This window comes from Oncorhynchus kisutch, linkage group LG12 (genome assembly GCF_002021735.2).
Source record: "Oncorhynchus kisutch isolate 150728-3 linkage group LG12, Okis_V2, whole genome shotgun sequence".
NCBI lineage: Eukaryota > Metazoa > Chordata > Actinopteri > Salmoniformes > Salmonidae > Oncorhynchus > Oncorhynchus kisutch.
In genome coordinates, this window is record NC_034185.2 from 42,532,410 (window position 1) to 42,590,342 (window position 57,933).

General features: G+C 41.8%; 2 protein-coding genes across 6 annotated transcripts; one reads left to right on the forward strand and one right to left on the reverse strand.

Moving 5' to 3' along the window:
* Positions 1-9,219: 9,219 nt before the first annotated feature.
* Positions 9,220-33,389, forward strand: LOC109901009 (sorting nexin-3-like). Of its 5 annotated transcripts, none has more exons than XM_020496976.2 (5): positions 9,235-9,721; positions 29,985-30,080; positions 30,208-30,332; positions 31,633-31,715; positions 32,556-33,389. In XM_020496976.2, the coding sequence occupies exons 1-4, from the start codon at positions 9,560-9,562 to the stop codon at positions 31,685-31,687; spliced, it is 438 nt and encodes a 145-aa protein (XP_020352565.1). In that variant the 5' UTR covers positions 9,235-9,559; the 3' UTR covers positions 31,688-31,715; positions 32,556-33,389. The 5 variants fall into 5 exon arrangements, 4 of the variants coding, with proteins under 4 accessions (XP_020352564.1, XP_020352565.1, XP_020352566.1 ...); XM_020496977.2 differs by lacking the exon at positions 31,633-31,715 and having other exon boundaries at positions 9,251-9,721; positions 32,556-32,590; positions 32,688-32,782; XR_004211957.1 differs by having other exon boundaries at positions 9,254-9,721; positions 30,537-31,715.
* A 2,731-nt stretch (positions 33,390-36,120) lies between these two features.
* LOC109900324 (nuclear receptor subfamily 2 group E member 1-like) lies at positions 36,121-47,273 on the reverse strand. The gene is made up of 9 exons (XM_020496016.2): positions 46,692-47,273; positions 44,080-44,225; positions 43,227-43,314; positions 42,776-43,011; positions 42,271-42,417; positions 41,945-42,041; positions 41,542-41,691; positions 40,314-40,419; positions 36,121-36,529 (listed from the first exon to the last, which is right to left on the reverse strand). Exons 1-9 carry the CDS (start codon positions 46,747-46,749, stop codon positions 36,367-36,369), a joined length of 1,191 nt encoding a protein of 396 aa, XP_020351605.1. The 5' UTR covers positions 46,750-47,273; the 3' UTR covers positions 36,121-36,366.
* Between the last annotated feature and the right edge of the window lie 10,660 nt (positions 47,274-57,933).

The following is a 57,933-nucleotide window of genomic DNA, read 5'->3' on the forward strand; positions in this document are numbered from 1 at the left end:
GCTTCTTGATATGCCACACCTGTCAGGTGGATGGATAATCTTAGCAAATGAGAAATTCTTACTAAGAGGGATGTTACACACATTTGTGCACAACATTTCAGAGAAAAAAGCGATAAAGTGATAAAGTCAGAGAAGCTGGTGTTTGGAGGATATATTTGTATGTTGTTAGGATATATTGGTGTGTTGTGGATAAACGAAGTGGAGGTGTTGTTTCCTAACTTCACCAACTGGGAACAGCCCGTCAGGAAGTCCAGGACCCGGTTGCACAGGGTGGGGTTCAGACGGAGGGCCTCAAGCTTAATGATGAGCTTGGAGGGTATTATAGTGTTGAAGGCTGAGCTATAGTCAATGAACAGCATTCTTACATAGGTTTTCCTCTTGGCCAGATGGGATTGGACAGTATACAGTACAGTGCGAAGGCGATTGCATTGTCTGTGGATCTATTGGGGCGGTATGCAAATTGAAGTGGGTCTAGGGTATCAGGTAAGGTAGAGGTGATATGATCCTCAACTAGCCTCTGAAAGCACTTCATGATGACAGAAGTGAGTGCTAAGGGGAAATAATAATTTTGTTCAGTTTCCTTTGCTTCCTGGGTACAGGAACAATGGTGGACATCTTGAAGCAAGTGGGGACAGCAGACTGGGATAGGGAGAGATTGAATATGTCCGTAAACACTCCAGCCAGCTGGTCAGCGCATGCTCTGAGGACTCGGCCCGGGATGCCGTCTGGCCCGGCAACCTTGCGATGTTTAAGACGTTTAAATGTCTTACTCACGTTTGCCACGGAGAACGAGAGCCCACAGTCCTTGGGTGCGGGATGCGCTGGAGACACTGTGTTATCCTCAATGTGGGCAAAGAAGCTGTTTAGCTTGTCCGGGAGCAAGACGTCGGTGTCTGGCTGGTTTTCCCTTTGTAACCCATGATTGTCGGTAGACCCTGCCACATACATCACGTGTCTGAGCCATTGAATTGCGACTCCACTTTGTCTCTGTACTGACGTTTTTCCTGTTTGACTGCCTTACTGTGGGAATAACTGCACTGTTTGTATTCAGCCATATTCCCAGTCACCTTGCCATGGTTAAATGCGGTGGTTTGTTTCTACACATTCATTACTATAGGACAGCTGGAGATCGATTTTGAATCCAAATGTCAGGGACAAACTGCAAGGTTTACTCAAATCTCCGCTGTTGTAAAATAAATGTTAGTCTAAAAGAAATGTGAGATAATATTTTGATTATTTTTATAGTGGAGATGAAGTTTATAAATTACTTGGCTGGGTTGTTGAGACAGTGGATTGCACAGTCAGATGGAACAGAGTAAATAAGCATTTTAATGTCATAGATTTAGCCGGTGGTAACTTATGGAATAGACATTGGCTGGAATGCGGTTCTAACCAATACATAAAATTTGATTTGTCATATGCGCCGAAATATAATACCTTACGGTGAATTGCTTACTTTACAAGCTCTAGCCAACAAAGCAGTTTTAAAAAATACCTAAAAAAAATAAGAATAAGAAATAAAAGTAACAAATAAGCATTCCGGATTAGACCAACCCTGTCATGTCTTCTACTACTCCCCCTCGACGTCGCTGGTTTACTAATCACTGGCCCTGACAACCATCATAACGCGCACCTCCGCCTCATTATGAGATTTACCTGGACTCCGTCAATTCACTGATTACATTATGTGTTTCATGTCAAGATGCTACTACTGTTTTGTATCGTTCATTGTTTTGTTAAACTGACCACCTACTTCTTGACTCCCAGCATCTTCTGACAATTTTTTCTTGGGTCACTTTAACTATATCTATTTTGCCAATTGGATTGATCCCCTGTACCACACGAAACCCCACTAATCTACCGACGGAAACCCACGAGGTGGCTAAAAACAGACCTCCAACCTATGCTAGCTTGCAACCGATGGCCCGGCTAGCTGTCTGAATCGCCGTTACGCCAACCACCTCACTACTCACTGGACCCTTATGATCACTCGACTAAGCATGCCTCTTCTTAATGTCAATATGCCTTGTGCATTGCTGTTCTGGTTAGTGTTTATTGGATTATTTCACTGTAGAGCCTCTAGCCCTGCTCATTATACCTTATCCAACCTTTCAGTTCCACCACCCACACATGCGATGACATCACCTGGTTTCAATGATGTTTCTAGAGACAATATCTCTCATCATCACTCAATACCTAGGTTTACCACCACTATATTTACATCCTACCATACCTTTGTCTGTACATTATACCTTGAAGCTATTTTATCGCCCCCAGAAACCTCCTTTCACTCTCTGTTCCGGACGTTCTAGGCGACCAATTCTCATAGCTTTTAGCCGTACCCTTATCCTACTCCTCCTCTGTTCCTCTGGTGATGTAGAGGTGAATCCAGGCCCTGCAGTGCCTAGCTCCACTCCTATTCCCCAGTCGCTCTCTTTTGATGACTACTGTAACCGTAATAGCCTTGGTTTCATGCATGTTAACATTAGAAGCCTCCTCCCTAAGTTTGTTTTATTCACTGCTTTAGCACACTCTGCCAACCCGGATGTTCTAGCCGTGTCTGAATCCTGGCTTAGGAAGACCACCAAAAATTCTGAAATCCATCACTTACTGCAACATTTTCAGACAAGATAGAACGGCCAAAGTGCACATTGTTGCAATCTACTGCAAAGATAGCCTGCAGAGTTCTGTCCTACTATCCAGGTCTGTACCCAAACAATTTTAACTTCTACTTTTAAAAATCCACCTCTCTAAAAACAAGTCTCTCACCGTTGCCGCCTGCTATAGACCACCCTCTGCCCCCAGCTGTGCTCTGGACACCATTTGTGAACTGATTGCCCCCCATCTATATTCAGAGCTCGTGCTGCTAGGCGACCTAAACTGGAACATGCTTAACACCCCAGCCATCCTACAATCTAAGTTTGATGCCCTCAATCTCACACGAATTATTAATGAACCTACCAGTTATCACCCCAAAGCCGTAAACACCGGCACCCTCATAGATATCATCCTAACCAACTTGCACTCTAAATACACCTCTGCTGTTTTCAACCAAGATCTCAGCGATCACTGCCTCATTGCCTGCATCCGTAATGGGTCAGCGGTCAAACAACCTCCCCTCATCACTGTTAAACGCTCCCTGAAACACTTCAGCGATCAGGCATTTCTAATCGACCTGGCCGGGGTATCCTGGAAGGATATTGATCTCATCCCGTCAGTAGAGGATGCCTGGTTATTTTTAAAAACATGCCTTCTTCACCATCTTAAATAAGCATGCCCCGTTCAAGAAATGTTGAACCAGGAACAGATATATCCCTTGGTTCTCTCCAGACCTGACTGCCCTTAACCAACACAAAAACATCCTATGGCATTCTGCATTAGCATCGAACAGCCCCCATGACATGCAACTTTTCAGGGAAGCTAAAAACCAATATACACAGGCAGTTAGAAAAGTCAAGGCTAGCTTTTTAAAGCAGAATTGTGCTTCCTGCAACACAAACTCAAAAAAGTTCTGGGACACAGTAAAGTCCATGTAGAATAAGAACATCTCCTCCCAGCTGCCCACTGCACTGAGGTTAGGAAACACTGTCACCACTGATAAATCCACTATAATTGAGAATTTCAATAAGCATTTTTCTTTGGCTGGCCATGCTTTCCACCTGGCTACCCCTACCCCGGTCACCAGCACTGCACCCCCCACAGAAACTTGCCCAAGCCTTCCCCATTTCTCCTTCTCCCAAATCCAGTCAGCTGATGTTCTGAAAGAGCTACAAAATCTGGACCCCTACAAATCAGCCGGGCTAGACAATCTGGACCCTTTCTTTCTAAGATTATCTGGTGAAATTATTACTAGTCTGTTCAACCTTTCGTGTCGTCTGAGATTCCCAAAGATTGGAAAGCAGCTGCGGTCATCCCACTCTTTAAAGGGGGGGGACACTCTTGACCCAAACTGCTACAGACCTATATCTATCCTACTGACCATTTCGAATCGCACCATACCTTCTCCACTGTGCAAACTGGTTTCAGAGCTGGTCATGGGTGCACCTCAGCCACGCTCAAGGTCCTAAACGATATCTTAACTGCCATCGATAAGAAACAATATTGTGCAGCCGTATTCATTGACCTGGCCAAGGCTTTCGACTCTGTCAATCACCACATCCTCATCAGCAGACTCTATAGCCTTGGTTTCTCAAATGATTGCTCGTCACCAAGCCCACTGGCTCCAGGTCATCTACAAGACCCTGCTAGGTAAAGTCCCCCCTTATCTCAGCTCGCTGGTCACCATAGCAACACCCACCTGTAGCGCGCGCTCCAGCAGGTATATCTCTCTGGTCACCCCCAATACCAATTCTTCCTTTGGCCGCCTCTCCTTACAGTTCTCTGCTGCCAATGACTGGAACGAACTACAAAAATCTCTGAAACTGGAAATACATCTCCCTCACTAGCTTTAAGCACCAGCTGTCAGAGCAGCTCACATATTACTGCATCTGTATATAGCTCATCTATAATTTAGCCCAAACAACTACCCTCTCCCTCTACTGTAATGATTGATTTATTTAGCTCCTTTGCACACCATTATTTCTATCTCTACTTTGCACATTCTTCCACCGCAAATCTCCAATTCCAGTGTTTTACTTGCTATATTGTATTTACTTCGCCACCATGGCCTTTTTTTGTTGCCTTTACCTCCCTTATCTCGTTTGCTCACATTGTATATAGACTTGTTTTTCTACTGTATTATTGACTGTACCTGTATGTTTGCTTTACTCCATGTGTAACTCTGTGTTGTTGTATGTGTCGAACTGCTTTGCTTTATGTTGGCCAGGTCGCAATTGTAAATGAGAACTTGTTCTCAACTAGCCTACCTGGTGAAATACAAATTAAATTAAATTACACACCAGTTGTATAAACACACAAATATATATATTTACTGTATGCACTACCCTCTGTAATGCCTTGCGGTCGGAGACCGAGCAGTTGCCATACCAGACAGTGATGTAACCAGTGCTCTCGATGGTGCAGCTGAATAACTTTTTGAGGATCTGAGGACCCATGCCATGTCTCTTCAGTCTCCTGAGGGGGAAAATGTTTTTTCGTGCCCTCTTCACGACTGTCTTGGTGTGTTTGGATCATGGTAGTTTGTTGGTGATGTGGACACCAAGGAACTTGAAGCTCTCAACCTGCTCCACTACAGCCCTGTCGATGAGAATGGGGGCGTGGTCGATCCTCCTTTTCCTGTAGTCCACAATCATCTCCTTTGTCTTGATCACTTTGAGGGAGAGGTTGTTATCCTGGCACCACACGGCCAGGACTCTGACCTCCTCCCATTGTTGTCGGTGACACTGTTGTGTCATCGGCAAACTTAATGACGGTGTTGCAGTCGCACTTGGCCATGCAGTCATGGGTGAACAGGGAGTACAGGAGAGGACTGAGCATGCACCCCTGAGACGTGAGTGCTACGGGTCGGTAGTCATTTAGGCAGGTTACCTTAGTGTTCTTGGTCAACGCGACTATGGTGGTCTGCTTGAGACATGTTGCTATTACGGACAGGTTGAAAATGTCAGTGAAGACACTTGTCAGCTGGTCAGCACATGCTCAGAGTACACGTCCTGGTAATCCGTCTGGCCCTGTGGCCTTGTGAACATTGACCTGTTTAAAAGGTCTTACATTGGCTACGGAGTGCTTGGCTACTTTTCAAGGGTGGCTACTGTGAAGAATCTCAAATATATTTTGATTTGTTTAACACTCTTTTGGTTATTACATTGTGTGTTATTTCATAGTTTTGATGTCTTCACTATTGTTCTACAATGTAGAAAATAGTACAAATAAAGAAACTCTGCAATGAGTAGGTGTGTCCAAACTTTTGACTAGTACTGTATTTACGTAGTCAATTTCAACCCTTACACAAGCACACTTGGATGATTTAATGTATATCAGTGCTTGTCCAGCCCAATCAGTGGACTGGCACTTATCCACATGGTGCCTATATTTAGCAGACACATGTTGTGCGTACAAGATTATTATTATTATTATTTGTATTTTATTTTAGCCCCTTTTGTTCTCCCCAATTCCGTGGTATCCAATTGTTAGTAGTTACTATCTTGTCTCATCGCTACAACTCCCGTACGGGCTCGGGAGAGACGATGGTCGAAAGCCATGTGTTCTCCGAAACACAACCCAACCAAGCCGCACTGCTTCTTAACACAGCGCGCATCCAACCCGGAAGCTAGCCGCACCAATGTGTCGGAGGAAACAACGTGCACCTGTCGACCTTGGTTAGTGTGCACTGCACACAGGAGTCGCTGGTGTGCGATGAGACAAGGATATCCTTACCGGCCAAACCCTCCCTAACCCGGACGACGCTAGGCCAATTGTGCGTCGCCCCACGGACCTCCCGGTCGCGAATCCAGAGTCTCTGGTTGCACAGCTAGCGCTGCAGTGCAGTGCTCTAGACCACAGCGCCACCCGGGAGGCCCGAACAAGATTATTTTGTTCACAACTGAAGATAATGTCCCTTCAAATATGAAAGATCATGTTTGAGAAGCAGTGATGGCAGTGTCTGACTGTTTAACTTACAAAGACCAACTAAATGTTCCAATGTAAAATTTGAATAAATATGGGTTACATTTGAAGCATAGAATAGCATAAATGCTGATGGTAAATAGCACCAGGAGTATATGCTAGTGGTGGTGAAGTACAACTGCATGCATACTCTAATAACCAATTTGCTGGAATTATTGTTGAGAGAGTACTCCATGTCCATGCAAAAATACTACACCAATGTAGCACCTAACCACGGACATGTAGGGCAGAAGTGTTAGCCTACTTCCACTTTTACCTGATCCATGATCTGTTGATAAATTATGAACCTGTAATCTGGATAACAAATTTGGTTGCCATCGGTGTGAGGATGCATCAAGTCAGGAACAACATTCTTCATGCAAACAACGAGCAGATCTCTGCGCGATTCTCCTACCCCTATGAATGGTACTACTATTAACCCACTGCACCACCTCCACAACCCCCCTTTTGCTCCTCCAACTTTGAGAGGACCTCTTCTGTGACCCCACGTTCGCGCAGGAAATCCGACATATTGATGATTGACATCTTCAAGAAGCTGGACAGTTAGCTACAAACTGGACTTCTAGATGTCCTGTGTAAATAGTCGTGATGAACCCAGTCACCAATTATTTGACTCCTTTTAAAATGTAATTTTCCAAGCACTAATGAACAAACTAGATTTACAACTCTCCTGTGTACCAGCTGGCTGGGCTGCCAGTGGTGGTGTAACGACAGTATGACCAGCAGTCGCATGTGATTATGGCTGTGAAAAATGGTCGCCTAATGTACAGAAAATCTCAAACGTTTTTATCTTTATTCAAGAAATGTTATTTTGACTTTATTCTCTAAATATTGCCACTTGCAAAAAAAAATGTTTTACAAGTACCACAACCCATGGCTGATGTTTTTTTCTATGTTAATTTGGCCCTAATAGTTTTTGGAACCTGAACAGCAATGACACAAGTCAACCGGGACAAGTTCTTGAAGTGCAGCTCACGCACAGATAGAAGTGAGGGATTGTTTATCTAGGAGTTACCTTGCACCTTAGGACTGTGAGATGGGGAAATCAGAAGTTTTTGAAGCTGAAAGCGCGTTGAGTACTGTTAGCGAGAAAGATGTGTCACGTTCGCCGTCTGAATCGGACCAACGTGCAGCGTGGTAATACGTACATTATTATTATTATTATTATTATAAGAATGAACACTATAAGAATATAATATATAATATAATATAATATATAAGAATAACCCCAAAAAACAACACGTGACGCTATACAAATAAGTGTTGCCAGGCAACTACACATAGACAAGATCCCACAAAACACAAAAGGGAAATGGCTACCTAAATATGATCCCCAATCAGAGACAACGATAAACAGCTGTCTCTGATTGAGAACCATATCAGGCCAACATAGAAATACAAAAACCCCTAGACCTACAACAACCCTAGACAGTACAAAAACTAGCGTACCCACCCTAGTCACACCTTGACCTCACCAAAATATCAAGAAAACAGGGCATGACAAGATGAGTGGACAAATTCTTGTGGTAAATGAGTCTGATGAATCATTCCTTGTTGGAGTACAGTTTTTGGATAAAGATGTTTATTTGGGAAACCCTTTTGAAGTCACGAGGATGGTGAAGAAGGCATTGGGAAAAGTGGATGCAATCAAAGTAACTAGGAATGGTATGATGTTGATATCGTGTGTATCTAAATAGCAAAAGGAGCGTGCATTGTGGCTTGCGAAAATATGGACACATGAAGTGAACAGCTTTGATTTTCGGAGCAGGGCACCAGTAAAAGGTATTATTTCTGGCGTCCGGTTGGACATTGATAATCGATATCTTAGGCAAAAAAATTCCAGGAGTAGTTAATGCATGACCCGCATGGAGAATGGGAGCAACGTGTATCTGTATTATGTTAAGTTGGGATATATAACATATATAAGAGCGTTCGTGCAAAACCCAATGCAATGCAAGAAGTGTAAAAAGTTTGGCCATGTGTTGTGTTTGCAGACAGAAGGAATATGTTATTGAAGAGTCTTTGAATGTAAAATGTTGCAACTGTGGTGGGGATCATATTTCTGAATTCCCCGAGTGCCCTGTTAGGATGAAAGATGTTGAGGTGTCAAGGATCAGGGTTGTACAGCAAATCTCCTATGTGGAGGCGGTGAAGAGTGTTGAAGGGGTAAGAGGCCACAGTTCTATAGAAGATACGGTGGTTGCAAAGGTTATTCTTCAAGTGATCTGGATACACTTATTGTGAAAAAGGTGGGTGTTGTAGTATTTATAGCCACAGTTATTAACAAGTACCCAAAAAGTCCAAGAAGATGGACATCATTATATCTGCAGCTGAGAAGTTTTTGGGCCTCCAATACTTAATGGAAGAAGCACTGCAAGGACTACTGTCGCCTGGAAATGTCCCGCCATCACAGGATCCTTCTGAGCCTGGGTAGGGACCTGATTAAAACAGAAAAGCAGGCTGATTTAGTTCAATTAACATTTCGTCATTTGTATGACATTTTTGTACATGTATTTTTTACTGCACATTGTTTTCCTTTTAGGATCCTTATTATCCACCTGTACAGTAGGTGGCGGGAATGCACATATAAATGTTGCGAACGCCATTATACCAAAGAAGAAGAAATAACAAACGTAATTTCCTTTGTAATTAACTACGTTATGGGCGAGTTATAAAGCCAATAAAAAGGTTTTACATGTAATATGTGTTCCGTAAAGTGTATTTTGGTATACGTATGTGGCGATTTTGTTTAGTTTGTTGGGAATCAAATGCAATACTTTACACAGCGCATTTAACTCTGATTGGTCAATATTTCAGATAGTGCACTTATCAGCCAAGAAAATGCAAATGCGCTGAGACAGAGGTAGTAAACAAAACACAAGGAAGGTGCCAAGCGTCAGCTGCACCTCAGCTGATCGGAAGTGGAGCGCGCAACCCCAAACAATTGAGGCTAACTTAGCTAGCGAGTGAGGGAGAAATGGCTGATACCATAGCTGATACAAGGAGGCTATTCTCCAAGCCTCAGAACTTGAATGACGCGTATGGACCACCTAGTAACTTTCTAGAGATAGACGTGAGCAACCCGGAGACGGTCGGTGTCGGCAGGACCAGGTTTACCACGTATGAAATCAGACTAAAGGTGAGCATACCATTATCTTGCTCTTTAGGGCAATGAACCTGGTCATCTTTATAAAGGGGATTGAGTTTAGCTCACACTAAGGGATCTGTACCAGTCAGACACTGTCAAATCAGTTACCGTAGCTAACGTTAGTTAGCCAACCAACTTTTAAACACGGGGTAACTAGCTAACGTTAGCATAATAGTTAGCCAACTACCAGGTGGTTTAATTAAACTAACGCGTAGTTATAGTGACATTTTAACAATGCAGCTGTATATTAAAACAATTCAACCCATTCTGGTGAGGTTGTCAAAGTATGGATACATTGTATCATTGCATGGGCCTCCAGTTATTGTCGATAGCCTAGCCAACTTTCTTGCTAATTGTTAGCTAGCTAGCTAGATGTTATCTTAAGGAATGTGACGCCAATGGCAAGTTAGAAATATGTTGTTGAAGGTGGGGGACTTGTTTGTGTCTTGTTTGCAAGAGCTCCATGTCAAACCGTCAGGGAGCCATGTAGTTAGCTACAGAAGCGAATTTGTATGATCTAGGCTATATTTAAATTTATATATATCTAGGCTAAGCTAGGCTATATTTACTAAAGTAACGAACCGTTAACAAATCTTTGTTGTGCGCCAGCCACACCCCTGTCATCGGGTGTTAAGGGTAGATAATGGTATTTGTCACACACAGAAGTAAAGAGCTTGACAAGGGCGTATTTAAACAGTCAATGAGACGTTAATTGCAAGTCTCTACCTAGAAACAGAGCTAGAGCTCAGAGTCCAGCTCCTTCACTCAGTGAAGAAATGTCTCTTCTCTTATGCCCCTACTCAGTTATTGAGCAATACAGATTACCCCAGTGTTTTCCCTTCCCCTCTGTTAGTCAGAGTAATACTATTCCAGTGAAGCGTCTCTGTGTAAAGTTCAGTGTGTTGAAATTGTACTGGTCAGCTTCTCTGGAATGAAGACATGATGTTGAGCAGGCTCAGCATCAGCAAGCCCCACGGACCACTCATTCACCCCAAGCATTTCCTTCCTGCTCTGCTGAGTAAAGGATGGGGAGGTTAAACAGGACAAAATGTATGTCGTCACAAAGCCAGACCTCAGGTCCTCCAATTCTCTTCCTGCTTCCCACTGGTGGGGAGAGGACAGTTGGATTGGAATCAAAGAATGATTTTTGACATTCACCTTTGGTTTGATCCATGTTTTATAAACTGCACTATTAAAGTCACTCTTCAACAACTGTTGAACCCTCAAATAGGCTGAAGGTGCTCTTGAGTGCTTGTAAAGAAAACAAAGTTACTCAAAGTATCATCATGACAATTAAGATGAGGACAGACCATGCATGGGGTATAACACAATTTTAAGCAAATATATTTTTGAACATGTCTGTTGCTTGTTCTCATGTTTTTATGAAAACCTAAGCAAACCAACTGAATACGGTTACCAACGCAACAATACTTTTTTATAGAGTATACTCTGTTTTTCATCCTCTGCTTTTATCCTATATGTTTCACACCACTCTTTCCGCCACCTACACAATGTGCAGAATAGAAAACAAATGTCAAATGACCAGATTTATTGCATTTGAGGCAGTACATCAAGAGCTATGCATGTTATCACCGTATGACCTTCAAGCCTGTCTGATTGTCTGGGCTGTCTCTCTGTTGTTGTTTGCCTCTGTGTCAGTCTGAAGCCTTGACTGACGGCCCCCATAGTTATTAGAGGTGTAGTGGTTTAGCCTCTAGCAGTCCTGTAGTATTTATAGCTTTCCTACCTAAAGAAGCCAGAGCGAGAGAAGCCTGTCTGTAGGCATTAGGTCTGAATATAAGGCTACTGTACTTGATTAGGGTGTAATAATTAGCATATGCATGTAATCAGCATTAATTGTGTGCTTCGTAGCCCTCCTTGACCCTGCTTTGCATAAGAGGATGGAATAAGAGGAGCATCCCTCACTTCTCAACAAACGTGGTCTCAACTTTTCTTCGCTTCCCTCATTCCTTTCTTTTCCCTTTCTTTAGAAACTTACTCCCGATTCTAAAGGTGTTTCAGCTATACCGAAAGGCCTGTCTGGTACCTTGGTGAGCCTGGAATGCTTTGCAGAGTTAGTGTTTCAGGTTCCCTCACCACTTAGCTATAATATTATTTGGATGCCACCCCCCTGTCTCCACTCTCCCAGTACACCCCCCCCCCCCCACCCCCCTTAATCCCCTCATTGAGGGGGAGAAGAATGGATCAGGCCGGTGGGTAGGGGAAGGCCCCCCCTGGGAGGCCACAAAGGCACTCCCTCGCTCTTCATCTACCATGTCCCTCCATCTCCAACGTCCCTTGCCCATCCTTCCTAGTGGAGAGAATAGTCACCTTGGCTCACGATGACTCTTTAAAGTCCCGTATGACAGGTGAAATGTGTGCTGTACCTGCACCAGCAGAGTCAGGGGTCTGGCAGGCCACCTCTTCACTGCAATGCCTATAGGCTAGCTTCTATAGTTTGAGTTCATGTTTCTTTGGTTATACTACTCATTCTAGGTCTCTGTCCCAACTTCAGTATCTGTGGTAACTGTTGCACAATTCTTTTAGACAAGTAGTAGGCCTACTCTAGCCTAAGTAACAATCATTCAATGTCTTTGTTTGGTAGTATACATTTTTTGTCATTACAGTTTTCACTGATATGGTCATATGACATTACTTTTATAATCAGTGCAGTGGTCATTTTATGGTCATTCGTGTGGTGCATTTCATGATGATAGGTGACTTATTATGGTCACGTGACAAAGTCACAGTGAGAGCGTGTGTGGTCAGTTAGTGGTCGTTTAGGCCTATCGTTTAGGCCAGTTTCTCAAGTTAACCTACAATTCGCATGTCCAGACTCGTAAACCTGAGAAATATGGTCTTGCAAAAAACAATGGAATTTCATCTTTGGTCTTTACATTTGTCATTTGTTATATTTGAAGTGTGCCTTCTGCCTATCATATGTAGTTTAAATTATCCCCCTGATAATAGAAGGCTATTGCTTATAGGCCTACATTTTGTGGACAACATGTTGGATAGCCTAATTTTAGTTTGCTTTCCAGTTAGTTCATCCTCAGGATTTAGTTGTTTTATTATTTTTATCTCAACAAACAGGGGAGGGGGGGGTGGAAGCTTCGCCACCAACATTAGACCTTGCCTTTGGTAGCCTCCATCTCCCCCTTCAGAGAGCAGCACACACTAGAGAGAATGGACTTTGGGATCTCACTTTATTTATGGACAGACGGGAGCATATAAAAAGGCCTCTTACTACAGCTCTCTCATATCCTCTCCACTCCCATAGCCTCCCCCTCTTTCTTTTTATATTTCTATCTATCTTTCTATTTGAGGGGGGAAACTTTTTGGCCATTAATAAAATGGGGAGGGGTGTGGGTGTCTTGTCAGGCACAGTCAAGTGTAATCCAAAATCTACAGGATCATATCTGACAACTATTTGAATGGAAATGGGTAACATATTGTATCAAGGCTACCATGTCCGACTTGAAATGACAGTAACAAAAGTGGGAGTTGATACTATGGCAACAAAGCAGCTTTCTGCCGGGGAGTCGAGTCGGGGAGGAGAGAGGGAAGGCTGTCGAGCTGTAGGGGTGAGAGAGAGTAAGTGAGAGTGCACAGAGAAAACGATAGGGAGACCGACGTACCCAACACCATTGTTCCCCCTCTCTTTCCCCTTTTGGAATAAGATATGATGAGATGGTATTGTTCTGCCATTTTTCATACTTTGGATTTTGTAAAGGGACAGCTAGTCAAGAAGGGTGCAGGGGTGTGGTGTGTGTGTGTGTGTGGCGGGGGGGGGGGGGGGGGGGGGGGGGATGTGGCACTCTCGAAGTTTACTTAATCCATCCTACTAAAATCGAATGCGTAGGCGGCCTTCAACCATTCTCACATGAGAGGGGGGACCTCTCTCTCTGAAAGAAAAGCAAAAATTGTCCATTAAAATAACATACAATTGATTAGTGATACAGTGTAGACATTAATGTTGTAAATGACTATTGTAGCTGGAAACGGCAGATTTTTCATGGAATATCTACATAGGCATACAGAGGCACATTATCAGCAACCATCACTCCTGTGTTCCAATGGCATGTTGTGTTAGCTAATCCAAGTTTATAATTTTAAAAAGGCTAATTGATTAAAAAGGCAGCTTCATTAAATAGTACCCGCAAACACCAGTCTCAACGTCAACCGTGAAGAGTCAAAAAATGAGCTTTTCCTTAAAAATCAAGGACATTTTTAATTGGGCAAAAAAAAGTGTCTATATAATATATTTTTTTACAATAAGTGCATAATGTTGGTTTAATGCTGTAACACAAAATAAAACTATTAATAAAAGCCCATTACTGCTAATCACTTAGTAACCTTAATTTAACCACACTTAGGGCAATTCCACATTAATAGAGTGAAATATGTAACATTTTCTGTAGAAATTGTCAAAAGTAGTCCTTGTGCATAGAGTTGTATGGTTTGTTTAACTTTGCAATAATTGCTTTTTGTTTGACATCCATTTAAAGGGAAACATCTGAGTGTGTGTGGAATTCTTTTAATTTAATGACTTTCTTTTTTCATTCAAAGTAAAGTTTGTTTCCCATTAGTAAAATTCTTGTGAAGGTTGTCACTTCACCTTTTGGAAGGAACCATGTTTAAAGGGGAACTGCACCCGCTGATTTGGCCTTACGTTTTGGCTTGCTCCTCAAGAAATGCTGGCTGCCACGACAGAAGTCAAACATGAGATTGCTTGGGGTCACTTTAATAATGTTTACGTACTGTTTTACCCACTTTATATGTATATACAGATCCTCAAAAAGTTCTACAGCTGCACTGTCGAGAGCATGACCGGTTGCATCACCTCCTGGTATGGCAACTGCTCGGCATCTGACCGTAAAGCGCTACAGAGGGTAGTGTGTACGGCACAGTACATCATTGGGGTCAAGCTTCTTGCCATCCAGGTCCTATATAGTAGGCGGTAGAGGTCGACTGATTAATCGGAATTGCCGATTTTAATTAGGGCCGATTTCAAGTTTTCATAACAATCGAAAATCTGTATTTTTGGATGCTGATTTTGTAAATTTGATAACTTTTTTAACACCTTTATTTAACTAGGCAAGTCAGTTCAGAACACATTCTTATTTTCAATGACTGCCTAGGAACGGTGGGTTAACTGCCTTGTTCAGGGGCAGAACGAACACATTTTTACCTTGTCAGCTCAGGGATTCAATCATACAATCTTACGGTTAACTAGTCCAACGCTCTAACCACCTGCCTCACGAGGAGCCTGCCTGTTACGCGAATACAGTAAGAAGCCAAGGTAAGTTGCTAGCTAGCATTAAACTTCTCTAATAAAAAACAATCAATCTATCATAATCACTAGTTATAACTACACACGGTTGATGACATTACTAGTTTATATTGCGTGTCCTGCATTGCATATAATCGATGCGGTGCGCATTTGCGAAAAAGGACTTGTTGCTCCAACGTGTACCTAACTATAAACATCAATGCCTTTCTTAAAATCAGTACACAGAAGTATATATTTTTAAACCTGCATATTTAGCTAAAAGAAATCCAGATTAGCAGGCAATATTAACCAGGTGAAATTGTCACTTCTCTTGCATTCATTGCACGCAGAGTCAGGGTATATGCAATAGTTCGGGCCGCCTGGCTCGTTGCGAACTCATTTGCCAGAACTTTACGTAATTATGACATAACATTGAAGGTTGTGCGATGTAACAGGAATATTTAGACTTAGGTTATGCCACCCGTTTGATAAAATATGGAACGGTTCCGTATTTCACTGAGAGAATAAACATTTTGTTTTCGAGATGATAGTTTCCGGATTTTACCATATTAATGACCTATTGCTCGTATTTCTGTGTGCTATTATGTAATAATTAAGTCTATGATTTGATAGAGCAGTCTGACTGAGCGATGGTAGGCACCAGCAGGCTCGTAAGCATTCATTCAAACAGCACTTTCGTGCACTTTGCCAGCAGCTCTTCGCTGTGCTTCAAGCATTGCTCTGTTTATGACTTCAAGCCTATCAACTCCTGAGATTAGGCTGGTGTAACCGATGTGAAATGGCTAGCTAGTTAGCGGGGTGCGCGCTAATAGCGTTTCAAACGTCACTCGCTCTGAGACTTGGAGTAGTTGCTCCCCTTGCTCTGCATGGGTAACGCTGCTTCGAGGGTGGCTGTTGTCGATGTGTTCCTGGTTCGAGCCCAGGTAGGAGCGAGGAGAGGGACGGAAGCTATACTGTTACACTGGCAATACTAAAGTGCCTATAAGAACATCCAATAGTCAAAGGTATATGAAATACAAACCGTATAGAGAGAAATAGTCCTATAATTCCTATAATAACTACAACCTAAATCTTCTTACCTGGGAATATTGAAGACTCATGTTAAAAGGAACCACCAGCTTTCATATGTTCTCATGTTCTGAGCAAGGAACTTAAACATTAGCTTTCTTACATGGCACATATTGCTCTTTTACTTTTTCTCCAACACTTTGTTTTTGCATTATTTAAACCAAAGTGAACATGTTTCATTATTTATTTGAGGCTAAATTGATTTTATTGATGTATTATATTAAGTTAAAATAAGTGTTCATTCAGTATTGTTGTAATTGTCAAAAATTGGCTGATTAATCGGTATCGTCTTTTTTGGGTCCTCCAATAATCGGTATCGGCGTTGAAAAATCATAATCGGTCGACCTCTAGTAGACTGTGTCGGAGAAAAGCCCCCAAAATTGTCATGGACTGTTCTCTCTGCTACCACACAGCAAGCAGTACTGGAGCGCCAAGTCTAGGACCAAAAGGCTCCTTAACAGCTTTTACCCCCCCAAGCCATAAGACTGCTGAACAATTAATCAACTGGCCACCGGACTATTTACATTGCCCCTCCCCTCTATTTGTTTTGTACACTGCTGCTACTCGTTGTAGATTATCTATGCATAGGCACTTCACCCCTACCTACATGTACAAATTACCTCGACTAACCTGTATCCCCCCCCCCCCCCACATTGACTCTGTATCGGTACCACCTGTATGTAGCCTCATTATGGTTATTTTGATGTTACTTTTATTTGTATTTTTTTCAACTTTATTTGGTAAATATTTTCTTAACTCTTCTTGAACTGCACTGTTGGTTAAGGACTTGTAAGTAAGCATTTCACGGTAAGGTCTACACTTGTTGTATTCGGCACATGTGACAAATAAAGTTTGACTTGATTATACTGTATTCTAGTCATGGCTCATCCTATATAATTACTGTTGTGCACAACTTTTCTATTAATATTCTATCCATACACACCATCATGTGCAGCAATACAGTGCCTGAGGAAAGTATTCAGACCCTTTGACTTTCCACATTTTGTTATATTACAGCCTTATTCTAAAATAAATGTAAAAATCCTCAGCAATCTACTCACAATACCCCCATAATGACAAAACAAAAAACATTATTTACAAAAGTATTCAGACCCTTTGCAATTAGACTCGCAATTGAGCTCCGGTGCATCCTGTTTCCATTGATCATCCTTAAGATGTTTCTACAACTTGATTGGAATCCACCTGTGGTAAATTTAAATTGATTGGACATGATTTGGAAAGGCACACACCTGTCTATATAAGGTCCCACAGTTAACAGTGCATGTTAACAAAAAAACCAACCATGAGGTCGAAGGAATTGTCCATAGAGCTCCGAGACAGGATTGTGTCGACACAGATCCATCATTCTTAAATAGAAGTTTGGAACTACCAACACTCTTCCTAGAGCTGGCCGCCCGGCCAAACTGAGCAATCGGTGGGAGAAGGGCCTTGGTCAGGGAGGTGACTAAGAACACGGTCACTCTGACAGAGCTCCAGAGTTCCTTTATGGAGATGGGAGAATGGACCACATTTCTGCAGCGCCCCACAAATCAGGCCTTTATGGTAGAGTGTCCAGACTGAAGCCCCCTCAGTAAAAGGCACATGACAGCCCACTTGGAGGTTTCCAAAAGGTACCTAAAGACTCTCAGACCATGAGAAACAAGATGGTCTGTTGAAACCAAGATTGCACTCTTTGGCCCGAATGCAGGGACTGGGAGACTAGCCAGGATCGAGGCAAAGATGAACGGAGCAAAGTACATACATCCTTCATTAAAATCTGCTCCAGAATGCTCAGGACCTCGGACTGGGGTGAAGATTCACCTTCCAACAGGATAATGTCCCGAAGCCACTCTTGCGTTGTGTGCTCAGGGTCAAGTCTCTGAATGTCCTTGAGTGGCCTAGCCAGAGCCCGGACTTGAACCTGATTGAACATCTTCAGAGAGACCTGAAAATAGTTGTGCAGCAATGCTCCCCATCCAACCTGACAGAGCTTGAGAGAAGAATAGGAGAAACTCCCCAAATAAAGGTGTGCTGGTGTCATAACCAAGAAGACTCAAGGCTGTAATTGCTGTCAAAGATGCTTCATAAAAGTACTGAGTAAAGGGTCTGAATACTTATTCAATATTTCAGTTTTTATAATTTAGCAAAAATGTGTAAAACTGTTTTTGCTTTGTCATTATGGGGTAGTATTGTTTGTAGATTGAGGTAAAAAAAAACTACATTTCAATCCAAGTGTGTGAAAAAGTCCAGGGGTCTGAATACTTTTTGAAGGCACTGTATATTATATACATTATATATTTATATTCTGGCATTATTGCACTGTTGGAGCTAGAAACACAAGCATGTCACTGCACTTGCAATAACATCTGTGTACGTGACCAATACACTTTGATTTGGGTGTGGTTTGATGTAGGGTATCTTGGTTGTGTCCTTGCCACCACCAAGATACACCCATCTGTCAGAACCTTGCCTGCTGTTGTTTCCCCCCACTCAATCACAACGAACAAACCTCGTGCAGATTGAATTCAATAACAGGCAGATGTATGGTTTGATGCTGGAGGAAGCTTTGAATGGGTCAGTAGCCTACAGACTTGTATGAGAAATTGCTGACCTTTTATTTAGATATTCTAAACTAAATGTTTTGATAACTTTCAAATGTAGTTACTGATCCATGTAGAAGAAACAACTCTTTACATAATACAATAGAAGCAGTGTCCTGCTAATATAACAATGTGCACCGTCATTCCCAGCCGATACAGATACTGTGACTATCGGCATTTTGTCTGGTGGTAATAGGGCTACCTTGGCAAATATGTCAGTGGTCATATCTTCCTGTGTGGTATCCCATATACAACCAGAGTTCCCTAATCCTGGTGCAGAATACACCTCCCCATATTGACTGATACCATTCAATTCAATAATTAAAAAAGACAATATAAGTAAAAGTTGTCTAGTAAAAATGTTATGCTGAGTGCCAGGTCTTTCTCCATTTAGAGATATCAGTATCAACCCATCTGTCAGTCTGGAGTGGACATCACATCATCTTGCAAGTCTCCATGTGTTGGCTGATACACGTTTCTGTGAACACAAACACACACAGTCATTGTTCTATTCTCAACGGCAGTTACAATAGTCATATCTGACACACAAACGGGTATTCTATTTAAGTTTGAACAGGTCAGATACAACCTACCCAATTATGGTCTCCCCATCAAATGACAGAGGCTGGCATCTGGAAAAAGCTTCTACAGTCCTCTCCAACTGTAGAAATAGGCTGAGTTGAGGCAGAGTTCATCAGTGACTGATGGAATGAAAAGGGTGTTGCAAATACTGGATATTTCTTCTATACTATATTATTAGTAATCACATTCAGTCCCACATTGTGGATGTGCCAGGTCTCTCTCCATTCAGAGACAGTATCAAGCCTGTCTGTTGGTCAGAACTTCATCACATCAACTTGCAAGTCCCCAAGTGCTGGCTCCATAGATGCATCCACAGTCACTGTTCTATTACCAATGCCAGTTAGTATATGTGATATCTGACAAATAAACATGTATTATGATGAAGTTTGAACCGGTCATACTAAACCTACATAATTCTGGTCTCCCCATCAATGACTGTTGGTGAGCAGGCAAGAGGTGGGTGGAGGTAAGGTCTTTGATTAGCATGGTGGTACCGACCTGATCGCTGCATTCACCTTTCTGTTTAACTTCGGGCATGTAGTTTTGAGGGAGCATGCAATTGGCTAATGATCTTAGCACAGCTGAAAACTGTCGTGCTGATTTAAAGAAGCAATAAAACTGGCCTTTAGACTAGTTGAGTATCGGGAGCATCAGCACTTGTGGGTTCGATTTACAGGCTCAAATGCTGAATTGTCTAATCGTCAAGTGCGTGTGTGTATTGTTGTGCAACCTTTTTAAATGTGTTGTCCAACTCTAGCGCCTGAGTGTCAACATACAGAGTTATGCTCCTGTGTGTGTTGGGCCTGATGAGATTAGCTGTAACCATGATCTGTTGTCGTGGGGATTAACTTCCCAGCATTCCGTGAAGCGCTCCATGCTGTGAAGTACCAAAACACTGGGGGGCAGCCCACTGAGAGGGGTGAGAGCAGCTAAGAGCTGACGGGCACTAAAGTTAGGATAATCCCCTTCTCCTGTGACCTGAGAGGAAGGGGGTGGGGGGGGCTGACAACCTCACCTGGTGAGAAAGGGAAATGGGGAAGGAAATAAAGAGTAAGAGGAGAGAGAATGGCTGGATAGACGAACAAGAGCGGAAGCATACTACTTCAGAAAGGGTGAGAAAGGAGATAACAAGAAAGAGGGTACTGAGAGGAAGGATGAGAGGGGAAAGAAAGGAGCAAGACAGGGTGAAAAAAGTTTGTTCTAGGGCCCGTCAGACAAACTTTTGTCTCGACCTTGTTCTTTATAGGTTTTTTTCCTCTTATCAACTGTCAGAACCCCCACATTAGGCATAGTTTTCTGTCTTCTCTTTCATTTACATTTTAGTCATTTAGCAGACACTTTTATCCAGAGCAACTTACAGTAAATGTCCATTCAAAAAAAAATCTATACTGGTCCCCCGTGTAACCCTGGCATTGCAGGTGCCATGCTCTACCAACTGAGCCACATGGTTACTTGTAATTCATTTTCTGATATTAATAATTGTCTTAATTGTATTTTTTTGTGGTATTAAAAATGGAGTGGCTGCGGTTCTGGATTTTCTGGAACCCGACTTGCTGTGTTTAATGATAGATTTCTGTGTGTTTGCAGGATTTTTTAAAATGTAGCTGCTGCCCACTCTGCTGTCTACGTAGCTTCCGCGTCCCCTTCCTTTACTGCCGCGTCCCCTTCCTTGACTTGGAAGGTAAAATGAATGTAGTACACTAAAGACTTCATTTTTTACAGTCTATGCTAAAGACATGGTTGACATGTTCAAACTATGCATTCCATGTCTCAAGCGTGATTTCGTGTTCTTTTTTCAGAATAGGTGTTAGGCTACATGTAGCTATCATGTTGTACACAAGCGACATGATCAACATGTTTGTACAAACTTTGCAAACATAAGTGTGACACAAAGGCACTCTAGCGATTTCATGTTCTGCTTAGCTGCTGAGTTGCATGTAGTCTCGGAAACCCGACCCTAGGAAACCGTGACTAGTGTCTGGTTTCAATGATAGACTCTTTTGGCATAGAGGAACTACAGTGGGGCAAAAAAGTATTTAGTCAGCCACCAATTGTGCAAGTTCTCCCACTTAAAATGATGAGAGAGGCCTGTAATCTATCATAGGTACACTTCAACTATGACAGACAAAATGAGAAAAATCCAGAAAATCACATTGTAGGATTTTTTATGAATTTATTTGCAAATTAAGGTGGAAAGCCGTGCTCTGGTACTTGGGCAACAAAGTATTTTTTTAAACCTCCCACTTTGGGATGGATGTGTTTAATGTGTAGCTCACACATACATACATCATCTATAAGCACAATTTCTGTTTTACCTCAATTAGCCACGAAGTCCCTTGTTTGAAAGCGACTTTTCTTGAAGCTGTGCTATGCCATTTTCCTACATTCCCCCCCCCCCACATGGGCCAGCCCCCTAGCAATTCAAGTTCTAGCCCATGAGCTCCAGCCCCTCACATTTAAGTGACAGCTAGCAAGAGGTATGCCCAGGAATATCCTATGAGGATGCAGGGCAGGCCCAACGGCTCAATGGACACAGCATTAAAAGATAGAGAGAGGGCAATGATGTGGTGCACGTATGTGGCGTAGAATGTAATTTTCAGGGACCACTTTTGCTTGCATGTGCTACTTTCAGAACTACTGGCTAAAAAGTATACAAAAGTACTGCAGAATCTCTTTAACTAAAACCACTGCAAAGGTTTTGCCAGCAAACTTGGGTTTTAATTCACAACGTTCTGGCATGTCTGCCTTGTGATTTGTTGGGAGTGTCCCCAGAATTGTTTTTTCTTTTATCGACGTAGGCAGTGACGTAGTTCCTCTATGCCAAAATAGTCTATCATTGAAACCAGACCCTAGTCACTGTGTTGTGTTCCAAATGCAAAGTAGACAGCCTTCGGCCCTAAATCTAATTGAGGGATGATTATGAATGGAGTGGCAACGTCTTTGGTGGAAATATTGAAGTTGAGCTTCAGCTACTGTTACCTTTAGCTGGCTAGCAATTTTGTATAGTTTGGTCCTTTATTCCGAACTCCCCCAAAAAGTTTTTTTATTGGCTCCTCACTATGAGTCCGAGCCACTTTGCGTCATTCCGATTTGCCAATGCTAAAGTCAATGTTATTTAAAAAAAATGTATATCCCGCCGTGTTGAGTAAATTTCACACTTTGTGGCTACCGGACTTTGACACGTGACTACAGTTTGCATTGAATTGTGGGCTAGATCAACCCGGCAAGTGATCGAAGTTGTTCACTCGCTCCCTCAAGCTATAAAGAGGGTCGAGGAGGTAATTTTTGTGAATTGGACCTCCACTTAAGATGGCAATCAAACTGCGTCCTGTTTCGAAGGGGATTCCCCCGAGGGAAACTGGCTAGCACGGTGGTGCTCATTAAAAGCAAGTCTAAGAAGTGGTAGATCTGTTCTGTGCGCTATTTCTATGCTTTTCATTTTGCGTCTAATTTCCAGGTTTGTACATCAGCTTCAAACAACAAACTGTAATATTTTTGAATGGAAAATGTTTCACAGCAGTTTAGATGGTACAATGATTCTATACATTATACTTCCTTGTTTTGTCACACAAACTGAAATTAGGCAAATTATTATAATTTTTGCAACCAGGAAATGGCGAAGAGATTTCTGCATAGTGCATCTAAAAAAAAATAGCAATTGTTATTGTCAAATAACTTTGATTTGTTGTTATGAAAGCCTTCCAAAAGATTGCTCTCTTCTACCTCTCGTTACCGTAAAGGAGAAAAATCCATCATTTTAAAGAGAGAAGGGAGGACCGAGGGAGGAAAAATGGGGGGAGAGAGGACAGAAAAGGAGAGAATGGACTGTGTATTTCAGTGAAAAGACTCAAGAGGGGTCTCAAGGGCGAAACACTGACTTATTATAGGAGAGGGAAAATTTGAAGAGGCAGGAGCGAGAGGGAGACCATGAGGACCTTCATTCTCCTGCTCATCAATCAGTTTGCCTCTGCTCACACACACACACACACACACACACACACACACACACACACACACACGTCACCCCGCATCCATCCAACTAGATAGCAAGCTGTCATGGTCAAAACATTTAGACTCCATGATTGCTAAAATGGGAAGAGGTCTGTCCGTGATAAGGCATTGTTTTGCCTTCTTGACAGCTCAGTTGACCGGACAAGTCCTACATACAGGCCCTAGTTTTGTCGCACCTGCTGTGTGGTCATGTGCGACAAAGAGGAACATAGGTTAGTTGCAATTGGTCCAGAACAAAGCAGCACGTATCGCACTTAGATGTACACAGAGGGCAAGTGTCAGTAATGTGCATGTCAATCTCTCCTGGCTCAAAGTTTAGGCAAGATTGACTGCATCACTGATTTTAGCATGTAAATCTTGGTGGGGCAAACTCAAAAAAAAAAATGCATGCCAGCAAAGACACAACTACAACACTAACAATACATTAATTGCACTATAACGGCGACAAGCGGTGCCCACAAACTGTTAGGGCCTACATAAAGCTGTACCAACAGCAGAGCTTTCTTTCCAGCACAATGGAGTGAATCCTTACCACTGCTACACCTGGCTATCAGCAGAGCCTTGTTTGGCAGCGAAAAAATGTATTCAGCCTAGTTTACTGCCTTTAAAAAAAACATAGCTGTGTGGCTGACTTGCTTAAGAAAATGTGGTTTCTATTGACAATTGAGATGTAAAAACTATGGCATAAGGGAACAGTGAGCGGATAAGAGGCATTTTGATTAAGACAATGGCGTAATCAATGTAACTATGTGTACAGAACTTTTGAAATGTACAGCCACAGAATGCAGAGCATGGGCTGCTCTTACTGTATTTTCCCTGTACAGGATAAATAAAGGGGACATATAAGCAGACAATGAAACATCTTTTAGATTACATTTCTCAAAAACAGGTTATAGGCTACATGTGCAGCACCACCGAGTCAGAACATTAACTTTAGGTGAAATTAAGCAGTGAAAATATTATTAGGGTGAGGCACATGGGCTACTAACAGTTTACTACACAACATACACTTAGTATTACTTTCTTAGCTACAGTATACATATCTCCCTTGCATATTACATAATTTATGCAGCAGCATACAAGACATTTTTGGACTCACCTTGGCTTGTGATGTGCTCACTTAAACATGAAGGTGGCACGGCGGTCCTTTGTGGGCAAATTTTGTCATCAAAGTCTGGCATTTATGGTGGAAACTCTTGGGGCGGGGCACAGCAACTCCATTGAAAAGCAGGCTACTGGTTGCTTTGCAATGCTTGCAGTTAGCTACTGATTCCCATGGACCCAAAATATTGATGTTTTGTTCCCCGAGCCACTTAGTTATCACTTTTGCCTTATGGCAAGGTGCTCCATCATGCTGGAAAAGGCATTGTTCGTCACCAAACTGTTCCTGGATGGTTGGGATAAGTTGCTCTCAGAGGATGTGTTGGTACTATTCTTCATTCATGGCTGAGTTCTTAGGCAAAATTGTGAGTGAGCCCACTCCCTTGGCTGAGAAGCAACCCCACACATGAATGGTCTCAGGGTGCTTCACTGTTGGCATGACACAGGACTGATGGTAGCGCTCACCTCGTCTTCACCGGGCACGCTTTTTTCCGGATGCCTCAAACAATCGGAAAGGGATTTCATCAGAGAAAATGATTTTACCCCAGTCCTCAGCAGTCAGTCCCTGTACCTTTTTCAGAATATCAGTCTGTCCCTGATGTTTTTCCTGGAGAGAAGTGGCTTCTTTGCTGCCCTTCTTGACACCAGGCCATCCTCCAAAAGTCTTCGCCTCACTCTGCATGCAGATGCACTCCTACCTGCCTGCTGCCTTTCCTGAGCAAGCTCTGTACTGGTGGTGCCCCGATCCCGCAGCTGAATCAACTTTAAGAGACGGCCCTGGCGCTTGCTGGACTTTCTTCGGCGCCCTGAAGCCTTCTTCACGACAATTGAACCGCTCTCCTTGAAGTTCTTGATGATCTGATAAATGGTTGATTTAGGTGCAATCTTACTGGCAGCAATATCCTTGCCTGTGAGCCCTTTTTGTGCAAAGCAATGATGACAGCATGTGTTTCCTTGCAGGTAACCATGATTGACAGAGGAAGAACAATGATTCCAAGCACCACCCTCCTTTTGAAGCTTCCAGTCTGTTATTCAAACTCAATCAGCATGACAGAATGATCTCCAGCCTTGTCCTCGTCAACACATACACCTGTGTAATGAGAGAATCACTGACATGATGTCAGCTGGTCCTTTTGTGGCAGGGCTGAAATGCAGTGGAAATGTTTTTGGGGGGTTCAGTTCATTTGCATGGCAAAGAGGGACTTTGCAATTAATGGCAATTCATCTGATCACTCTTCATAACATTCTGGAGTATATGCAAATTGTAATCATACAAACTGAGGCAGCAGACTTTTGGCCATAACTGTACATCAAATGCTCTGGCAAACAAGCAGAGACCTGAAAACCCCTTCCAACCTGGAGCTGAGTGAGTAATGGTTAGTCTGGAGCATTTTCTTTTTACTTTCAAAGGCCAAGAAGAAAAATACATTACAATTATATATTTTACTTAATAAGGACTGAATGATCAGGCTACCAAGCTTTGCTAGGACAAAGAGATTCCATTCACACGTCAGTGCTAATTGAAGTTGTGAGGTGCCGAAGCCGAATGGCAGGCTACCCCACCCAGATCCAGAGGCCTTGAAGCCCCCTCCTGCTGTTCAGACTATCAACTGCCATTTTCTACAAGAAATCTGCCTCCAGAAATAAAAGCTTCTCCCAAGTGGGTGACACCTACTCCCATTGCCTGCTGCACTGCTGCTTGGCTTGCTTGGCCTGCCCTGGCCTGTCTCCCCTTATCTGGTAGGGGTAGACATGACCCCCCCCCCCCCCCCCCCCCCCCTCTCTCCCAAGCTTTCGCTCGCCTCCAGCACACATGCACTGTTGGGGCGAGTGACTCTGAACTTCCAATGGCTAGCCCCAAGTCGTCTATATATTTTTAAAATGTCTTGTGTATTTTGCTATTTGCCTCATGACTCCTGCATGCTTTGTCTATGAACTTTCTTTACCCAAACGTGGGACAGACTGTTTGTTGCCACACTCAGGACTCTGACTCTATTGGTTACACAGACTTTTGGCCTTCCATTCCATTCTAAACACCTCTTGCCGGCTTTGCATTTATGTTATCTGATCAAATTTCTCTACATTATGATCTTGTTGCCATCTGATGCACATTCAGATGTCATAAATCAGCACTTCAGAGCTCTCCCCGTACTATGCCGTGCCTTGATTGTATTACTGCTGATGATATCTGGAAATCTTCCTGGCCCATCTTTTGTTGCTAGCCCCAATTCTGACTTGTGCTCTGATATCTGCGTCACTGATTTTTGCTCCCGTAAAAGCCTGGGTTTTCTGCACGAGAAGCTTATTACCTAAAATGGATCAATTGAAAGTGTGGGTTCAGAGCTCCAATCCCGATGTGTTGGTCATTACTGAGACGTGGTTAAGGAAGAGTGTTTTGAATGCTGATGTTAACCTTTCTGGTTATAACCTTTTTCGGCAAGAAAAGGTGGGGGAGTTGCAATCTTTACCAAAGATCCCCTTCAGTGCTCAGTTGTCTCCACCAAGTCTGTCCCCAAACAATTTGATTTGCTTGTTTTAAGTATTAAACTTTCAAATAGCTCTTTGTTGATTGTTGCTGGATACTATCATCCTCCATCAGCACCGGCCTGTACCCTACCTGCCCTAAGCACTCTCCTGGCTCCTTACACCAAGTCTGAATTTGTCCTGCTAGGTGACCTAAATTGGGACATGCTTAAAACCTCTTTGGGAAATGCGTGCCGCTAGCGGGACACCTCGACATCATCCGGTGAAATTGCAGAGCGCGAAACTCAAACTACAGTATTATAAATATTTACCTTTCATAAAATCACAAGTGTAATACATAAAAATAAAGATTAACTTCTTGTTAATCCAGCCGCTGTGTCAGATTTCAAAAAGGCTTTACGGCGAAAGCACACTATGAGATTATCGGAGTACAGCGCCCCGCATACAAAAGCGTGAAAAACATATTTCAACCAAGCAGGAGCGACACGAAAGTCAGAAATAGCTAAATAATAAATGCCTTAACTTTGATCTTCTGTTGTAACTGGGACCTTTTGGAGTGCCATCACAAATGCTCTTTTTGTTCGATTAATGTCCTCCTAAAACTCAGTTTAGCTGGCGCGCTTCAGTCAATAATCCACCCAGTTTCCCTCCATCAAAATGCATACAAAATGAATCCCAAACGTTACTAATACACTTTTCCAAACAAGTCAAACAACGTTTATAATCAAACCTTAGGTACCCTAATATGTAAATAAACGATACAATTTAAGACGGAGAATCATTATTGTCTTTACCGGAGTAAAATACCAAAGAATGTACTCATTCACTCGCTTGGAAAAACTACAGCCAAAATGGGAGCCACCTAGAATTTCTGGTTCATTTTTTTAAAAAACAGCCTGAAACTCTTTCTAAAAACTTCATATCCAGTGGAAGCTCTAGGAACTGCAATCTGGGAGGACTTGAGTTTACTTTGGGCACGCTTTTCATCTGGATGTCAAAATACTGCCCCCTATCCCAAATCCTAAATCAATGGGACTCCCTAAATCTTTCCCAGATTATTACTAATCCCGCAAGGTATGACTCCAAATACCCAGAAAAGGCTACTCTTCTTGATGTTATCCTCACAAATAATCCTGATAGGGATCAGTCTGGTGTTTTCTGTAATGACTCGGCACACCCATACTTGTTCAAGCAAATGAGAAATAAGTGCACTCGAGCTATCCGGAAGGCCAAAGTTAGTTACTTTAAGGAGCAGTTCCCTCTCTGTGGGTCTAACCCCAAGAAGTTCTGGAAAACAGTTAAAGACCTGAAGAATAAAACCTCCTTCACAGCTGCCCATGTCCCTTAAAGTTGATGATGTGGTTACTGACAAGAAGCACCTGGCTGAGCTCTTTAATAACCACTTCCTTAAGTCAGGATTCCTATTTGACTCAGCCATGCCTCCTTGCCCGTCCAACATTTCCTCCTCTCCCACCCCTTTTAATGTGACTATCTCCAATGCTTCTCCCTCTTTTTCCCCTGCCCCGCTACAACGTTTCTCCCTACATGCAGTTACTGAGTCTGAGGAGCTCCGGAAACTTGACCCTAAAAAACTGGTCATCTCTGTATACCCGTCGCAAGACCCACTGGTTGATGCTTATTTATAAAACCCTCTTAGGCCTCACTTCCCCTATCTGAGATATCTACCTGTTCTGCCAGTCACATTCTGTTAAAGGTCCCCAAAGCACACACATCCCTAGGTGGCTCGTCTTTTCAGTTCGCTGCAGCTAGCGACTGGAACAAGCTGCAACAAACACTCAAACTGGACAGTTTTATCTCAATCTCTTCATTCAAAGACACTCATGGACACTCTTACTGACAGTTGTGGCTGCGTTGTTGTCTCCACCTTCTTGCACTTTGCTGTTGTGCTGTGCCCAATAATGGGGGGACCATGTTTTGTGCTGCTACCATGTTGTGGTGCTACCGTGCTGTGCTGTTGTCTTAGGTCTCTCTTTATGTAGTATTGTGTTGTCTCGCTTGTCGTGATGTGTGTTTTGTCCTATATTTATATGTTTTTTTAAAATCCCAGCCCTAGTATATAAATTTACAATGACTGCCTACCTGTGGTGACCACAGGTCTTTTGCCTTTTGGTAGGCAGTCATTGTAAATTTGTTCTTAACTGACTTGCCTAGTTAAGTAAAGGTTAAATATATATATATATTTTAAATACAGTATTTCCAATGTAATATTCTATTTGTATGGCTCTTAACAGTAATTTTCCACAGAGGGATTCACACAAGGCTAGGCCCAAACGCCACAATGGCAAGCATGGGTCATTCACTCTGCATCTACTCTCCACTCTCATAGCTAGTGTATGGTGAGTGTCTCTGGCACAAAATGGCAGCTGTGATTCACGCAGGTTAATAAAGCTAAGCCATTTCAGACAGGAAACCTGAGTGTTTGAATTAGCTGATATTGCAACAATTTGATTCCTCACTCTACTTTAATATGGAGGTGTATTTAGTTGGCCAGTTTCTGCACACACATCCTCTGATGTTTGCCACGTGTAAGCTATGTGCTTGTGTTTCTTTGTGACATGCTGTTGCTGTAACGTGTTACTCACTATGCATGTCTGTTTTCTGCTCGCCTCCCGCCACCCCTAGCCTCCACCTGCCTGCTTTTGTTTCAGTCGGGGCGATTGGTATAGCTATACTGCCTGTAGTTTGTTATTATGGTAATGAGCTTTGCTATGGCAGTGAACGAGCCTGAAGCAGCGGAGCCAACAGCCAAGACCTAATGTATTGTCATTTTCTTTCTAATAAATGGTTGAAAGTAATACGTGGTGTTTTTCTGACTGAACTACTCATTGGTTGTGGATTGATAGATGGTACCATACAGTGTACTGTGAGACCTAGTGAAAAATCTTTATAAATGTTTAGTATCAATATAATTTGTCACTGACTTATACTTGACTCAATCTACAATGTAGCCAACTTTCCACTCGATAAGATCATGGTTTTGTTCAAGTGTTCTTTATACTCTAACTCTGTTTTTATTTTACCCTACAATTTATACTACCCTTATACAGTATGTTAGCTCTGGTTCCCCTAAGTCTGATTTCTCTCTGTGTTTCAGACCAACTTGCCCATCTTCAAGTTGAAGGAGTCTCGTGTGCGGAGACGGTACAGTGACTTTCAGTGGCTCAGAGGGGAGCTAGAGAGAGACAGCAAGGTGAGCCCTCTGGGGCTTTACAAGTCTCGATACACATTACACAAGAATAATTTAATCAAACCTGAGAGATAAAGACAACAATATAACTAACTAGATGTTAACTTGTTAACATGTGTGTCCCTCTCAGGTGGTGGTACCCCCTCTCCCAGGGAAGGCTCTTTCCAGACAGCTGCCGTTCCGAGGGGACGATGGGATATTTGACGATTCTTTCATCGAGGAGCGGAGAGCTGGGCTGGAGCAGTTCCTCAACAAGTGAGTCGACACAGACAAGATCCTCTGCTTCCTAGAGCCAGGATGTTGTGTTTGGTTGCGATATTACTACTTTTTGATGTCAGGCGTGTGTGTTTGTTAAACATTTCATTTGCAGCCACTCTTAGCTCAATCTTAACCTTAAGAGCCTATGAAACACTTAACATAAATCAGATTTTCTCTCGTCTTTCTTGGTGTCGTTAACAGACTGAACACATACAGCAGGACGTCTACTCCTTCGTTCTCCTTCATAATTGCCTAGTAAAGGAACAAGAACAGCCAAAGAGGCCGCAAGTGCGTCCCTTAGTACTTGTTTTTTTCTATGTGTAATTTATGATAATTGAGTCTCAAGTTACAGCGAACGGTTCCTCGATAGGTGGTGTGTGCACCCCTGCTTATTTTTTTACCCAAGGTGTTCTCACTCCCACGTGGAGAACAATAAAAGTTACAGTGGGCCTGTTATTATTTGCTTTGATTGCAGACTTGGCTATTATCTTTGTTTCATGTGCAAATTATACCTGTTAGAATATTAAGTATGCCTAAAGACTAGCGAGAAGAGAAAAAAAGAGCGAAGAATGTGTTGGTAATTAAGATTTTTTTTCCTCGAATTAAATGCTACTGTTGATCATGGCATTGTTCAGACTTAATAGCTGCACAGCAGAGTGGAGTTGGTTCGCTCTGCTGTTATGAACTGTGATTGAGTGTATTGTGGAGAGGAAAACCATTTACCTAGAGGTAAACATGGTTATCATGTCTAAACAACCCATCAGAGGAGGAGAGAACAGCACAGTGAAGTTTTAAGGGAAGTTTGCAGGCGATATTGTTCAAAAACAAAAGGCGAGAATATAGTCAGAGTTAGGATGGAGGAGTGGGTACAGGGTTAGATGCGATCAGGGGCCAGCTTATTTACGCTTTTAATTCAACTCCATAAAAAAATATAAATGTCAGTTTTGATTGAGTCATGGAGTGTCAGGAGGGGGGCTCAACTTGCTCATCTAATGGCAAATGGAAGCCTCCTCAAATCCTCCACAATGTTTCTGTTGTACATGAACCCTTGGTCATGCTTGCCCTTCAGAAATATTTCCCTTTTAAGAATGTAACTGAGTACATAGGATGATGAGAGTACGTCTGTCATTGGAAATTGGTCTGTTAAGAGGAAGTATATTATTTTTGGTCTCAGGTGCCCTTTCACTTTTTTGCTCTCTTTCTCCTCTTCTTTCCCCCTCCATCTTTCTCTTTCTTTCTTCTCTTTTGCTTCAATCTCCCCATCCCTCTCCCTGACCTTGATGGTAATTATGAGCAGGTTTCCAGAATCCTTTCCTCTTCATCAAATTCTCTGCCTCCTGCTTCAGATGTAACATGGGGACTTTATGAATTTAAAGACAGGTCAGTGGTCTTCTAAATTGCATCTGACCTGATCATTTGGACACTGAAAAAATTGAAAACAAACCTGATGAAAATGTGGGCATATTTTGCCTAACTTTTGACAACACTTTTCACAGTACTTTAATGCTGTCCAATTATGGTCAATCTTTCTCGTGGCACTCTCATGGAAGCCTTATGTTCCACATAGCGAGCCTGGCCGTGCTGGTTGCTCCAGTTTCAACTGTTCTGCCTATGGCTATGGAACCCTGACCTGTTCACCGGGCATGCTACCTGTCCCAGACCTGTTGTTTTCAACTCTCTAGAGACAGCAGGAGCCGTAGAGATACTCAATGATCGGCTATGAAAAGCTAACTAACATTTACTCCTGAGGTGCTGACCTGTTGCACCCTCGACATCCACTGTGATTATTATTTGACCCTGCTGGTCATTTATGAACATTTGAACATCTTGGCCATATTCTGTTATAATCTCCACCCGGCACAGCCAGAAGAGAACGGGCCACCCCTCTTAGCCTGGTTCCTCTCTAGGTTTCTTCCTAGGTTCTGGCCTTTCTAGGGAGTTTTTCCTAGTCACTGTGCATTGCTTGCTGTTTGGGGTTTTAGGCTGGGTTTCTGTACAGCACTTTGAGATATCAGCTGATGTAATAAGGGCTTTATAAATACATTTGATTTGATAGGAACGAAGAGGATTAAGTAAGGGTGTTATAGTAAAAAATGTATTTTGAGATTTCTTTCCAGGAAGAAAAATTTGTACCAATTTGTACCATGTCAGACAGACTGTAACAACAACATATATTCATAACCACTTGTAACCTTTGTCTCTCCCTGTTTTGTGTTTCAGAGTGGCTGGTCACCCCTTGGCCCAGAACGAGCGCTGTCTGCACATGTTTCTACAGGACGAGTCTGTGGACAAGACCTATACCCCCTCCAAAATACGACAAGCCTAAGAGAAGCGGGCCACCACGCGGCCCAGCCCCGGTCTATACTCGGCCAGGCCCCGCTCCACAACCCAAAGCTCTCTGTTCTGCTAACGGTCCTGCTCTGCTCCGACCACAAACACTTGTATAATCTTCATTCTTCTTTTGTTTGCAATCACTTTCTTTCTTTTGTCTTTTATCTCCGTGTTGATTAGCGATCTCATGTAGTGCTCGTTTTCAACTCTCGATTGGATCAAACTAGGAAATGGTCTACATGTAAAAACTGTGGTTGAAAATAATGTATCATTGTTTTTGTCTCAATGCCACTACCTTGAGTATTTTACAGTATGTTATCTATATTTATCAGTGAGGTATGTCTTGGATATTCATTTTTAAAGAAATATAAAAAATACCTTTCCATGTATGCAAACCTCATGTTAAAACCCCATACATTACAGTGTTGTTTTTACTCAATGTCCAATTGGAATGATTGTCCTTGGCACACTTTGTCCCTGACTCTGAAAATCACCCTTTGTGGACGGTCCATCACTACCATGAACTGAAGCATGTGTGTGTCTGTGTACGACCAGCCAGCACTTCCACTGTTCGTTAGCCTGTAAATTATTTTATGAGAAAAAATGCACCAGAGAGGGGAACCCCACAGCATTTCTACCAACTGACCATGTGTTTATGAAATGTGTATACTGCTGTGCCATTTTGTTATTTTGAAAATGTTCCAATAAAATAGGTCAAACGCACTCATGCATGAGGTGATGTCATGTTTTTCCTGAGTAAAGATTTCAGTGAATAGACACACACTTTGGTCCATGCTGCTTCTGATATACAGCAGTTAGAACCACCTGTCAATGGCAACCACATTAATGTTAATTGTGCGTGAGGTTTTTTAAATCATTATACTAAATATGAAACGCAATTAAAGGTAAAGCCCTTGATTAATCAGAAAATACTTGAAACCCCTGTGAAAATGTATTGCATTGGCCATGGCTCAATGTGTACTTTACTGCAGCCTAGCTTTAAAACCCATGGCATTTGTTCTCACTGCAATTTCAGGGTAACGTACCCTTCACTCTGGGTCACGCTCAAGTGATTTTAGATTCCAAAATTGCCTTGTACAGTGCTTCTACTTTTTCCACATTGTTATTTTGACGACATGAATTTTAAATTGAGATTGTGTCACTGATCTACACAATATACTCCATAATGTCAAAGTGAAATTTTGTTGGTGTGAGAAATTAATAAAAAAATAAAAGCTGAAATGTCCTGAGTCAATGAGTATTAAACCATTTTGTTATGGTAAGCCTAAAGTTCTGGAGTAAAAATGTGTGTAACAAAGAGCATAAGTTGCATGGATTCATTCTGTGTTCAATAGTGGTTAACCTGATTTTGTTTTAAATTACTACACCATCTCTGTACCCCACACATACTGTAAGGTCCCTCAATCGAGTAGTGCATTTCAACCACAAAGATCAGAGGTTTTTCAATGCCTTGAAAAGGACACCGATTGGTAGATATGTCAAAAAATAATAATAATTAATGGATATTCAGCATCTGAATTTGTCTTTGGTGAAGTTATTATTTAGGTTTTGGATGATGTAATAATGCACCCAGCCACTACAAAGATACAGGCATCCTTCCTAACTCGGTTGCCGGAGAGGAAGGAAACTACTCAGGGATTTCACAATGTGGCCAATGGTGATTTTAAATAGTTAAGAATTTAATGGCTGTGATATAAGAAAACTGAGAATGGATCAACATAGTAGTTACTCCACAATACTAAACTCAATGACAGAGTGAAAAGAAGTAAACCTGTACATAATTTTTTTTTAATATTCCAAAACATGCATCCTGTTTACAGCAAGGCGCTTAAGTAATACTGCAAAAGATATGGCAAAGAAATTTGTCCTTGAATACATAGCATTATGTCTGGGGCAAATTCAATCACAGAGTACCACTCTTAATATTTTCCAGCATAGAGGAGGCTGCATCAAGGACTAGGGATTTTTTTTGTAGCACAACAAAATGTGGAATAAGTCTAGGGTTATGAATACTTTCTGAAGGCACTGTACCTGAGAGAGCTGGATAGCATATTTAGTCAAAAAGGAAATGTAAATCAATTTCCCAAACAATGTGGTATAAGGTAACTAAATGACAATTTGGGACACACATATTTCAATATCATTTATTCTTCTAATATATTTCAGTACAACTCTCACAAGAATAAAACTCCCACTTTGTACAACAGAGAAAAATATTTACAGCCAACAACAAAATCCACAAATCCAAGTGCTGAATATTTTTTTCCAGAGTTAGTGTCTAACTTCCTACTTAATACTTCCCCACACATACTGACACACAAACGCAAACAGGCGACATTTCTTTCACTCAGCCTTGAACACTGAAACCTGCACATACCAAAAGTCGTTTTACTTCTCAATTCCTTCTGCCTGTCATTCATTGCTTGTATGGGATCATCACACGAGCTCCTGGAGGACAATCAGCATTCTCCTACCTTGAGGAGGTGGCCCCTCCACTTCATGCAGGCAGTTGTGACGCTTCACACCCTTTGGTTTCAGTATTGGGCAAGGGGTCAACGACCCTATAGCACATCTGACCGTGGATCATGCTGTGAATCATATTTTTTGGTTTCTTCCAGTCGATCAGATTGAACATAGCAATAAAAGATTGAAAGGGCATTGGTCGTAAAGCTTATTGGTCTTAGAGACACTCAAAAACATCTCTACGTTTTAAAGGTTCACCAATTGCGCACAGATGGCTCATGTCAACTAAAGATTTTCCTTATTTTGTGTAAACCAGAGATCGCAGTATTTAGCAAAATTGTAGCAATCTTAAATTGGCTAGACAATTCTATTATTATACTGAACAAAAAAATAAATGCAACATGCAAAATTCAATGATATTACTGCGTTATAGCTCATATACAGAAATCAGTCAATTTAAATCAATTTCACATGACTGTAGAGTACCACAGCCAATCAGAATGAGTTTTTACCCACAAAAGGGCTTTATTACAGACAGAAATACTCCACAGTTTCATCAGCTGTCTGAGTGGCTGGTCTTAGACGATCCCGCAGGTAATGAAGCCGGATATGGAGTTGTGAAGCCGTTTGGATGTACTGCCAAATTCTCTAAAACGACGTTGGTATGGTAGAGAAATGAACACTAAATTGTCTGGCAACAGCTCTGCTGGACATTCCTGCAGTCAGCGTGCCAATTGCAGGCTCCATCAAAACTTGAGACATCTGTGGCATTGTGTTATGTGACAAATATTGTTTTTTTGTTGTTGTTCCCAACACAAGGTGCAGCTGCGTAATGAACATGCTGTTTAATCAGCTTCTTGATATGCCACACCATTCATGTGGGTGGATTAATTTGGCAAAGGAGAAACGCTCAGACAGGGATATAAAAAAAATTGTGCACCAAATTTGAGAGAAATAAGCTTTTTGAGCGTAAGGAAAAAATCTGGGGTCTTTTATTTCAGCTCATGAAACATGGGACCAATGCTTTACATGTTCTGTTTATATTTCTGTTCAGTATACATCCTCAAAACGTAAGCCTAACCCAAAGATTGGTCAAATCAAGGTTTTTATGTTCTTCAAGTTCAATTTGTCACGTGCTCATTAGAATGTTTGTGTCTATGAGCCTTAACAGACACTCTTGGCTAGTGACCGTAATGTTGATATGGCGGAAATAAACTCATATATCGCTTGATTTGTACATGTCAGAGAGGAGCCTTGTGATGGGCACGTTCCCGATGGTCTTCTTGAAAAATACTTCTTCTATGGTGGATGGGCTGACTGACCGCAGAGCTGGTAGAAGTAGGAGCAGCTTCCCAAAGCGGCAGGGCTGAGTTGGATATCTGCAAATAACAAGAAAGATGCAGAGATTTAGGTTGAGTGCCCAGAGTGGCCAAAAACGTGCTTTGGTGATAACATTTCACATCCCTATGTTTCAAAATGCAATCAAACTATGATTATTCTTGTTCTGAATTGTTCAGTGTGTTCTTTCTCTAACATAACATTAACATTATATCCAAAAAGTCAGATTTGGTAACGTAATACATCTGATAATAAGCACCAAGCTCTGTTGACAGAGCTGCAGATTTTTCTAAATGCTTTTGAGGATTTATATTTTGTGATGGTCATCTTCAAAGTTGTTTCCACAGGTTGCAAAAAGCTAAATTAGTATGACACGAGCTGAATTAAATGTAAAAGGCTTTGAAAATAAAAAGCTTGGTATAGTGCTCTTTGAGAAATCTTCGAATAAGAACAGGTATTTCGAAAAAAAATATGAAAAGTGCATCCAAAAATATTAAAATACTATATGTCATGTCTCAAAATCGATATCTGTCTTACCTCTCTATATTGTTTTATGTCCTGCGGATTCGAGAAGAAAGATGACGAGAACACAGAATCAAGCCTAGGTGACATGATGCAATTTTCCTGTTTTTTTACAACTTTTTTTCTCTGGCCATTGATTTAGTCACCCTAATTCTGGCCTTCCTACAAGTGGACCATGGGTTTTCTTAGAAGATTATCTACACAATTAACACATTATTTCACACGTTGGACAAAATATGCTTTTTGATTAGACACTCTGAATTCTTTCATCACCTTTAAATTTCATTTGAGACTTTTGAGTAATTTCACAGTGACTCCCTCAACATTGTGTGCTTGTAACTGTTTATAATGAATTGAACAAGTACCCAGCAAACAGGGGACGTCCTAAGGACATTAGGCGACGTTCCCATTAGCTCCCTTTTAGGGTTTCGGCGAAACGTTATCCCACTGACGTTTTTAGATCATTCGGGAACATTAAGACATGATTGGGACCATAAAAGGATATTCATTACATGTCCCGGTTTTGTCGCAGTATAACGTTATAATAAGGTATTTTGATGTCCACTAGCGACCATTACAAATAGGTTCCTATTAGATTATGACATTACGTTATGCTCGGGACATGTAATGACTGCAATGGGACGTTTCAGACAGGTCCTGGTTTGCTACCGACAGAATGTTACGATAAAGTATTTTCATGACCATTAGGGAATGTCCCTTTTGGCTCTGACAGGACGTTCTCCTTATGACGACCACAAAGGGATGTTTTATACAGGTCCTTGTTTTCTCACGTTAGGACATTGTCATGGTCCAAGAGGGCTCTATCTAGTTCCCAGTACGTTCCGGGGATGTCATCAAGGACGTTTTTAAGACGTTCTCATAGAGCTGGCGATATGGACAAAAAGTAACACATTATGTATACAAAGCTATGTGGACACCCCTACAAATTAGTGGATTTGGCTATTTCAGCTACACCTGTTGCTGACAGGTGTAAAAAAGAAAAAATTGAGCACACAGCCATGCAATCTCCAAAGACAAACATTGGCAGTAGAATGGCTTTACTGAAGAGGTCAGTGACTTTCAATGTGGTGCTGTCATAGGATGCCACCTTTCTGCCCTGCTAGAGCTGCCCCGGTCAACTGTAAGTGCTGTTATTGTGAAGCGGAAACATCTAGGAGCAACAGTGGCTCAGCCGCGAAGTGGTAGGACAGAAGCTCACAGAACGGGACCACTGAGTGATACGTGTAAAAAAAACATCTGTCATCACTTGTAGCACCTCACTACTAAGTTCCAAACTGCCTGTGGTAGCAACGTCAGCACAATAACTGTTTGTCGGGAGCTTCATGAAATGGTTCCCATGTTCGAGCAGCCTCACACAAGCCTAAGGTCTAATGCAGGCGTTTCTATCTCAATATCAAATCATTTCTGGGTAACAATTAAGTACTGACTGGGATTGTTTTCAATTAAAATTGTCATAAAGAAACAAAAATAGCTTCTTTGCAAAGAGAAATGACTCAAGCAATAACTTTGCTAGGACTGTCTGGGAGTGGTCTGAGTGGGGAGGGGAAAACTGAATACTAGCTGTTATTGGTTTATTAACTAAATGTATGTCGCCAAGCAGGCCTAAACTCCATTCCACCTAAACAGGCTGAAATTTCAGATGTTCTTTTCAAACCATTCTTACACTTAAAGGGCATCATCATCATTTTACAATTTCACAGTATTATTCCAACCTCATAGTGTGGAAATGTATATTAAACACAGGTAAATCACGTTTTTGACTGCACTGGGACTTTAACACAATATTTATTATTTGCAAAGTATGGCAGTAACCCAACTATAAGAGGCAGATGATCTCCCTTCCGGCTGCTGCTGACAACAACTTCATGTAAGTTGTCCTTCTACGTCATAATAATTATATGTCTGCATAGCAAACTCCAGTCACCACGTCATAGACTGTTCTCAAATGGCCACCTGTAGTATTTACATTGACCCCCACCTTGTTTTTACACTGCTGCTACTCGTGGTTTATTATCTATGCATGGTCACTTTACAAATGACCTCGACTAACATGTACCCACACACATTGACTCTGTACCGTATGGCTACAGACGAAACAATTGTGTAGGAAATTAAATGTACTGATAGATTCATCAACTACATGGCTATTTAGCAACTATATCATATTTAGAGATAGCAATCTAGCTAATTTGTTGTGAGGTCCCACATCCTCAGGGGGTGTCGCAATAGGCCTATAGATTAGGCCAATATGCGAAAACATAGATAGCTATCTAGCAACAAAATCATATTTAGAGGTAGCAATCTTGCACACACAAAAAAAAGGGTTCCTTAAAGGACCAAAAAAGTGTTCTATTGCTTTCTTCACATAAGGAACCTCTAAAAGCTCTATATAGAACTCTTTAATCAAATAGAATATGTTGTTTGTCACGTGATTCAACAGGTGTAGCCCTTACCGTGAAATGCTTACTTACAAACCCTTTAACCAACAATGCAGTTCAAGAAATAGAATTAAGAAAATATTTACTAAATAAACTAAAGTGAAAAAAAAATTATATATCTTAAAGTTACACAAGAAAATTACATAACAATAACAAGGCTATATACAGGGGGTACTAGGCTACTTGATGTGTTCAATGCAAAAGGTGCGCTACTCTCTGCGGGCGCCTCATTTCGAAACCATATTAGCCTACATACTGGGATGTAACGTGCTGCCATTTGTTCAATATTGAGAGTTGAGAAATAATACTCACAAAGCTTAGGCTCTCCTCTCTTTATCAAAGTTGCTTTACAAACTGTGTTTTCCCCACAATTGCAACGTTGAAATGTTGCGCAATCATCGTACGCTTGCGTTAATCAGAATTAATCTTTCTTTCTACTTTGTGCGCACAGGTGGGAAAGGAAGTGAAAGCTGGCAGCGAAACAGGGACAGGGCATATACTTTCATTGCATAGATTTGAATAATGCACATTACTGTTGACCAAATAGTGGTTTTACAACCCCCCAAAAATAGCATATATATCCACAAACCTCCACAGCACAATGACACAACGTCCAGATGACTTTAGGCAACCATTTCGTGACGTTCTGGGGATGGCCTAACGACTAATTTTGTTTACAGGGTAACCTATCTTGCTGCATAATAGCCTATTGTAGATACAGTAAATATGGCTATATCGGCCACCTGTGTGCCAAGTATGTTGGTAAATGGAACACATTGCTGAATTAAACAAGAGCATATCTGTTTAGACAAAAATAACTGCTTGTTGTTATCAAATGTCTCACCTGGTGTGTATGTAACTGTTTAGGGTGAGCTGTGCCTCATCCTGGAGTGCAGCAATGGCACTGGCGTTGCGGAAACTCCTCAACTCTGACCCGTCATGCGTTGGCACTGCTTGAAGGGAAAAGGAATAAACAGCATGGTTACTGACTGCCATTATGTTCACGCTGCACCTGACAAATGCATTGTTTTCAATGGACATGTTCATACACGAAAAAAGTCTTCAAAAATGTGCAATTGTAATGTTAAAAAAACATGTTATTTGGCTTTTATGTCCTTGACTATTCTACCTTTTTCACCTTTTTTTCTGAACTATTGGTGACCTCGCAGGGGGTAAATTCCAATCAATTCAGAATGTACACCAAATTCCAATTCCAAATGTTCATAATTGAAAAGCATTGAAGAGAATTGGAATTGGAATTTCAGTGTACTTCCTGAATTGATTGGAATTCAAAAAGTCGTGTAGGCACGGGTGGGAGGCACGGGTGGGCCTGGACGGGCATTTAAATGTAAATGCTCTCTACTTGCCAGAGTTCCAAACGGGACATTATATTTACCTTTTTACCTAAACATGCAAACATCATCAAATATAATTCTTATCATCATTATTCACGATTCAGGCAGGTTTATCCGTAATCACACATTAATGTAGACGTGTTTATAGAAACATTATTTTCTTATTTACAATAAATGTGACTCCAAAATGACACAACATATTATTTACCATTCATTTATATTGGCCCAAAATAATCTGAAAAGCAACCAAAACAAACAGCAAATGCATACAACAAATTGGTAGAGTCACAAGCTTGTTGTAGTCATTGTGTGCTATGAATATGGGACCAAATACTTAACTTTTTACTACTTTAATACACATATGTGAATTTGTTCCAATACTTTTGGTCCCATAAAATAGTGGGACTATGTAGAACAAGACAGTTCATAATCCAGTTTCTTTATCACAGTCAACACCACTATATTTTAGCTTTAAAGATGCAAACATTTATCTCAGCCTAATGGCAAAATGTGTGCAATCGCATGAGATTAGCTGTAAAGCTGCACATTTTTATATTTCCCCCATGGCTAAATGTGTAGAATTGCTGTCCCCCCACTAACGAATGTCTGACTATTTTACTGAAATGTAATTACATTGACCCCAACGCTGCCTTCTTATTACTTTAGTGAGGATAATTTCATTTAAAATAAATGTTGAGTACCCCCTCTTCAACTCACCAGCTTTAAACGTGACGATGCACTTCAAACAGGCGAACTCAGTTGCGTCCAGGCGCAGCTGTCTGAACCAGGTAACGACCTCTTGCAGGGTTTGTATTTCGGAGATTATTTTATTCATCCGCTGGGACTCTGTGTTGTCTGTATTCATACCTTCATTGGGGGGGGGGGGGGAAATAACGATTTTAGCTACGAAACATATGCAGAAACATTTACAAAGTTTTGTTACATTGTATTGAGGATAATGTGAATATTTCGAAAAACAGAAAAGGAATGCAAAATATTTTTTATGTTTTAAAATACTTTTGTTCTGAAAATTGAAACGAAAATATTCTAAACGAAACCTAACGATAGTAAGTAGCCTAAGTACAATAAGTAGACCTGTTGATCATATAGGTTTACATACCGGAAACAGCGAGCAGGGTGTTGGAGTCCACCGGAATGGCCCACTGCGCTATGCCCAGAACAAACAGTTCTCTCCAGGCTTCCTCCAGGAGGATCAGCTGCAAAACGGATTACAAACCTCAGTCAGCCCCCATGAGCATGGCTAATATACTTTTGAGAAAATATAGATAGGGATGTATGCTTTGCACACATTTGTCATATTATTCGATTAGTGGATTTAGGCCTATGGAATTGCAACTTTTCTTTTTGGAAAGGGATAGCTTAATAAAGTCGCTAATTGGCTGATATCTAGCCTATAATATCCATATACTGAATATAGTGGCTTACCTGGTCAGGTAAGGGGAGCGTGGAGAAGGCGGGCACGCTCTTGGCCCACTTGATGCTCATGAACAGCAGGCGCGCGGCTGACTCACACACCGACTCAGTAGCAACCTCATAGAGATACATGGGCGTGCCGCCGACCTCGTGAGGGTACTGCAATGCAAGAGGTCAATAAACAAATGGCGCCTGTGGGTGCTATTTGAATAAAACATAAATATTGTGTTATAGGACTAATAAATAACATGCTGCACGTTGGTGACAAATAGGCCTGTGTATCTCATAAAAAACTAAGATGTAGGCTATAAACTCATGTTGCCTGCGTTGGATTTAGGTGAACACATGAATGACATATTGTGTCCCTCGAAGCTGTTGAATCAGGACGGGAATATCAACTTCTAAATCGTTTAAAAGTGGAGAAAATAAATAACTTTGCAACGTGCAGGCCTCGTTGACTCATTGCCCACATAGCGCTGCTCCGTGAGTGAAGTGCGAGCGGAGGACAGAGGCTTACCTTCGGGGTGGGCTGGGCCAGTCCCACGATGGCCTGCCTCTCCGGCGTGCAGGCTACTGTGCTCATCTCCAAGTTATGTGGCTCCAGTTGTGTGACCGTAGTGAACAAAGGCGGCCCCGGTAGGCTCGAGCCCGGGAAGTGGGTCGATGAACCGTTCACCTCTTTGTGCCCCCGGAAATATAGGGCGACCTGCTTGCGTATGGTGGACGTCCTGGGACCCCTCTCGTGCTGAACGGCTGAGAAATGGAGAGCAGGGACAAGACTCTTTAGTAAAATAATGGTCTGTGAATGCCTTATTTAAAAATGTTTTTATTTCGTTCGAAGATTGGTAAGGTAAAAGGCTTAGCCTCTCATGATAACTTTATGAATACGTCCACTGTTTACCCAGCTCTCAGCTGATTCCGTTAAATACGGAATCAGCCAAAATAATAATTTAATTAATCCCGTTTACCATCTTTATTCATGTTCACTTCGAGACACTTTTTCAAGCGGCACGCTCGGCATTGGTTTCTGTGCGTTTTGTCCACGGGGCATCCTCCCTATGATGGAAAAGAGAGCGAGGGAGAGAGAGACAGAGAGCGAGAGGGGGGAAGGAAGCGAGAGAGAGAGAGAGAGACAGAGAGCGAGAGGGGGGAAGGAAGCGAGAGAGAGAGAGAGAGACAGAGAGCGAGAGGGGGGAAAGAAGCGAGAGAGAGAGAGAGAGACAGAGAGCGAGAGGGGGGAAAGAAGCGAGAGAGAGAGACAGAGAGCGAGAGGGGGGAAAGAAGCGAGAGAGAGAGACAGAGAGCGAGAGGGGGGAAAGAAGCGAGAGAGAGAGAGAGAGAGAGAGAGAGAGAGAGAAAAATCACAAGAAAATGAACACGTTTGAGGGAAGAGAAAATCTACAGGTGAAGGATGTGTTATTATCATAGCTATTGACTCGATCCCCCGCCGCTCAGCAGCAGTCTTATCCCCGAGGATAAGTAGGGCTATCCCGCCCACTGCTGGCTAAATCCTCGGGTTAGTGTCATTACATTACATTAGATTGGATTACACCTGATAAATTAATGCAGGACTGTGTTTAACGCCAGTCAATGACCCTGGTAGGTGATGCAATTAGGCCTTGCCGTGCCCTGCATCGCTGGGCCCTCTCAGAGACACATCTCAGGGGAGATTCAACCCTGCAGACTCAAGGCTGACCAATAACGTAAGACGCGTAAAAATGTGCAGTGTGTGCGCCAAAACTACAGGTCATATTTGCATACATTTAGGACCCCCTGAATTGAAAATAGATTACCATGAAATTCAGAAACACTGCCTACTACCTGACAGCCTGATTTACAGACGTATGTTCTGTTTCTGCGGATGCTCCTCTTGAAGAAGCCAGAGCAACCGTCACACGCATACACGCCATAGTGTTTCCCAGAGCTCCGGTCCCCACACACTTTACACGGGATATCCAAGATACGACCTGGATAAAAATAAATACACATTCATTAATTAATCTTTATTACTTTTGATAGTTAATGTACTTTGTGCCTCAAAATCAAGAATCATAAAGGTGTTTTACGCGTCATCAAAGGCTTGGAAGAGCACCCATCAGAATAAATTCTGTATTCAAACTCATGTACTGTACCCCCTCCACCTCATCACCCCCCTCCCTTTTAATGAGGGACGACAAAACAAAATACACAACGTGACAATGGGCAGCGTCCCGTGCCTTAATAGGTCGCCCGGCCATGGGCATGTACACGCGCGCGTATCTTGTGAGTTCGTGGGAAGCGTCATATCTGGGGTCTCTAAAGACAATGCCCGGGGGAACACAATGGAGACATTAGGGAAAGTGTTAACTTAATGATTTTCCCCATTGAACCTCGTCTGACTGCCCCGATCTCGACAAGCTGCCAACTCCCCCTCATAATGGGAATCGACAGCTGCTTTATCCCGCAGGTCTATAAGGCCTGCGGATTAGGGAGTGACACCGCACAGAGAATAATGCGCACCAACTCGTTTCACCAACTCAAATGAAGTGTATGTAAATTGACCCGGGAGTAAATGAAACAACATTGATTTCTATAAAGATTTGTATTCAAATCCATTTGAAAGAATTATATTTGTATGTATATGAGGGAGTATTTTTATGGCGGGATACGCCGGCTATGTAATTACACTGACGTTTTGCCACCTGCTCATTGATTCACCAGTGACCCATCAAAAAAGGGTAGCATGGGAATTCGAATACAACCCCATAACGACAGAGCAGCAAAAACAATAGACTTCGGCGAGGAGTTGGGACTTCAACACACCAATTATACAAAGTGTCTCAAGAGTGGTTGTCTATTAGGCTACATTTCTATATCACGTGGTTAAGGATTTTAAAAAATCCAGCATACATCTAAATTATTTAGAAAAAATATTTGATGCCATGGCTACAAAAACAAATAAAATAGGCGTAAACGAAGTGACTCAAACTATTCGTTAAAAAATAATGACTGTATAACCTTAAACAATTAATACAAGTTGACAATAGACTAATTGCACATCTGAAACTATTATGGGCATAGAAGTAAGGCCTATATAACGAATGAATCCAATATAACAAATGTTTTCCTCACTGAACAATTATAATTAGGCATACGCACTAATAAAGGGCAGAATTAATATAATGCTGTTGGAGGAAAATAAAATGAGCTTGATTTTGGTGTGAGTGGGAACACGTCTTAACTTCTCTCCATGGGGGTCCCAGTCGTCGCCATTGTGTGCCGTAATTGCTTAAAAATATATGGCATATTCCATTACTGATTACCATCAGTCCCAAAAACCTGCTGAAAGAAGTTAGTTTTACTGACTGAGCGAAAGGTTTTTGTGACCAGCCACAATGTGTGCAATGAACTTGGAGGAAAGCAATAGGCTATAATAATGATTGTGATGTTGATGTAAATTATTCTAATTAAAAGCTATATGAAAGTGAATAATTGTAGATTAGGCTACTGCCTGAGATTTTCCAAGGCCTAAATAGCAACCAACCAGGCATTGATGAAACGAATAATAACCTATGCGTTTTAGGCATATTTCGTTTGGACCTGCTTTCAGTTTAGCAACACTTTATGTAAGAATACAAATACATGCAAGCTAGTACAGAATATATCATATATGGCTAATTGTTGTCTCATTATTCCAGTTATTTGCACACACATTCTGTATTTCAACCTTCACACACACACACATCATCAAGACTAAGTTGTTAATCAATAAATTAGCTGACTGGGCTATCATGCAATGGTGGCAAATTGGCCCATTGTCCTACCTCGATAACCCTCACTATAGACTTTCGAAGTGCAGGACTTTAAATTGGAAACAGCAAGAAACTGTAGCCTATAGTTTGTGTTCTTATTCAGCGTCATGTAGGCCTAGATAGTATGTGTCTTTCGCACCCTATTTCAGGAACATTCTAACCCTAACTAACCCCTTTTACATGTTTTACCTCTACTCCTTCTCTCACCTCCTCAGTCTTGTAACTCACTGTACTTGCAGTGTAATTTTCCATGAGATATTAATGCAATAATACTCAACAAATAACTAGAATTAAACAGGTAATTAATCAGCGCATTATCTTGTACAGTGCTCAATGAGTCATATTTGTGGGGAGTATGCCTAGGCTACCATTCTCACATTGGAACATTTTTTTTTTTTTTTTTTTAATGTAATAACAAAATTGACTTCAACATTTAAGTTACACAAAAACGGGTTAGCAGATGTAGCCTACAGCAACTCCAAGGTAAACGCAAATTGTCGCTGACTTCATTTCGGGAATGTTTCAACGCTTTTCACATAATATCCTATTACTTTTTGAATAATACATGTTTGAAGTAATAATTATAAATACATGAATACCTAATTATATGTGAAGGACAAATAGGAACTGTAGCCTACTTACTTGATTTAACATTCAGAATATCCAAACACCCACTTGTTGAACAGGTGGCTTTGCTCATCGTGGACAGTGTCGTTCTACACTGTTTTATATTTTAACAATCAAAATCCACTGTCGGTGCATAAGTAACAGCTGAGGAATATAAAAAAATGAAATATAGCCTACAGTTTTCCTTAAAACAATTAGATTTCTGTAATGTCGCCCAATTTGATATTTTCCAAGGATTACCAAATTCTAGTTACCAAGATGGATTATGGAGTATTTGCAAATCTTGGACGTTGAGTCACACAAGGTCCAGGCAGTGTGGACAGTAGCGCGAAAACCGGATAGAGATCCGTCTACAAGCGGCGAGTGGCAACAGCTCCACCGTTGCTCGGAGCTCAACACCGCGCACAAAGTTGTTTAGAAAACTGCCGGATCGGCGCTCCTGAACAGACGGACTACCCACGAGTTCAGTCTAAACCAACAAAAAAACAAGGCTCTTCTTAACTGTAATATTTACAAGAAGTGTCAGAAAAGGCGGAGGGTGGAGAATTCCGCTTGCTTCACCACTTAGCTTTTCCATGCTTTCTACTCCCAACTTCTGTGTGCCAGCATGACGTCACCCGGCTCACAAGACTCGCTTGGAGGCAAGTGAAGTGGGAAAGAAAACACTGGGCTGTTTAGATGCGACTATCGGTGAATTAATATTACGGGGTGTTGTACATCGCTATTGAACTCTTCTCTCTATTTCTTACCATTCTTTCTGACTGCTGCGTCTATAATGTTTTAGTGCAAATGTTTAAATAGGTGCAACCTCTTCAACGGCTAGTTAACATATTTGAACACAATTGAATGTGCACCTGTTGCGCTTATGTGCATTCACTTGAACGTGAGTTGTTACTAGTATTGTCTAAAACGAATATCGATCGATTATCATCGAGAGAGGGTAAGTTATGGATTTTGCCAACGGTAGACCGTTTGGGCATCCCTCCAGGGCTATGTGTGAAAGACAGCGGTTCCCACAGACCTTGTAGTCGGCAACGAAGCAGGGGTTCTGGGTCGGGGACTCACACGCTAATGTAGCCTAAACTAGAGCAGTGTGGTGGTCTCTCCCTCGCCACCACTGCCCGCTTGCCGGGGCGGAAAGATGCAGCCTCTCCTCTTCGTCTGAGGTGCAGGGGCGAGGGACCCGCGCCCGTAGACCCATCATTGACTCACTGACCTTGACAGCTTGTGACGCTTTCGACCGGTAACTCCAGAAATCGATAATTCTGTTTCTAATTATGAACATTCCCACGGTAGTCCAGAGGTCATATGAACGTTTAAAGTGTCGATTTAAACAGACAAGGGCGGGGTACAATGGCGTAGTTAATTGCAATTAGTCGTTGTCATGTCTTTCACAAAAATGCCTTAATCATGGCTTGCTTGGTTGAGTCAGTTTTGAGTATGCTCGAGCTGGTCCAAGTACTAAATTCTCTAAGTATGTTATAAATAAATAAAACGAATATGTTAAAGCTAGAATCCTTAACTGAAACAATAGCAAAGCGGGCATCCGCCTCTATTTTGGTTTTTGGTAAAAACCTGAAAGATGTGCCTGGAGAAATGTAACCACTCTCAAATTCATTGACATAGCTATGGATGCAAGGACTGACCGTCTATGATATACAAAGTTATAGTGTTGGTCTTTTCTCTGGTGAATCAGTGTCTTTTCCTCCCTCCTACCCCTCTCATTTACACATTTCATAACCAACCAATCCCCCCCCTCCTACCCCTCTGTGGGGAAAGGTCACACAAGTACACAAAGTTTGCAAAGGCTAACCATAACCATGTTGTGAGTCTATACACTGTCTACATTTACATTGGAATAAAACTTATATTTTGGGTTGTGATGGGGTACAATGGGTGAACTAATCTCAGGAGGCATTTAGGCCATATTTAATATTCTTCAACAATCAATGGGTATGTCATTAATAAATTCAAAAATGAATGTAGCAACTAAGGATTCTAGCTTTAATGAGCAAACTACACAAGTTGATATACACAGGCTACAAGTGCAAGTGCCTCAGATACTGTCTAAAAACAAAAATATATTTTATTAAACGTTTTTTGTTACATATGAAGGAAATAATTACTTTCCCACTTGTTATGATATTCCATATTTAGTACAATGAGCTTTATTTCACACAATTGTTTCTATGCTAGGCTATGCCAGGAAGGGGGGGGGGGACTGAATGTGCGAGATAATCTCCCTAATCCTCGTCATTCACTGATAGCCTTTACACAAATATAACCAACATCATTGTTGCCCGAATTGCTTGCTTTAACTTTTTGTTTTGGAACTCCCTTCATCTCCAGCAGTCAATGAAAAACCGTTAACAAAGGACAGTGGATTGTCTAGGGGCCTATCTGTTTTTTGCTTGACGGCATCTATACTTACTGTAAATTGTCTTTGAAAATTCGAGTAACTTATTGGAAGTCATTATAACCCTATACGCTATAGAATGTAGATATTACCACCGTGAATTGTTCCACTATGACAATCAAGGACGAAGACGAATTGTCACAACCAATCTTAATAGGCATATACATTATTAAAGAAATCATAAACAGGAAACATAAGTCTGAAAATGAAATGGGCTATTTAATAACAAAATAAGGTGAATCAATTCAAATTTTCTACTTTTGAAATATGCTAATCTCAAATTCTACAATCAGCATCACAAATTAGAGTCAATAACGGATGGCTAAATAACGGATGGCTAGACTACAATAGTAAACAAGTCAAATTTCATCACCATGGACTGCACCGATGAAGAGTCGACAAAACATGAGAGACGGATACCTGGCGTTGAGGACTGACCGTGGGTTGGGATGAGGGGTGAGGGTAGAAGCAATCACCCAGACCTTGCCCTGTATTCACAATTTCAGGTTTAGTGAAGTGTGGGGGACTGTGTTCATTGTCTTGAAGGGCTTCTCTGGAAAACAAAGTTGGAATGATTAAAAAATTAAATAAACTGCAACCTCAAAGTCATCATGCAATTACCATCCACTATAATCCCACATTTTATTCCCACTCATATTTGTGGCCCTACATTAACATACCCCTATGGGTGGGTGCGATTGTTACATTTTAGTGGCCCTTGGGGCATTGGTCTGGGCTTACCACTGGCTCTCTTTCTATTCCACTATCACTACCATGCCAGTGTCCCAGTTTCCTTACCACTACTGATCCAAGACAGCCAGAGGGATGGCATACCCCCTTGACCTGTTGAATGATGGGTGGCCAGACAACCATCCCTGGTCCACTACCCTCCATTCCTCCCTCCTACCCCTCTCCACCCAACCATTCCTGAACCACTACTCCACCCACCCACCTCCCTCCACCAAACCTGTCAGGGGGTCAACCCAGGGCATCCCTCTCTCTGTCTGGGTCTTTGGGATTGGTACAAAGAGGAAGAAACACCCAGCCTCTCATAGACTTCGACTCCCTGGTTGAACACACATGCACACAGCACACACTAACAGGCACATCTCCTATCCCCCAGACACATCTACACCCATCTACCTGTACAACACACCTGGCTACAGTTAACCACATTCACCTAATAGGAACCTTCCATCATGCCAGAACCCAAACCTGCCACAAGTCGGTGCCGTACGGTGTGGTCAGTGCGGTAGGATTCTCATTTGATAAATCTATTTGGGGCAAATTGTCAGTGAGAAACTTCCGCTCGAACTGCCTCGGACAAAACTGGCTGTTGGTGAGAGCAAATCCTGCTGCATGAGGGTGGGGACAATGGGATTGAATGTGTTGATGTGCGGCCGGTGGCTGGGGAGGGACAATGGGCGGATTAGTCCGTCCCCTGGCTCACTGATTTGAGATGGCTCCTCTCGGGCCCTCACTGTGGGGAGTCCCATTGTCCACCTCCTGATTCCCACTTCTCACAAACTCCAAACAAAAGTCAATCTCTTTCTCAAGGGGGAAAAAAATATCGACCCGGGCCATATTACCCTCTCCACTCCGGAAAGTGACTCAAAACATTATTTGCCAGGGATGACTAACTCTGCTAACTTCTTCAACTTTTCTAATTTTCCCCTCTTCTTCTTCTCCCTCTCCTTCCTTTTTTAGGGTTTCTATCTGAGCGTCCATGGTGGGTAGTGGGAAGGTTCTATACCCCTCCTTGATCTGAAGGACTCTCAGCTGGTGTTTTCCGAGTGAAGTGGAGCTGTAAGGCACCTGTTGGAGGCTTAGGCCTGCAGCCTGCAGCTTTGCGGCCCGTGGTCCATTAATATTAATATATAGCTACAGAGATGCCATCACGGGCCGCTCTGAAATCGGTCTGATGTCGCCCCTGGGTTCCCTCTGGACCGACCTCTGCTTTCAGTCACTCGTGAAGAGGCCCTTCTTTTCTTTATTTTTTCCCCGTCTTCGCTTTTTCTTTTTTTCTATGAAAAGGCTCATTAACAAATTATGACAGCTGAGTAGAGAGGCTTAGGCCGTTCACACTGCAAAGACAAACATGTTAGAGCCCAGGAGGCCGGAGAGCAGGCTGCAGTATAGCAGAGTAGGGAGCACTGTTGGGCTGGCTGTTTATAGCTGCTGCATGACTTCGTTGATCTATCTATGTATCCATCCAAACATCTGCTGTGTACAGAACAAACTGTCTACTGTATACACACACTATACAATGAGGCATTTGGTTATGATTATGAAAAGTAGAATTAACACTAAGCAGAGGCTTATGTTAGACATTTTGGATTCCTTAATGTTCTGAGTTCAAAGACTTTAATAAAACAGGGTGAAATACTATATTCTAAGGAAGTACAATAACTATACCTAATAACTAACTAATAACTAATAACTGAAAATTAATTTCAGGCTCAAGACAAAATAGCATTAAAGAAAAGTGTATAATATAATGAAACAAACACGCAGTCTAAATGCCAGCACTAACATTCTATCATGTCTGTGAACACTAACGCGACAAAGACTGGTTGTGGTCGTCAAATGGATTAGTTAAACAATGGTCGTCATTAGGTTTGACCACAACAATGGTCGCGGTCATCGTTGGGTTCAACTGCGGTCACCATGGTAGAGTGAGAATCATTATACTCCTCAAACCACTCATTTTGTTGTGGTTGCAGTCCTCAGACAATCAGTTTAAAGTCACGGTCGACCCTCAGGTGCAACAGAGCTCCATGCCCAAGTTGGCTGACCAGGCCTGTGTACAAAATGGCATCCTAGTCTCTTTACTGTATAGTGCACTACTTTTGACCAGGGCCCATAGGTAGCACTATACAGTATAGTAAATAGTCTGCCATTTCAGACACTGCCCAGGTTAAACTGTCATAGCTTGGGGTCATGATCCCGCCTGTCATTGACCCCATTTAACCCTACAACATTGGAGTTGTCATCAAGACCCTCACAGTCACTTAGTGTGTCTTAATACAGAGCAGACCAGGTGGCTGGGTGTTAATGGGGTCTGGGTTCTGCACACAGACAGTCATTGATATTGCTGTTCCTACTCTTACTATTGCTGGTGATGTGAAAGTTTCTGAAAAAGAAGAAGCTCTGTGAATACTCACAAACAAGATCCATTCCATCGCTTGTGGAGAAGTCTAGAAATACCAGTGTGCTGGAGTATCTTTTTCAAATATTTGTTTTCCACCATGCATGGAACTATGCTATAGGTGTGAACTATTATTTTTTTCAACACTACAGCATCAATCAATCCTTACCTTGACTAGATTCTCACTGCTGAATGCTCAGTGATTGCTGGTCTAAATTTGAGGAAATAGAAAATGGGACATCATTTCAAAAGCACCTTAGTCACACGTTTACGTTACCTACAAATTCATCGGTATACAGAAAAGTAATTTTGTTGTGTTGTTATTTTAACCCCACCCCATCCCTTTACTCAACACTCAATTACAATTTCCACAACAAATGTGCAATTATGCAAATCATTATTATATAACAAACAAAGAAAGAAAAAATAACTCATAAACCACACAAGTTGAAACTAAAAATGTATCTTCTAGATACTGTTAAAACAATAAAGGATAAAAAGCATATGAGGAGGTAAAAAGCATATTGAATTCAAATCTTTTCAATACTGAAAGATGAACATTACCATTGTGATGTGGGCACTATGTTGTTGACGATGTGTGTAGGCTACTGTGGAAAGATCACACCCCGGTCATTATGTGAGGGAGGCTTGTGTCTGACTAGGGGGGCACAGGGTCAGTAGGGATAGTGAGGTTAATGCTATTGTCTTTCAGAGAAAAAACACACTGGTTGTGTTGTGGGGACTCAGGACTGTCCTCTCTTTGACCGGGTATGTTGTTAGGCCAATGCAACCTCCAATGACCCAACTGCTGGGATGCAGGTATTGGGTCACTTAGTTGGGTTGTTTTCTTTAAAAAGAGCAAGGCTGGGTTTTTGATTCTGGTTATTGATGCTGGGTTGTTGAGATATGAGTGGAGGCATAGCTTAGTAGGGGTGTGGCTTTTAGCTAGATCTTTTTGGTCACCCGCGATAGTAAAAGTAATTCCGGTTTATCTGTTCTGTTGTATTTTTATCACAAGTTAAGGTTGAACACTGAAAATCTTGAAGTTTTAATGAGGCTTACACAAGTGTATGAGTTCCTCAAGAGCCTATGCATATCTAAATGTTTGTATAGTTACTTTGTTGCAATAAAATAACGTTATTCATTTTATAATAAAATATGTAATGTGCATAATATATGTAATATTGAAGGAAAATTGAAATTTGCAGTGTACAAATGTAACATCATGAACAGGAATGACATTTACCTTCACATGTGACCAAAAATAACTATCTGAAAGCTACACACCTAATAGGCTACGCCTCCTGAAAATAAACTATGTATTAAAAAAAGGCACAGCTGCTGGGTCAAGCCTTGAAAGTGAATAAAAACTCAATTGACGGTTAAATTAAAGTAACCCAAACAACCCAACATGTTGGGTTATTTACACAACCCAACTGACTGGGTCAAAATAACCCAAACTGGGTTGTTTTTAACCCAGCATTTTTTAGAGTGAAAGCACTATGATATGATGATTTGTTTTACGACTACTTCATATTTTTTCTAGGAAGGAGGAATGGGGCAGGGGGTAAACGATTGGGGGGGGGGCTTCGTTCTTATAAAAATTCTTAACAATAATGTTGGCAAAGAGGTATGTCTGTTTCTAAAGTACACCTAGTTTTAAGTCAGTGCAGTGTCTTTCCCATCCTTTAATTCCCCCACTAAAGTTTCAGATGCAAACAAACACACAGATGCTGTCCTTTAGCCCTTACGCCCCTGCCTCAACCAAGAACTATGATTCATAACCTTTCTGTGGCGCGAGAGAGCGAGAAGCTTATTTAGAAGACTTCCTTTATTGGAACATGTGCAGGCAGTTCAATCACAAAGGACTTAAATAGGATATTTTCTGTTCCCTATAGTTGCTTTCCCCTTTTAAGTGCAGAGAGGGAAAAAAGTAAGTTTACAACTCCCTCCTCAATGGGGGCTCTTCACTCTCAGGTTTCTGAGACCTGAGTGACCTACGAAAGTTAATTAGGAGGTTAACAAAGAGCGAGCCAGAGCAGAATGCCTCCCCTCTCCTCCAGCAAAAGATGTCATCCATTAATTAGGAAAATCTTTAAGGTGGCCTTATTGAATTTACCGAAAGCCCGGCAGTTGGAGGGCAACAGTTTTTTGATCAAGCCTTCCCCCAAACAATGCTTTTTCTGGGGGTTAAAGAACAAGAACAAGAACAACAAGAAGAACAAGAACAAGAAAAAGGGAGGAGATTGATAGGGTTGGAGGAGAGAGTGAGAGAGCGTGAAAAAGAGAAGGAAAGAAAGGGAGAGGAAAAATAATAAATGTATGGGTTTCCAGTGCAGTACAGTTTAATGGGGGTACAGCTCAGATTCACATGGGTATGGGGGGCATACTTCTAGGATGATGTCATGCAAAGGCAACCTGGGGGCTTGGGAAGAGGGAGAGGGAGGAGGCAGCATGGGTGTATGAGGGTCGTAGGAGGGCTCAGCATGCTCAAGCCACAGGGGCCACTCAAAGTTAACATTGCTGTCTGCATCTGGGCCAAGACCTTTTCATTTGCAGATCTGGGAGAGGCTTTCCTCAGCACACACCCTGCACCACCACCCTCCTTTTGCAAATCAGAGCAGCGCCTTCTTTACAAATATCTCCTAGTTAACTAACTGCTGAAATTCAGGGGGGTAAAATAATCATGTAAGTTAACAAATTAGTGAGTAAATTCACACACATCAGGTATGCTTGCTTTCAATTTCTTAAAATTGTTTCTTAGTAAATTCTTATTTACTTAAATACACCCATAACCGGGTAATGCATAATTAAGTCAAAGTTAACATTCCTCCCGCAACAATAAAGCATGTTTGAATTAATATGTAGTGAAGTATTTTTTGATTTTGCAAAGTAATACTTTTTGTTGACTTTTATGAGAATATGAGTGAAATGTCTCACAATAGGATACGCCTGGGCCTGTCCACAAGCTCAAAGTAACCAATCACAGAGGTCGAGTAGTGAATGAGGTGAGCCCCCTCTCCTCCATAAAGGGATCCACTTGCCCACCAACTGGTCATTCTCGAGCATGCCTCTCTTCCTTGCGCTCTCACTCATATTCTCATAGAACCGGTTCTATTTCAAATACTTGTTTCGATGTCTCACTATGGGATATAACCAAGTCCCATAACGCAGACATGCTCTCCGAAGCCCAGGTACTTCCAACAGCATCACCCAACAGAGGCTCTGACACTAATTGAATATGCCCCCCCCCAAAAAAAAGTTGCAGTGACAACCAGTCGGTAAAGACCTCATAAAAGTATGAGGGGTGGCCCCATAAGCCAAAATGCAAATCCCCCATCAGCAGATGCCTTAGAACAATGCCCAAGAGGTTGCCATATCTCTGGTGGAACGAGTCCTTCAGGGCTGTAACCTCTTGCTATTATATTTTCCAATACAATAGCCTCCACTATCCAAAAATAGCCATTGACGAGGTAGGGGGCCTCCCTTTACAAAGATAGCCATTAACAAGGTAGGGGGCCTCCCCCAAAAAATGCAGGGGTTGTTACCGCTGAAGTGCAATACTCTCGCTTTCATCTAAGAAAATGTGCAAGGCACATGCTGGACACAAACAGTGAAGTGTAACCACAAACTCCAGGGCGCAACAACAGAGGCCGCTGACCCTAGGCATAAAGGTGGGGTTTGTGTACCAAGGTTCCCAGGAGGACACCGGGAAAACTGAAGGCACGAGCGGTGGGCTGACAGCATGTGCAGCCCACTCACTCCCTTTGCAGGTATAGGGAAAAGCGGGTTAGAGAAATATTACCTCCCTGCTTTTCAGCGGCACAAAGGTCGCCATGGAAAAGCTTCAAGCATAATAGAGGGCTTGAAGTTGTATCACAAATCACCTAGCAACCGCAAGTGCCATGTTGGAAGACCAAACTAGCTGCATTTTGCTACCAATGGAAACTTTGGGAAGATTGCCCATTATTTTGTTTTTCTAAGGACCCAGAAAACAGAAGCAATGGAAGAGCCTATTCAAGTAACCAAATATATGTTGAAAGTGATAAAAATTCAAAGAATTATTAGTTAGCCTGTACAGAAACTTAGCTAGTGTGCAGGCTAACTCAAATGAGCTGCTAACATAATATTAGCTAGTTAGCTAATTATACATACTGTATAGCTAGCTACGTGAATTAAATATCACACATTTGCTAACGTCATATTAGCTAGTTCGCTATCTATATGTATTTATCATTCTAACTCCAAATGCATTTGTAGCTAGGTAGATAGCTAGCTAACAGCCATGGAAAAGGTTGAAAGGATAAGCTAGCACCTCCAGCTATCAGAGAAGGAAGAGTAGGCTACTCTGGATAGGGCAAGTAACTTTGTGGGAAGAGGTTATGAAACTATTCTCCAGTTCTAGTCCCTAGCGAGAAAGTATAATACCGTCAAACCTTGCCGTCAAACCTTGTCTGCAGATGAAGAGGTCCCAATGAATGTCCCAAGAGAATAAGGGTACATCCCTTATTCCCAAGAGAATAAGGGTACATCCTTGTATATGGATTATGTTATCACATTTTGTTAACAGAAATACCGTTTAAAAGTCACGCAATGTATAAATCTAGTACAATTGGAGCAGGCCAACCCTTGCTGGGTGTGCAGGGTTCTGTTCCAGGCCAGTACTAACACACCTGATTCAATGTATCAAACCTAATTAGTTAATAATCAAGTGTGCTTTTGCTGGGCTGGAATGGAAGTCTGCTCACCCAGTAGATCAGTGATCAGTGGAGCGATGTTGGCCACCTCTGGTATTGCCATTTTTTTGTTCACCTTTACACATATATGACTAAGCTTACTTGTACACTGAAATTATATGGGGTGGCAGGTAGCCTAGTGGTTAGAGCGTTGGACTAGTAACAGGAAGGTTGCAAGATTGAATCCCCAAGCTGACAAGGTAAAAATCCGTTGTTCTACCCCTGAACAAGGCAGTTAACCCACTGTTCCTTGGTCGTCATTGAAAATCAGAATTTTTTCCTGACCTGCCTAGTAAAATAAAGATATGAAAGTGTTGATTATTTGAAGATGTGTTTTAATTGTGAACTTAACTAATTATTCAAGATGAACTAGTGTTGATGTTGATTAATCACAGATCAATAAAGAGGGGAAGAGAATCTGTTTCTGTGTTGTATTCTCAAATGAGCATTACCTTTTTGTTCAGTCATAATCTCTCCAATTTATTTTATTATATCGTCACAATTCTTTCAGGATATCAGCCATGTGAACCCATTTTGCAGTTGATAATGGCATGCAACACCAATGCAGCCTTAGGATACAGCAGTGGTTCCCAACTCCAGTCCTTAAGTACCCCCAACAGCACACATTTGTTGTAGCCCTGGACAAACATACTTGATTAAACTCATTGAGGGCTGATGATTAGTTGACAAGTTAAATCAGGTGTGTTTGTCTGCGACTACAACTGTACTGTTGGGGGGTGTTCGAGGACCGGATTTGGGAACCACTGGCTTACAGAATGATGGCATTAGAGACAAATTATACATGATCCGAAAATGTGTTCGGAGGCATTGTATGGATGGTGTGACACAATTGTGGAGTCTCTGGAGGCACGCAGAGGCCAAATTGAGCTCCGTACCACATTGCTGTGCGCCTCTGACATTTTGTAACAATGCGGAGGGCTCCGTATAGCTCTGCAT

What these genes read in the sequence shown, in the direction of transcription:
- LOC109901009 (XM_020496977.2), top strand. Translation starts at nt 9,560, where the DNA reads ATGGCTGATACCATAGCTGATACAAGGAGGCTATTCTCCAAGCCTCAG. An exon ending in AGCTAGAGAGAGACAGCAAG is followed by an intron (nt 30,081 to 30,207) that starts GTGAGCCCTCTG and finishes TGTCCCTCTCAG; the next exon opens with GTGGTGGTACCCCCTCTCCC. An exon ending in CTTGGCCCAGAACGAGCGCT is followed by an intron (nt 32,591 to 32,687) that starts GTCTGCACATGT and finishes CACGCGGCCCAG; the next exon opens with CCCCGGTCTATACTCGGCCA.
- LOC109900324 (XM_020496016.2), bottom strand. Translation starts at nt 46,749, where the DNA reads ATGAGCAAAGCCACCTGTTCAACAAGTGGGTGTTTGGATATTCTGAAT. An exon ending in TATTCTGAATGTTAAATCAA is followed by an intron (nt 44,226 to 46,691) that starts GTAAGTAGGCTA and finishes ATTTTTATCCAG; the next exon opens with GTCGTATCTTGGATATCCCG. An exon ending in AACAGTTACATACACACCAG is followed by an intron (nt 36,530 to 40,313) that starts GTGAGACATTTG and finishes TGTTATTTGCAG; the next exon opens with ATATCCAACTCAGCCCTGCC.